At 44.1% G+C, this 65,669-nt stretch overlaps 2 protein-coding genes and 2 pseudogenes across 2 annotated transcripts; 3 read left to right on the top strand and 1 right to left on the bottom strand.

Annotated features, from left to right (window-relative positions):
• Window positions 1-17,359: 17,359 nt before the first annotated feature.
• On the top strand, window positions 17,360-39,223 carry LOC140221844 (zinc finger BED domain-containing protein RICESLEEPER 2-like; annotated as a pseudogene).
• A 386-nt stretch (window positions 39,224-39,609) lies between these two features.
• LOC140222050 (uncharacterized) lies at window positions 39,610-47,628 on the top strand. Its single transcript, XM_072292144.1, has 4 exons — window positions 39,610-39,864; window positions 39,933-40,157; window positions 45,684-46,218; window positions 46,308-47,628. Exons 2-4 carry the CDS (start codon window positions 40,011-40,013, stop codon window positions 47,069-47,071), a joined length of 1,446 nt encoding a protein of 481 aa, XP_072148245.1. The 5' UTR covers window positions 39,610-39,864; window positions 39,933-40,010; the 3' UTR covers window positions 47,072-47,628.
• A 947-nt stretch (window positions 47,629-48,575) lies between these two features.
• LOC140221843 (protein MAINTENANCE OF MERISTEMS-like) lies at window positions 48,576-51,087 on the top strand (annotated as a pseudogene).
• Window positions 51,088-54,705: 3,618 nt separating this feature from the next.
• LOC117844565 (uncharacterized) lies at window positions 54,706-60,984 on the bottom strand. The gene is made up of 6 exons (XM_034725268.2): window positions 60,578-60,984; window positions 59,729-59,815; window positions 58,065-58,241; window positions 57,857-57,943; window positions 57,712-57,783; window positions 54,706-56,833 (listed from the first exon to the last, which is right to left on the bottom strand). Exons 1-6 carry the CDS (start codon window positions 60,758-60,760, stop codon window positions 54,968-54,970), a joined length of 2,472 nt encoding a protein of 823 aa, XP_034581159.1. The 5' UTR covers window positions 60,761-60,984; the 3' UTR covers window positions 54,706-54,967.
• Window positions 60,985-65,669: the final 4,685 nt, after the last annotated feature.

Here is a 65,669-nt window from a genome sequence, read left to right as displayed (position 1 = left end):
TAGGCACACTTAGTGCCAGTGCCGGCACGGGCACTGCAGTGCCGTCATGCCCTATGGCACGGCATGGCACGCTAACTGGCTGTTAGTGTCGTGCCTGTGCCGACAGTTAGGCACGACGGCACTACACGGCATGGCACGGCTAAGTGATCGTGCCTGTTAGTGCCGTGCCATATAGTGCCGTGCCATATAGTGCCGTGCCAGATAGTGCTCGTGCCAGTGCCGTGCTGGGCGGCCCGTCTGGCCAACTTTAGTCATGGCCCCTAGTGTTTCTACAAACATAGACTGTATATTTAGAGGTTGTTTGGATGTTTCTGCAAATATATACTTTATATTTAGAGGGTGTTTGATACACTGCTAAACTTTAGCACCTATCGTACCGGATGTTTGAATACTAATTAAAAGTATTAAATATAATCTAATTACAAAACTAATTGCACAAATGGAGTCTAATTCGCGAGATGAATCTATTAAGCCTAATTAGTTCATGATTTGACAATGTGGTGCTGAAGTAACATTTGCTAATGATGGATTAATTAGCCTTAATAGATTCGTCTCGCGAATTAGACTCCATCTGTGCAATTAGTTTTGTAATTAGCTCATATTTAGTTCTCTTAATTAGCATTCGAATATCCGTTGTGACCCTACTAAAGTTTAACACCTTGTATCCAAACATCCCTTTAGTTTTTTAGTAGGTGAGCCAGAAAAATAGTGATGAATTGAATGATTATTGGTTACTGCTCTGTTTGTGCACATGATAAAAAATATGTAGTCTATTAAGTTAAATTGAAATTGAAATCATGCACTAGTATACTAAATTTAAACATGTAGTCCATTAAGTATTGTTTACATTGCCCCCTCCATACGAAAATTCTAGCTACGCCCCTGGCTTCGACGGCTGTAGAGATAAATTCCAGTCGGCGCGCCGCCTGTTTGACCTCAACGGTAGATCGATGGTTGTCTAAGGCGAGGGACGACACACCGGCCGACGGCTGTACTCGGTGTCAGGAACTTGGGATGCACAGGCCGACTGAGGCACTGGTTGTGCACGATCGAAGAGTTGCTGCGGCGGTTGCGCCGGAGTCCGGGACTTGCGACAATCAGAGAGGAGAGACAAGTAACTAACTCGGGGCAGGCTGACGGCTTCACCGTGATTTTGTTGCCACTTTTGGCAGCACTCCACTATAAATTTTATATCTCCACTCCACCTCAACTCTACTCCACCAACTCCATAAAAATACTGTAGTTGTTGCATGTGTTTGGCTGATTGCAGTGCCGCAGCTCTACAAATATGGAGACTTGCTATGAATAGTCTATTTTGCCCTTTGTGGATGGGTCCACATGTCAGTCTCATCTCTCTTCTTTTCCTACTCAAACTTTTCCTACTCAGCTTTACCAAGCCACCTTCCTCTACGGTCGCTAACGCGTGGGGCAAGGGTCAACAGATCCAGGCCGGTCAAGACCGAGTCAAAGCTGGAGTTCACCAGCTTTGACCGGCGATATCTCACCGGCGGTGAGCCGGCCGGTGACAACGACACACCCAAGGTGATTGGCGACATGAGGCGCATCTACCCATGTGCTTGTCGCGCATGTATGCCGCCCGGAGCATGGCCGGCGACAAGCGGCGGCGCGGTGAACCGCTGTGGAAAGTCACCGAAAAAGTGAAGACGAGGGGGAGATGAGCATCAGTGCATTGTGTGTAGCTCACCAAGATGGTCAGCTTGGGGAGAGGTGGCCGGAGCTAGGCCGTCAATGTGAGGGTAGCCGACGGCGGCTCGTGGACCCAGTGGACAGGGAAACTTCAGCCTGCAGCTGTAGGAGCCATGGCCGGCTGCGAGGAGTGGCTGAGGGTGGAGCTGGAGAGGTGAGGGAGGTTCGATTGGTGGCGATTTGATTTTCGTGGAGGGAGAGGGGCAAATTTGGGCGGTGGATCAAAGGTGCTCGACTCGGCTCTACTTTTGGATTGACCTGGCTGGAGGAAGAAGAAAGGGGGAGAATAAGGAGGAGGAAGAGATGAGGCCGGTGATGTGGAAAGGATAAGAGAGTGCAGCCCCGCGGCCCTAGTGGGTAGGGGCGGCGAGGTCCAGCGAGCATGGGCCGCGCGACCGTAGCGAGCAGGGGCGACGAGGTTCGGTGAGCAGGGGCGGCAGGCCGCGCTCGAGGAGGGTGAGGGCGGCACAGCTTCGGAGGGCGACGGCGGCGCGGGTAGTGCACTAGCACGGCTCCGTTGGGCGAGGGCCACGTGGGGAGCACAGCGCTGACTGGCGAGGGCGGCGCGGTGCCGGCGGGCAACGGACAGAGGGAAGAAATGAAGATGGCAAGAACGGAAAGGAAAAATTAGAAATGAACGGGTACGTTGTGTAACGAGTGGCAAAGGTAGATAAATAACCCCCAACTCCATGAGGAAGTATGAAACTTGATGTTTTTGGAGCACCCCCTAAGGTACTTTAGGAAAAACGTGGATCTGACCCCTAGCTCCACATTTTTTTTGAGTTGGAGTTCGTGGAGCTGGACTTATTTGGCAAGCAATTTTGTGGACTTGGTGAAGTGGACCTGTTTTTTCTGGAATAGAGTGCTGCCAAACACCCCTTAATTGTAGAGATTAGTGATTACCAACGAATGCCATGGTGATGCCCGTAAAAAAAATTGATGGAAGTGGAAATCCTCAAATTATTGAAATTTGCATAGGAACTTAAAACTGAGCTTTTGCACCCTTTTACAAATCCAACTAAACTGCAACAAGTTTTCAATATTGAAAAAAGTTCCAACTAAGTCATACTCTCTCTATAAAAAAATAAGTCATCCTAGAAATTTTAGGACAGATTAACAACAGGTAAAATGACCTCAATTGCTCCTAATTATTAGTCATATTTGGTGCTAATTGATTGCTGCATGTCCACATGCACATGCACACATGCCAAATCGAGTACAACGACTCATTTTTTGGACAAATTTTGAATCACCGAATGACTCGTTTTTTGGATGGAGGGCGTAGGTTTTAAAGTTAGCACTTATACATAGTTTTTGCTCGTAGACAACCAAATGAAAACCACACAAGGCCATGACTTAGCTTGTTTGGTGGCAACACACTTGTAAGTTTCATGCATCATATGTAATTGTTATGTTGATAGCTTGCTATGATACACACTATGCTAAAAATGAATTTCATGCCCCACTTAGTCTCTTACCTTATAAGCAGTTATGTGGCGATATCAATATTCAAAGAGAAAATCTAAACTATCCCACAACATTGGAGTTACATTGCTCCATCCATTCAACATCAAAACTATCAACAAAACTTAGTAAGCTCTGCGAATGTTGTCAAAATATCCAAATGAAATAGTTCCAAAGATAACTTTATTAACATGGAAACCAACCACACACGAAATAAGTATGTAGAAATGGAAGAGGAAGAGAACCTCGGTGACCAACCACACACGAAACTAGGCACTCAAGGATCGAATCCTCACAGCTGCACTCCCACTACAGTGTTTGGGGGGGGGGGGAGGCATAGAACCCCAGTTCCTAGCATCCTATGATGATAGAGGCCTTCTTAGAAGAAAGAAAAACTGAATATGTAAAATAAATATATAAAAAATATTTATACATAGATTTATCTTCCTCTCCTATTATTCATTTGGTGTTGATAGAAATTCTACAATGATATCTCTATGTAAAACAGAGCTTCACTTCTCACACTTCTAGCTAATCTCTGCCTTGCTTCCAATCTAAGTATCACCTAAGTCTCTCTTATCTCTTCATCCCTAGCATCAACCAAAGTCACGGAAATGTCCCTATGTTATTATATACCGAAAGTACGCAATACACATTTGATACCATAAAACACCAATGCTATTATTCTTAAAAAATATGACATTTTCCAACAAATTTAAACAATCACATGTGTCCATAGAGTTCCACTTAGGGCTTTTCCAGTTAATCCCTTCCTTAAGGAGATTGAGGGGATTGAAGGATCGAGGGGGGTTTTGACTTTAGAGGATTTAATCCCCTCCAATCCTCTCCAATTTGAACAAGCCCTTAGTTAGTTGGATATGATTTTGATAACAGCCTCACACCGTAGCATACATGTTGCTTTGTCCACCATGCGGGTGTTCCTTCTAAGTTCTAACACAATAAATTGAGCCTTCTCACCATCTGAGTTGCTAATAAACAATAGTAAAACGAAAAAATATGAATGTCAAAAATCAAAATTCCTCCGTGTTTCAAAGTGATAAGAAAAACTATCACCACTTAAGAAACCAAATTAAAATTGATCTCAGGTCTAATCAGAATAATTTGAAGTCAAGATGGGATAGTTCCTCTGAAAAAAATCCAGGGAAGATCAGTACGGAAGTTGGGAGCAAACATTTGTAGCACACAAGTCAAGAGCGAACTAATGTGTTGAAGACTATGAGTTTAAATGAAGAGCAAATCAGTGTGACATTGGGAGGCCATGCATACAAATTTGAGAAAGAAAAATCAAATTAGCATTGGGAGATGGATCGATACAGCACTGAGGTGCTGACTCTATAAGTGGAAATGCTTGGGAGATGGATGGGAGATTGCAATACAAAGTGACAACAGACGAAACAAAAGAAGACCTGGTTTATTTTTAATGAAATAACTCTATAATAGCTACCACTTATATCTCTCTCATCACCGAACAAAGAAAGAATTACAAATATACCTCGACTTTGATGTTCTAGTTTTCTTTTTCCTTTTCCAAATTTGCAAGACTGGTCACATGTAATCTCTTGTTCATGTTGGTTTGTGAGTTAATTTTACAAGTTGAAGAATAAGTAACAATTGTTGGAATTAGAGGCATTTTATGGTTCACTTTATCACTTTAATCCGAAGTAAAACATAAATCATGACATAAAAGATAGCATAAACAGGAGTATGGTCTATTGTATTTGCTGTGAACATAAAACATGCAATGTATACTATGGAACACAAGAACTAAACTAGAAAATTCACGAGGAAGTACCATGAGGCGGGGCCAGTTTCGGAGGAACCGAATGCGCCGTTACCCGACATCGTTAGTCGAGCCTGTTCGATGTAGTCGATCAGAGGTCAATGCAGTGCAAGTGATCGCAGTGCAGTTGCGCCTCTAGGAAGTACATGTGCGTAGTGAGCATTTGTGCAAACGCGCTTCCCAAAAACTTGATCGCCCTTCTACTCCTCGGGTGCAGAGTCTCCGGCAAGGGCGCAGCTTCGAAGGCCTGCTCTTTGGGTGAAGTCCATGCACACAGATCGCCAGAATGGGGATAGCAAAAATGCAATGCAGCAGTGGAGGAGCTCCGGTGGTGTGTGTAGTACGTGGAAGACAGAGAAGGAGCACCTATCTTATAGGACGCAGAGACCCTTGAGCGTCCATGTTAATTGCAGTAATTTGGCAGCCATCAGAACTGACAGTTATTGGTAACGTTCATCAGTTACAAGTCATTTGTGCTAGCTAGTCAGTTACTAGTCACTAACAACTAGCAATCAACTAGCATCACTTACTAGTCATCAAACTGAGATTAAAAACTGCAAAACCCGTCCAAGCCCAGCCCACACTGTAGGGATACGAGGTAGGCTACACTAGCGCAATTCAAAAATTCTACCGCGTATAACCAGGAAGAACTGTCGTATAAGGATCACGGGATTACCACTCGACGCACTACTGGTGCGGAAGATGTAGATATGCGTCGATGCAGTGAAGACGATCACGTAGTCGTACATAGTCGATCAACGTAGTCGTACGTAGTCGATCACGTCCAGCAGCTCCTCAGCAGCTCGTCCACGTGCAGCAAGATCGCCTCCGGTGCCGCGGCTCGTCGTCGGCTCGTCGTGGCTCGTCGGCGGCTCGTCGATGGCTCGTCCAAGTGCTGCAGGCGCAACACCTCCAAGGTATCCACACGTGCAGGGAGGAAGCGTCGCAAGCCGGACTGCTAGATCCGCGAGTTGCAACAGGCGAGGGTGTGGGAGGCGCGGCAGGTGTGTTTCGCCAAAAGGTGTAAACCCTAGGGCGCCCCCACCCCTCTATTTATAGAGGTTCCTGACGGGCCTCTGGATCCGAGGCCCATTAGCACTTCTAAACCTAATCCAACTCGGATCAGATCCGAATTGGGCTTCCAGCCCCTTAAGTGTGTGACCCTATGGGTTCGGATACGTATAGACATGGCCCGAGTACTCCTACTCGGCCCAATAGTCGGTAGCGGCCTCTAGCAAGACGTGCCAACTCCTATACGCACACGAAGATCATATCAGACGAACCATCACAACATAATATACATGCTATTCCCTTTGCCTCACGATATTTGGTCTAGCTTCAAGCCGACCGCTCTTTCTCGATCCTGTGATTCGGAATCCCTTTGTAGGTTAACTCTTAACCGTACGTAGCATGGCCATGCATTTTCGGATCCGATCACTCGAGGGGCCCAGAGATATCACTCTCAATCAGAGAGGGGCAAATCCCATCTTGATTGACCATGTCTCATAGCATGCTTCTTGACAAGCCCGAAAGCTACCTTTATAACTACCCTGTTACGGCGTAGCGTTTGATAGCCCCTAAGTAGGTCGATCCACATCTTGAAAATATGCGACAATCTCAGGTCTAAGGACAAAGCGTATATGTTATTTAAAGAGAGAACTACTTCTCGTGTTGGGTCAGTCCTAACACATGTCTCCACATGTGTCCACACTATTAGTTCAACATCTCGATGTCCATGACTTGTGAAACATAGTCATCAACTAATACATGTGCTAGTCTAATATTCATGTGTGTCCTCACATGAACTCCGACTAGGGACAACTTTAGAATAACCATACAAGTAAAGAGTTTCACATACAATTCACATAATTGCAAATCAATTCAAGTAGCCTTTAATGGATATTCAATGAACACAATATACAAATCATGGATACAAAATGGAATATCATCATCTCTATGATTGCCTCTAGGGCATACCTCCAACACACACATCATGTCCGGCCGGCCGCTCGGTCATGTCACATCGCGGCTTGGCACGGCACAGCACAGCATGGCTCGGCTCAGCGAGGCGAGCGAGAGTGCACTTGCGTGTGGCATCCTGCTATCCCTTCCTCAACTTCTCAATAGGTGTAGCATGGCTCCACCTTATAAGTTGGTTAGGGACACTCTCAACTTCCAAGGTGGTTTTATTCCAAATGTAACTACCACCATGTGCATGGGCCTTGGGATTTAATTGAATTAATAGGTCGCCAACTCATTTAATCTAACAATCCCCACCAAATTACAAGGCACATGTTCAGTTCCACTACTATTTGATATATCAGTTTTTCGATGGAGATCTTGATAAGGTTGAACATCCACCTAGAGCATAAGCTACATTTGTCCACAGTTGAACAATGGATTATGCCTTGAATTAACAGTTTTGTGTGAACAAGTTTCACTTATGTCCTTAACCGATACTAGGCTGCAAAATGCATCCCCTCTGGTTGAAGCATAAAAGTCATACTTCAGGGTCTTTCATGAGTCTGTAGAGATTACCCAATCTCATAGACTGTGACTAGTAGTCAAACTCATATAGGTGTATTCCTCAAAAGATATTTTTGCAGGTAAACATCTTTGCTTTAAAATAAGCCACTTGGATCACATTAAGGTATTAACCAACTTGTCATGCAGAAAAGGAGAGAATGCATCTCCAAAGGGATGGGTTTGTACAAAAGTACTCTCCTTCACTGTTAGCCAATAGTTTCTTTTACCATCCTAATTCACGGGATCTCCGAGCAAATAGGACAGGTAACCACTATGACATAACTCTCATGTGGGTCTCAATCCCAACTCCCTCGATGCCTCGTTAATCACATTTCGTGAAAGACCTTTAGTAAACGGATTTGCCAGATTTTTAGTAGTCTGGACATAGTCCAAAGCTATTACTCCAGAGTTTCTTATTTTACCGACAGACTTCAATCGCCTTTTCACATACCTTGATAACTTCATGTTGTCTCATGAACTGTTTATTTTGACAATTACAGTTTGATTATCACAGTTCATTAGGATAGCCGATATCGGTTTCTCAACCCTAGAAAATCCATCAAGAGATAACGAAGTTATTCAGCCTCAACTCTGGCAATATCCAGTGATGTGAGTTCTGCTTCCATTATTGACCTCGTTAAGATGGTCTGCTTGCAAGACTTAAAAGAAACAACGCCACCTTTGTTGACGGTCATTAAGTACCAAATATGACCATCAATATTCTCAAGAATAAAGGAAGATTGACATTTCTTTCACGCATACTTAGTTAAGAATAATGTAGTTCCACTTGTCCTTAGAGAATATTTTATTACAAGTGAAAAAGCACAAAAGGAAGGAGAAAGCACACTCTAAGGAGCAAAGAAACACAAATCTGACCAATGGGAGGTTGCCACGTGTGCATCCCATGGATTGAAGGGCCCACAAACTACCACAACCGCCTCAATTTACCGGATAACACACACAACCGCCATTGGAACTCACCAGGCAGTCACCCGGAGAAAGGCGGTTGCGAGGGGGGCCACCAGGGGTTCGGCAGAACCCTTGGATCGGCCGAACCGCCTCTGGCCCCCCTCGTGATCAACCTCCACGTGGCGACTGTCGATGGGGCCCCTACGTCGATTATGGGTGTGACATCCCTAGTAATTAAGAGACTAAATCAAAATAACATCAAAGTGATTAAGGAATAAATCAAAGCTAACTCTAAATGACTAAGTGTTAAACACCTTTGTACTAAAGCACTTGGGGAGCAAGTAAAAACAAATTTTATATAAGAACTCAAATTTTGGCAATGTAAAAGTGGTAGATCTCTTCAAAATTGAGCATCATGAGCATCATTTGAGCATAATGGAGCATCTTGACCATGCATTGTTGTTTATTGTCGAAATTCAAACTTGTGAAGCAACTCCGATTTCTACTATGCAACTATGCCTCATGTTATTTTATTTAAATACTAGAGGCAATTTGATAGTTTTACAATATTTTTACTTAATTTTTCAGTGATGTTTTCTTGTGTTAAAAATTCTCTCTTCGATCAAAATCAAGTCCACTTAGCTATGTATGAGCTAATGGACCTAGGAATGATGCTAGGAACCCAATTTGAGAATAGCCGAAGCAAGAAAGAGTCCAAACAAGTATCGGAAGGACTTTGAAAAATAACACCTCAGTTCGGAAAAATCCGAAAGAACCTTCAGAAAATTCTGGATTTTCGGAGATTTCCAGAGAAACCTTCAGAAACTTCCAGAGGTCCGGAAATTTTCGAAATCTTCCGGAATTCCAGAAATCAGCCTTCGTGAGGAGAGAAGAAAAATTCGAAACTCGATCAAACGACCTCCAAAGATCACGAAATTTGAACCATAGACTCACAACAACATACCAAAGGTATACCGAAAGTCTCAAGTTAAAAAGCCCAAGAATTGGTCACCGGATTCAAAGGATTTAGGAAAGGCACAAGAAAGGGGATTTTCGGGAAAACTCAAAATTCAAGGTGCTCATGCATGGATTTTCTAGGGGATGATCCTAGATATTCTTGCACATATCCTAGCACCGATTTGCTCAAAGAAAAACACCCAAATCGTGGCCAATCGTGAGATCCAAAAATTCACCAAAAATGCTTCAAAAATAGGAAAAAAGATAAATTTCAAATCTTGAGAAGGAGAAGCAATTGAGCACGAAATTGATTCTTGGATTACCTCACCATATCTGGTTACAAGCCACTCGTAAGCACAATCCAAGCTAGGATGGCAAAAATATCAACACAAATATCTCTCCTCTCTCCCTCTACTAAAGGCTCTCACAAAATAAATGAGAAAACTCCCACCAAAACAACCAAAGGGATGGCTGCCCCAAACAGCCCTCCTATACATATATAGGCATTTGGCAAATGTCCAAAATACCCTTACATTAAGCACACAACCCAAATACCCCCAGGGGTAAAGTCGTCCAACTTTTTCTTCGTTCATCGGACGGAGCTGACGCCTTCACGACTTCGCTTCGCCTCGACGCAAGCTTCGCGATGGTGCCACGTGTCCTCTAACTCGACATTGTCCGGCTGCACCGAACTCGCCCCTGGTTTTGAGGCCCAAACTGGCAAACCTGCCTGCGCGGTGGTTTTGAGGTCCAAACCACCCAAACCCTCTGCACACCCACCTAGCGTGACTCACTCGTGGTCAAATCCTCTTGCATGCCCCACAACCCGTGACTCATCGATGTCGACACGTGTCCAGCCTCCACCAAGTCTTCGACGCCTCCAAGTCTTTCGCTCCCGGCTCCCGGGCCTCCTACTCGACTTGTCCCCGTCTTTCTTGACTCGACCGACGTCGTCTCCATTACCGTCCGTGTACTCTTGCTCTTCCGTGCACCATGTGGATCTCCCATGACTCCGCCAGGACTCCTCGATTCCCTTAGTCCAAACCTACTTGTGTCCACCCTTCACAGCCCTAGTACATCGGCATGAACCTTTCGCGCTTGACCTTCACCTCATGCCGTCGACCGCCATGTGACATCCTACACTTGCATATCACAAGCCAAGAGACACAACATACAACATATGGTTTACACAAACACCACAACACAATGCACAACTCACACCTTCGATTAGCCGTTAGCATAATCAAGTGCATATGGAATATCGACTCAACCGGTAAAACCTCAAATCATCTAGTCAATCACTCATCACAAATAGACCAAGGCACATGTCAACTTGGTCTCTTAATCTCCCTTTTATAAGTGCATTGACAAAAGATGATTTGGAAGCAAAAAAGAACTCATTCAAGTGCCCAAAAGCCAAGAAAAAGCAAACACAAGGCAACTTGGTAGGAGAAAGGATCATGCAAGCTCCAAACAAAAAACTCTCGGTTCCCAAAGAAGAGACAAGGCTTAACGCAACCGAAGAGTCAAGCAAAAGACATAAGAGCTGCATGAATCCCAAACTGCCATCAAAGCCATTTCAACATTTGTCAAACGCTCATCACAATCAAATCAAGGTTCATATCAACTTGATTTCTCAATCTCCCCCTTGATGAGTGTGTTGACAACATTCAAGCGCAAGAAATGGTTTGAAAGGTAAAAGCCAAAAATCTCATCCATGTGATCAAAAGCCAAGATCAAAGTCACTTGAGATGAGAAGAGCCATAAAAGCCAAGTTGTGGAATCAATTAGGCAAAACTCTCATCCAAGTGATCGAAAGCCATGTAAAGGCAAATATTAAAGTCACTTGGCATGAGAAACATCACAAAGGCAAAATCAACTTAGTAAAGTCTCAATCCCCAAAGACATAGGCAACAGCTTGACACAACCGAGACAAAGAACGCATGATCCCTCAAGAAGAGGCAGAAAGGGCTCAACACCAATCATGTGAAAATCGAAAACACATGATCCCTCAAGAAGAGGCAAAAAGGGCTCAACACCAATCATGTGACGATCGAAAGCTCAAACCAAATGTCGGTTCCTCAAGAAGAGGTAAAAGCTCAACACAACTGGCAAAAGAGCAAAAGAGAGCACAAAACTCACAAGCTCCCCCGTAACACATGCACTCCCCCCTGAAAACATGCCACAATGAAATACATGCACAAGAGCAAAAGAATGCATGCTCCCCCTCAAATGCAAAACTCCCCATTAAATGCAAATATAAGATACACACCAGCACAAAATGCATGCCATGGGTGTACAACCTACCAAGCTTCTCAAATATATCACAAAGCACTTGCAAAGGCTACAACTGAGATAATGCACAAGTAGGTAGATCATAAAGAGCAATTGCATCGCCATCAAGAGGATATTATGATATAAGCAAAAGACGAAGCAAGTTGACAAATTTGCACTTTATAAAAGTATCACCACATGAGGAAGCACCTAGTCATGAATCATTCAAGAAAGAAGCAAACTAGGCCATCAGAGCTCATACAAGGAAGATACATTCTCAACAAGAGATCATTGCAAACACCCACATATGCATCACAAGTCATGTCAAGGCTTGTTGAAAGCATGTGCCTACTTCTTTTGGTAGACATCACGTAACAACTAAGCAAGCAAGGATATCAACGTTAAGCACAAAAACTTGGTGAATTACTGAATTTTTTTTATCATCATTCACATTAAACAAGTTACATGAAGTGCCTTTGCGACACAAAGAAGCCATGCTTCCCCAAGGAACGCATCATGGGCTAAACATTTGCAATGATACCTAGATCTTTGATCCAATTGAAAAGAACATGAATTCCAAGTAGAAGCTAAACATGGAGCTAGCATTCAAGCAAGAGCAATGCATAAATAGGTAGCTAGTCATGAGTGATAAGCATTTCAGAATTCATTATTCAAGATTAACATTTGATTCACAAAAGCATTTAGCTCAACATGGTTATATGACAATATCATCAAGAGCATATGCTGCACATTGCTACATAATCACCAACCAATGCACTAGCTCACAAATAGCATAAGGAAATGCTAAGGATATATAGGAGAAGCTCATCTAGTGCAAAGTGTACATGGTGCAATATGATACAAATGTAATGCAGTGTTAAAAGAGATGGGGTTCGACTCAAAATGAAGAAAGCTCATGAGGGGTCAACCAAATCCAGGAAAAGCTCCATGGCAAAAGAAGAACCACCAAGGATCCCAATTGAGTACCATAGAAAAGATAGTAATTGAAGGATCAAAAATTGATATCACTTGAAGAAAATGAAATCTAATTTAAAGATCAAATGTGATACCAATTAAAAAAATCAAAAGCGGATATCAAAAACCAAAGCAAGTCCTTGGTCCAAACTCCCCCTCGAATGAAGCTGAACTCCCCCTCAACCACAGACAACTAGCAAACAAAAACTAGGAAAAGAACAGGGAAAATGAAAAACTCCAACACCAATCAAAAGGAAGAGAAAATCCAAAGAAGGAGCAAAATGCGACCCAAAGATAAGGCAAGCGCAAAAGCAAGATAAAGCTCAATTCATGTCACACAATGTAATGATGATACTAGTGAGAGAAATTAAAGCATTGCAACATGATTCCACATTTATGAATAAAAGCTTGGGTAAGGAAACATGTCGACAAGGTGCAAATGATCATACAAAGATACTAAAATGATACCAAATGAACAACATGCCATAACCAATATGAAGACTAAGCTAAAGCATGGCACGATGTTCACGTGGATCATCCACCAAGATATATTACAAAGCTAGCATGACAAGATATACATGAAGATCACACATGCTAACATAAAATGGTGGCTAGCCTACCATGGTATATTCACAGCATGATACAAGTATAAAACATGCAAAAGAGTCCGCAAGTGAGTAGTATACATGAAAGGAAAAACTCACTATACAAGTGTACATTCAAACGGTGTGGAGAACCATCAAGTCTCAATCACCTCAAGAAAAAGATCAAGTCCCTTCAAGCTCATGTCCTCCACCCGCATCCCCGTACCTACACATGAGGGGACAAAGAAGACCGAGTCTTGGATCCCAAAGGGTTAGCAAGCATATACTTGGGAATCCAAAACTTAGTCATACGGGTAAAAGATGCACTCAACTTATCATGTGGGTTAGCATGATGCAAATGCCGGTTCAAATATGATGATTTTGAAATACCCTTGGAAACATGCCTCAAAGGAGCAACGCAAGAAGAAGAACAAGTGCTACCACTAGCAAAAAGGCAATGATCCCCCAAGATCTTAAGAGAAGAACCAACACAAGCACCATGAGAACCATGTTGTGGACCAACATAAGAAGAATTAGAAGCATGTCCACGAGCATGACCTAACTCACTAGAGAAGGAGTCATAAAACCCATCAATGAAATGTAGCTTCTTACTAGGCTCACAAGTGTTCATATCATGAGAAGGGCTATGAATAACCAAAGACCTAGAAACACGAGTTCGCCGCATTTGTCTTGCACGATGATAACAAAAGCTCTTTTGATGCCCATCTTTCTCACAATAAGAGCAATAGTACAAAGGCCTTTTTGTAGGCACGTTCCGAGAGGACGAATCATCATTCTCATTCAAGTGAGAAGTCCCTTGGGACTTAGAGAAAGAAGCATCAACAACATCATTTGACATGGTGCCCATATTAGGCTCACACGTGCCATGGGAAAGGCTACGTGGCTTCCTAAAAGTTTTAGCACGCACACGTCGCTCATGCTTGACACGGCGAAAGCAAAACTCATCGGTATGCCCATCTTTCTTGCAAAAGGTGCAATGGAACTTCAGTTTGGGAGCATGAGTTCCAAAAATGTGAGAAGCACCCTTGCCACTTGAATTGTCTTGGGCAATACCGGAAGAAGCAACAAGCTTAGGAGTAACTATAAAAGAGCTATCCAAAGCACTAGCACAAGTACTACCGTCCAAAGACTCACGGTCAACAGAAGAAGCCAACTCCGGTTGAGAAGAAGCAATTTTGGAAACACCAACATCGGAGTGATAAGAATTGTGAGAATCAAAAGACTTAGCACAAAGACTCTTGCATCTTGTGGCCAAAACCTCATTTTCATGTTTGAGGCGATCACAAGTACCACATGGAGTATTTCTCACATTATCCATCTCCTTTTCAATTCACTTAGAATATGTGGTACACAAGAGTTCATTTTCTTTCTCAAGGTTGGCACTCATCTCATTGTGCTCAACCAACTGGGCGCTCATATCATCGCGCATTTGCTTCAAAGTCAAAACTTCACTTTCCAATTCAATGCATAATGTGCAAATGAGACCACATGAAGAAACATCATCATTCACATCAAGCAAAGCATCATGATTATCACAAGAAGTAAGGCAGGCATCATCATCAAGAACCAAAGAGCACATGCTACAAGACATAGATTTCATTTCATAAAGTTTAGCCCTAGCATGCTCAAGTTGTTCAACATATGTGGTGTGAGTCAATTTTAGTTCGTTAATTTTAGCAAGCAAAGACTCAGATGAAACACAAGGTAAAGATGCATTTGACTTCAACAAAGAAATTTCATCTCTAGTTTTATTAAGATCATTATTTAAAGCAACACATGAATTACATAGCATAGAGGTATTGGATTTCAACATTTCATTTTCAGATTTTAAAACATCATAATCAATTGAGAGCTCATCAAGTAATCTTCTATGAAATTCAAGTTTCTTATCTCTAAGATAAACATCTCTTTTTAGTTTCTCATTTTCAATGTGCAAAACATCACAAGATTTGCATGGTAAAGGTAAGCTAGACTTGCATGAAGTTGAAGCATTCACATTATCAAGTCTAGACATGTCCAAATTCTTCTTAAGCTCAGCAATCATCTCGCCATGAGCACAAAGGCAAGTGAACAAACCAATTATACCTTGGGAGAGTTTACCTCTACTCATCTTGTGAAGCTTGCGTCGGAGATCATCTTCTTGAGGCATCTCATCCATCAAAAGACACATCAATGCCATTGCTTCATCATCCTTGTTCAGCTCATCCCGCTTCTTTCTCCACTTGTAATCGTCCTTCGATGTGACCATACCACCTAAGGACAAAGAACCAATAGAATAAGAGCTAGGTGCCATAGCTCAAAGCACCACTTAGGATTAGCTGAAATCAAGCACAAAACTCAAAAACCAAATCCGCAAGCAAAATCACCCTTTCGCTTGTCGCCCCGTGGATCACAAAGCCGATTAAGGTGGAATGATCCTTAACCAAGCTCTGATACTAATTGAAGGATCGAAAAAGCGACCAGAGAAGGGATGAATGGGAGCCAATTCAAATTTTCTCCAAGAACTTCGGCTAAACTCCCCTCAATCTCTCTTCTAGCAAAATCAAGTCCACTTAGCTATGCACGAGCTAATGGACCTAAGAATGATGCTAGGAACCCAATTTGAGAATAGCGGAAGTAAGAAAGAGTCCAAACAAGTGTCGGAAGGACTTTGAAAAACAACACCTCAGTTCCAAAAAATCCGAAAGAACCTTTGGAAAATTCCGGATTTTTGAAGATTTCCGGAGAAACCTTCGGAAACTTGTGGAGGTCTGGAAATTTCCGGAATCTGCCAGAATATTCTGGAATTCTAGAAATCAGCCTTCGTGAGGAGAGAAGAAATATCCGAAACTCAATCAAATGACCTCCAAAAATCATGAAATTTGAACCATAGACTCACAACAACATACCAAAGGTATTCCCCAAGGCTCAAGTCAAAAATCCCAAGAATTGGTCACCAGATTCAAAGGATTTAGGATGGGCACAAGAAAGGGGATTTTCGGGAAAACTCAAAATTCAAGGTGCTCGTGCATGGATTTGCTAGGGGATAATCCTAGATATTCTTGCACATATCCTAGCACCGATTTTCTCAAAGAAAAACACCCAAATCGTGGCCAATCGTGAGATCCAAAAATTCACCAAAAATGCTTCAAAAATAGGAAAAAAGATAAATTTCAAATCTTGAGAAGGAGAAGCAATTGAGCACGAAATTGATTCTTGGATTACGTCACCATGTCTGGTTACAAGCCACTCATAAGCACAATCAAGGCTAGGATAGCAAAAAGATCAACACAAATATCCCTCCTCTCTCCCTCTCTGCCTCTACTATAGGCTCTCACAAAACAAATGAGAAAACCCCCCACCAAAACAACCAAAGGGATGGCTGCCCCAAACAGCCCTCCTATACATACATAGGCATTTGGCAAATGTCTAAAATGCCCTTACATTAAGCACACCACCCAAATAACCCCCAGGGGTAAAGTCCTCCAACTTTTTCTTTGCTCATCGGACGGACCCGGCACCTTCACGACTTCGCTTCGCCTCGACGCAAGCTTTGCGATGGTGCCACGCGTCCTCCGACTCGACGCTATCTGGCTGCACCGAACTCGTCCCCGATTTTGAGGCCTAAACCGGCAAACCTGCCTGCGCGGTGGTTTTGAGGCCCAAACCACCCAAACCCTCTGCAGACCCACCTGGCGTGACTCACCCCCGATTTTGAGGTCAAACCAGTCAAACCCTCTTGCACACCACCGTGGATACATGTGGGAATACAGGCGTGGATACATGCGGTCAGCCGACCGAGCTTGCCTTAATTCTTCAGAGACTGGTTGATGGTCAGGCTAAACAAGCCGAAAATAATCTCCATATGGCCGAGCTACAAAAATGGTTGGACGAGAGACTAGCTCATTAGGAGGAGAGACAATTCACGTGGCTAGAGCAGGTGGCATAGAGGGCAGACTAGAACATGAACACTGTGCTCACCACCGTATCTACCATCCTCAATCAGTTGCATCAGCATGTCGGGTTACCACGACCGCAAATTCAACTCCCACATGCTGGTCAGACCCCCTTGCTAATCATGCCTCCGACTGAACCGGGTAAAACCTCTAAGGTCTCCGTGTCGCATAACAGTTGAGCTGGAATTCCACAATTGTCGACATCAATGACGACCCTGATAGAAAATGATTCCACACTTGTTCCGACAAAGAAGGGTGGCAATGGTGAGGAAGAAAATGCATCAATACTCAGGGTTCTATCTAATCTTGCTGCTTCGCACCAGCAAGAGGAACATCCTATGGTGGAAACAGCTATAGATTCAGATGATCATAAAGTGTCTACCCCTACTACTCAAGATGATCCTGGTCTCACTACTTCACAACCTATGGATGAACCTGGTCTCACTAGTTTGCAAGCTCAGGATGATCCTGCGATGGCTCCTGCTCCTGGTATCGCTACATCGGAAGGGTCTCCTACACCTGCTCCTAGTCACGCTACATCGGAAGCCTCTCCTACACCTGCTCCTAGTCGAACTATGTTGGAAGGCTCTACTGCACCTGCTCCTTCTCCAACTACATCGGAAGGCTCTGCTACTGCTGCTCCTCCTCCTTCAAATAATCTTGTATCTCTAGCTCCTGATGTCCCTCTTCTGTCAACCAATCCTACAACGTTGACACCTTCTTCGAACCCCGATGACAAAGAGGTAGAATGTTAAACAATTCTTTTGTTGACATTGACTGTTGTATTCAATTTGAACAATAAATGTTTCATTGTCATGTACGAACCAACTATTTTGTTAAGCCTTGTAATAATATTTTCCTAGGCATTGTGCTCAAGTTTTAACTTTTGGTGATCTGGCGGAGTTTGTATCGGAGTCGTACGAGTCTTATAACTTGTATGGTACCAATGGGGTACAGAATGACCAATCGGGTAGGCTGGCATGTCGTCTTCAAGTTGCGGATGAAGCTAAATCATCAAACTACTCTAGGGGCGTTCAAGACTCGGATTTCCAAGTGTTTGAGTCAACGGAGTGAATTAATATTATGGATACATGCGGGAATATAGGCGTGGCAAGGTCTAGTCTTCCACCACCCAAAAAGGAGACTTCTCCGACCTCGCCATCATGTAATGAGTGATGCTATCAATACAAGGAATCCAAAACTACCTTCGTAGTGTTTTTGTTTGTAATCTTCAATGTAACCCAAAACTATGTCCAGAGCTACTTAATCCAAGGGAGCCATTTAATCGGAGGGAGAGATGTTTGATCTCCAATGTGCACATGATTGAGGAGTTAGCAAATCCAATTGGGAAAAATGATGTTTGATTGCCAATGTGCACATGGATAAGTAGTAAGCCCACCCAATTGAAGGGATGTTTCTTTGGTTTCAAATATTGATATGTGTGTAAGTAAGCACGTGCAACCAAAGGGAGGGATGTTTGATCTACAATGTGCACATGATTGAATAGTTAGCAAATCTAATCGGGAAAAATGATGTTTGATTGCAAATGTGCACATGAATAAGTAGTAAGCACACCCAATCGAAAGGAGAGTTCTTTGGTTTCCAATGTTGACATGTGTGTAAGTAAGCACATGCAACCAAAGGGAGGGATGTTTGATCTCCAATGTGCGCATGATTGAGTAGTTAGGAAATCCAATCGGGAAAAATAATGTTTGATTGCCAATGTGCACATGAATAAGTAGTACGCACAACCAATCGAAGGGTAATTTCTTTGGTTTCCAATGTTGATATGTAAGTAAGCACATGCAACCAAAGGGAGGGTTATTTGATTTCCAATGTGCACATGATTAATTAGTAAACACACCAATGGAAGGCATGGTACAAGGATTTCCAATGTTGCTGGGATGGTACAAGGATTTCCAATCGTAGTAAGTACACCGAATAGATGGGAGGTTTCTTTGGTTTTCCAATGTAAAAATAAATATATAGAGTAGTTCTCCATCCTAAATACTCACTCTATTCTTGTTATAAGATGTGATATGGCATGACGCTGTCGCCCTTATTACACTTATGCGCATACGCCTTATAAACGAAGGGAGTAGTACCTAACAACGTACTTCAATATAAGCGGAGCAGTACATAAACAGATGGAGTGGTACCAAATAACAGAATATTTAGCTTTTTGAAGGTGTTCTCATTATATACCAAAGATTTTGAATGATAATTTGTTGAATTTGGGTCCAAATTCTCCTAATTCTAGCAAAAATTTTTGGTACAGGTTCCGTTGATTGTACCAAGAATAAGAAATGTTCATGAATAGACTACTAGACATTCCACTATTCGGGTTTTTGTTCGGCATATTCTACTGAGCAGAATAGCCTTTGGTCACCATTACCTGGTGCGGACCAACCGCAAAATCTTTCCGGCATGCTGTTCAAATATTCGGACGCCCAGGCCAAGCCGTGTGACAGATGTGAAATGTTAATTTTCCTCCCCCTCTTCCCAATAGCACCCCATTTCATCCACCACCATAGTAAAAGGGTATATTGGTAATGTAAGAGGGCCATCCACCCAATTGGCTAAATACCCCGTCCCTTTCCTCCCTTTGCCCAAATCTTCCGTGTCCAAAACCTTTCTACCAGCAATTCCCCTTCACCTCCTCGCCCCCATCCCAAATCTTCACCTCCTCCTCACCCCATCCCAAATCTTCACCTCCTCCTCACCATCATCCCAAATCTTCACTTGCTCACCGCCATCCACAATCTTCCCCTCATAGCTACCTCCCATTTCCCATCTTCCTCCGTAGGACCAGAGGTGACGCAATGGCACTAGGCGGGAAGGTCTTACGGAGGAAACATCAATAATGAGGTACAATGTTTTCCTCCCCAGTTAAGCGTCCCCAGTGATGCAATTAAATAGTTTCCTTGTTTGGTTTTGGTACTGCTTTTACTTTGTTGTTTGTTTGTAGATCTGTTTTGGGCGCCCAAGTGCATATAGAGTCTGTTTCGAATGTTCTTTATATGGATGGGAAGATAATTTCATAGAGGTTCCAGTGTCACAGGTCCTACATGAAAATTTCATCTGAGTCAATGAGAATCATCAAAACAAGTGGACATCTAGAATGTGTTAGGGTGTTGCACCACTGTCTGTTGGGCCGTTGGTCCGTGTATCATGCTGGAGCCCATAGGGGTGCATCCAGGGCGGTCATCCATGACCTAACCCTCATATATTCAGTAGCGGTCGCCACATTAGGGTTAAACTCAAACCCTAATGTGGCAACAGCTATTGAATATATGAGGGTTAGGTTGTGGATGACCCCCTCGACGCACCCCTATGGGCTCCAGCATGATACACGGGCCAATGGCCTAAAAGACAGTGGCGCAACACCCTAACAGATTCTGCATGTCCAATTGTTTCGACAATTACCATTGACTTAGATATAATTTTGATGTGGGACCAGTTCCATCGGAAGCTTTATGAACTTATCTTTCCATTGATATAAAGAACGTCCAAAATGGATCCGTATGCGACCTAGCCGTCATTTTTGGTGTGTGCTGCTCCTGGACTCCAAGGTGGGCTCGAACTTGAGTTGATTTGGGGCTTCCACCTTGGCGGCTCAGACTAAATTAGCCTCGGTCCACCTTCTTGACTTGTACACCCTTGCTAGGCTCCTCCTTCTTCATGCCATGCGCCAATCATGGTCATATGCATGAGTGTCATATCCTCTTCGTCCTCCCCTTCTTGATGAAAAGCTGTCCTTGGCATCGATTGTGCTCTAAACTGACCCTGCACAACACAAAGGAGAATGGAATTGTGAAAACAAAGGGAATTGAATAATTGTGAGGAGGGATATGACCATATTTCAAGGTTTCTAGTGTGTCATCTCGCACAGAAATTCTAGCAAGCATGTAGGCTCCTTGATCGCAATGTACATGATGTTTATCAACACTATCCTGCAAAAGATTAGTACTAACAAGAAGCAGCATAGGAGTAGATGGCATATGAATATTAGCAGTATTGGATCCATTTAGTTGATTACAATATTGCACAACAAAAGAACAATCCATATTGCTACTAATGTAAACACGATGTATCATGTATTGTCCATTGTTGTTATATTTTCCACCAACATGATATGTGTGTCTAGAAAACCATGGAAAATCAGAATATCCAAAAAGTCTCTCCTCCAAAAAACCTAGATTATACAATATATCAAATTCAATGTAACCCAAAATATTTAAAGAAGATAATAATTTCAGCTCATCTTTATCACTAGCAATATGAATAACATGTCTACTTTCAGCACAAGTGTTGGGTTCCAAAACACATATAGCATGTTGATTCATTGGTACAACATAATTGTCACAAAATTTATCTTTATCACAAGGAATAGGAAGCGAGTCATCTTGTGACAAACATAAATCAAGAGAAGGTTCCACTAACAATTGCCCTGTGATAGCATGATTTGTGGAAAAATTTAGGACATCAAGATAATTCTCACCTTTCGTGAGTGTAGTACCATGCGCATTATCTGTGTTCTTATTTTCAGCAGGAGTAATAGGTGCATTGTGAAGTAATGGTGAATTTGCACATGAGGTTGTAAGCTCCTCATTTTCTTTTGCACCATCCTTGTCCTCTTGCTTTTGTTCATAATCCTGCAAAAAGGTTAGGCATAGCAAGAAATACAACAATAGACTGATCCTCTAATTGATGCACCTCATCATATGAGTTAATTATATGAGATGGATTAGCAAAAGTTTCTCTCATAAGAAATTTCATATCATCTCAAGTTTGAGATTTATTTGATGGACTTATGGTCTCCCACCAAGTTAAAGCAGAATCTCGCAAGACACTAGTTGCATTCTTAATCTTCCTCCTTGAACACATAAAATGATTAGCAAATATTTTATCTATTGCTATTTCCCACTCAATGTACTCATCATAGTGGTTGGATAATTTTACAAAAGTTTCTTTCTTTTCCTAAGATATAGAACCAGAGCTGCATCCTTATGAGAGGAAGAGGGTTGCACTTATCTTAAGGAACCAGGGTGTATTGGCTTCCCTCAGCATTGAAAAACTCACAAGCATCCTTTTATAGTCTAGAAAAGGTAAAAAAAGGGATACCAATGAAAGAAGAAGTGAAGATCCAAAATTGGAGTATGACCGGAATGGCCTGAATCTGACCAAGAGACAGGCCAACACGAGGTATCTATTGTTGTTGCCTACCAAATTTCTTGTATCAGTTATGCAGGATTGCTTCTCGTTAATTTTGTTTATGCAATTTGTCCAATTAGGTCAGTGATAGCATACCTGTCAACAGGGGAAGAGGGTTGTCCAAGAGAATTCGGGCACCTGATGCCTCTGACAGTATGCCTCCTAGAGTGACTAGGACCAAGGCAAAGGAATTGTCTTTAGTTCAAGCAGGAGTTTTGAATGGGACGACTCCTGATTCACAAGAATTGCCAACCAAAGGCCAAGCAACAGCCACCCACACTAAGGACATCATCGACATGATGACTGGCAAAGGCAAGTCATTTGATCTTTTTTTCCCAAAGCCAAAAAATTGGAACATCGCAATTAGCAACCAAATCATTATTAACACACACCATCTGTATGAATGTAACAAAATTGTTAGGTGATGCACGCCCTTCCAGAAGAGCACAAGTGCCATGGGATTCAAGAAGGTTGGGCAGAGATCTGGATAGGATAAGTAGAGGATTGCACACCAAGCTTCCAATCCATGTTCGAGAAGGGCTCAAACAACAAAAGGCACCAATGCAAGCTGCAAAGTTTGCATCAGAGGGTGGGATCATACTACGTGGGCATATACCGATCCTTACTTGCTAGAAGGACTACAAGACCAATAATAAAAAATATCTCAAGCACTACATTGGCAAACTGGCGGTGTTGTGCTTATCTACTACCATAATTCTTTGCATCCTTTATTTTCATCCATTTTTTGACTACTCTTGTGTTGCACTTAATATAGGGACAATTTGACATTGACACCACTAGTCAACCTGTCATAAAGGCATGCACTGACATGCTCAAGTCGCAACAGATACAGGGAAGGTACCAGCTCAAGAAAAAGTTCTTCAATGATCTTCCAGCAAATGAAGTCCCAACCAAATCTCATGTGACCACACTGGATGATGACCAATGGACTAGTTACAATGTGGTCTAGCCAACCTCATGGGGTATGATAAAACTTCAACTTGCCACTAGCACATTTGCATGTACTGATATGTTCCTATTATTTATATATCTTACACGAGTTATCATTATTGTAAAGGAGAGGTATACTATAATCACCAGTAATCATGGACTGGTCATGTTTCCTCACCGCTCAGGATCTAGAAGCTATGTGATATGAACCCGCTAGGGTTGATTCCCGATCTTTTGATGAGAGGCATGGGATAACTCGATTGGTCGATGGAGACGATGTTCACGACCCGACTACAGCCTTCCAAGCTGCGCCTTAGCAACTGATACACCACCTCCAATGGCTGCCGCGATCTTGTGGAGCGCGTCACCCGGCCACTAGGGCACTCGTCCTACAAGCAATCGAAGAACTAGCAATAACAAGTATAACAAGTATTGAATTTACTAGATGAAGATTAAGGCTTCCAACTCAATCTCAATAAGGTGGGGTTCCGAAGATAGGAAGACGAGCGACTGATCCAGCACGCGCGCTTACAAGCAAGTAGCGAGAGCTAAACTTGATCTAAACAAAACCCAACTGGTGGTGGCTAAGGGGTATATGAAGGTGGGAGGATGACCACCAGAGTGTTGGAGTCATGCTCCAACCCTAGGACGCATCCCTATTGGATCTGACTTGATACACGGCCCATTGGGCCAAATTAATGTGAAGCAGCACCACAAAACCTCTCAGTAGTAAATTTTTCATTGCGACCGCCTCAAACCATATATGGACTTGAGTCCAAATCCATATGAAAGTAGACTTCATAACAAAACCATGAAGTACTGGAACACCGCAATTTGAGTCTGTATGTGACTGTGGTGACCATCACAAGTTGGTACTGTCCTAGAGTCTGAATCCAGCCTGCGCGAGTCCTTTTCCTTTTCGGTCTTGTCCCTGGTTCCAAACCAAAACAAGAGTTCACGCGTCTCCATGGTCTAAATAGGATGGACAGGAACTCAAGAGTGAACTTACTTGATGATTAAGTTGACGAGCACGGGCGCGAGTAATAGGACCGGAAACTGGTACTTGTGTAGGCGTGGATGTATCGTTGGTGTTGATGTCCTCATCATCCTCCCCTTCTTGCATTTGAGTCATCCTCGACTCAAGCTATTCTTCTTCTCCCAAATATGGCTTCAAATCTGCAATGTTAAATGTGGGACTAACCCCAAAATCTGCAGGCAGATCGAGCTTATATGCATTATCATTAACTTTCTCTAACACTTTAAATGGTCCATCAGCCCGAGGCATCAATGTGGACTTTCGCAATTTAGGAAACCTATCCTTTCTCAAGTGCAACCAAACTAAATCGCCAGGTGCAAATATTAGTTCCTTTCTACCTTTATCACCAGCAAATTTATATTTAGCATTCATACGCTCTATGTTTTCTTTAGTTGTTTCATGCAGTTTTAACATCAATTCAGCACGCTTAGTAGCATCAAAATATAACTTTTCAGAAGATGGCAAAGGCATCAAATCAATAGGAGCATGAGGCAAGAAACCATATACAATCTTAAATGGGCACATCTTTGTAGTAGAATGCAGTGAACGATTATAAGCAAATTCAATATGAGGCAAACAATCTTCCCCCATCTTAATGTTCTTCTTTAAAACAGCCCTTAAAATAGTAGACAAAGTTCTATTGGCAACTTCAGTTTGGCCATCAGTTTGGGGATGACATGTAGTAGAAAATAAAAGCTTAGTTCCTAGTTTTCCCCATAAGTCTTCCAAAAATGACTAAGAAATTTAGCATCACGATCAGAAACAATTGTGTTTGGCACACCATGCAAACGAACAATTTTTCGAAAAAACAAATTAGCAATATGGGTAGCATCATCAGTTTTATGACATGGTATGAAATGTGCCATCTTAGAAAATCTATCAACAACCACAAACACACTATTACGTCCCTTCCTAGTCCTTGGCAAACCCAACACAAAATCCATAGAAATATCTTCCCAAGTAGCACTAGGAATAGGTAGAGGCACATACAAACCGTGTGGATTTAATCGTGACTTAGCCTTTTGGCATGTCGCGCAACGAGCAACAAACCTCTCCACATCTCTTCTCATCTTTGGCCAAAAGAAAGGACCAGCAAGGACGTCCTCCGTTTTCTTCACTCCAAAATACCCCATCAAGCCACCTCCATGCGCTTGCTGTAGCAACAACAAACAAACGGAGCTAGCTGGAATGCATAGCTTGTTAGCTCTAAACACAAACCCATCACTAACGATGAATTTGGTCCATCCTTTTCCATCTTTGCAATGCAGCAACACATCTTTAAAATCAACATCATTAACATATTGGTCTTTAATTGTTTCTAATCCAAAGATTTTGTAATCAAGTTGATTCAGCAAAGTATATCTCCTAGACAAAGCATCAGCAATAACATTCTCTTTCCCTTTCTTGTGCTTAATAACATAAGGAAAATATTCAATAAATTCCACCCACTTAGCATGTCTACGGTTCAGATGTCCTTGACTACGAATATGTTTCAAAGATTCATGATCAGAATGAATAACAAATTCTTTGAGCCACAAGTAATGCTGCCATGTTTCTAATATGCGAACAAGAGTATACAATTCCTTATCATAAGTAGAATAATTTAGAACAAGCCCGCTCAATTTTTCACTAAAATAGGCAACAGGTTTGCCTTCTTGTAACAAAACACCACCCAATCCAATTCCACTAGCATCACATTCAAGCTCAAAAGTCTTATTAAAATTAGGAACTTGGAGGAGGGGTGCATGTGTCAACTTATCTTTCAGCATGTTGAAGGAGTTTTCTTGTACATTGCCCCAACTAAAAGGCATCCCTTCTTCGTAAGCTCATTCAATGGTGCAGCAATGGTGCTGAAGTTCTTCACAAAACGGCGATAGAAACCAGAAAGTCCTTGGAAACTCCACACCTGTGTGATAGTCTTTGGTATAGGCTATCCTTGTATAGCTTCTACCTTGGCTTGATCAACCTCAATTCCTTGTGGAGTCACAACATAACAAAGAAAAGACACTCGATCGGTGCAAAAGGTGCACTTCTCAAGGTTACCAAATAAACGTGCATCTCGTAAAGCATTAAAAACAACATGTAAGTGATCAAGATGGTCATTCATAGATTTGCTATAAATCAATATATCATCAAAATAGACCACAACAAATTTTCCAATGAAAGCGCGCAGAACCTCGTTCATTAATCTCATGAAAGTACTAGGTGCATTAGTTAACCCAAAAGGCATGACTAACCACTCATATAAACCAAATTTAGTTTTAAAAGCAGTTTTCCATTCATCTCCCAATTTAATACGAATTTGGTGGTACCCAATACACAAATCAACTTTGGAAAACACAACAGCACCACTAAGCTCATCAAGCATATCATCCAAATGTGGAATAGGGTGTCGATATCGAATGGTGATATTATTGATAGCTCTACAATCAACACACATATGCCATGTTCCAACTTTCTTAGGCACTAAAATAACAAGAACAACACAAGGACTAAGAGACTCACGCACATAACCTTTGTCAAGTAGTTCTTGCACTTGTTGCTGAATTTCTTTCGTTTCTTCCGGATTTGTCCTGTATGGCACACGGTTTGGTAAAGATGCACTAGGAATAAGATCAATTTGGTGCTCAATCCCTCATATTGGTGGCAGCCCCGCTGGTATCACACTTGGAAACACATCAGAATACTCCTGCAAAATGTTAGCAATAGCAGGGGGCAAAGAATGCTGCATGTCGTGACCGAAATCAAAGCATCTGAGGACCAATGGTGGTCACCCTTAGATGATGAGTGATTGACAATGTTATGTTGGTTTGATGTTGTTCTTGGCTTGTGATGTGTAGGTGTAGGATGCGGTGTGACAGCCGACGGCGTGCGGTGAAGGCCAAGCGAAAGGTTCATGCCGATGGACCAAGGGCGGTGAAGGATGAACGTGAGTAGGCTTGGACCAATGGACTTGAGGAGTCCGGGTGGAGTCATGGGTGGTCCACATGGTGCACGGAAGGGCAAGACAACATGACGGTGATGGCGACAGCATCGGTCGAGTCAAGCGGGATGGAGGCAAGTCAAGTAGGCAACCTGGGAGCCGGGAGCGAATGACTTGGAGGCGTCAAAGGCTTGGTGGAGACTGGACACCTGTCGACATCGAGGAGGTCGCGTGGCGGCCAAGCGAAGATGGACGGTTTGGGTGGTTTGGGCCTCAAAACCACCGTGCTGGTAGGTTTCCCAGTTTGGGCCTCAAAACTGGGGGCGAGCCCAATACGGCCGGAGCTTTGAGAAGGAGGGCACGTGGCATCATCGCGAAGCTTGCATCGAGGCGAAGCAAAGTCATGGAGGTGGTGTGTCCGTCCGATGAGCACACAAAAACTTGGAACAAAATGCCCCTGCGTGGGTAGTTATCTTAGTAGTAGTTATAGGGGTACTTTAGTCTTTCATCCACGCCTAGAGATAGAGATGGGGGGCTGAAGTTTTCAGCACCTATTCCATCTCTCTACCACCACCTCTCTCTCTAGTGTTTCATTTGGTTTTTCCTCTCTTTCTCTCCTTTCTCCCTAGAGGTTCTCAGATGTTTTGAGCACCGAATTCATGTATTGAACCAATTTTTTGTTGCAAGAATGGAGGCCCTAACCTCCTTGTGTCCTCCGAGTGTTGGGGGATGACTGTTTTGTGAAACTCTTGCTTGTGTTCTTCGCATTCTTATTTTCTCCCATTTTTCCCTTCTCACATTTTTGTTCGATTCATGATTTCTAGGGAGTCTTGACTCAAACCGATTATTTGAAAATGAACTAGGATGTGAGTGAAGTCTTTCTACCAAAGGAATTCATCTAACTCCTCACGAGTTCATAGATCGGGGCGATTCAAGTTCTAGGGTTCAAAAAGCAGTGTTCTTCACAAGATTTTTAATTCTCTTTGTTTGGCTAATCTTTTTGAGGATATCTTTTGGGAATATGTTTGCTATATTGTTGGGAAGCTATGGTTAAAATTTCATGATTTTTGGAGATTGTTTGATTGAGTTTCGGATTTTTCTTCCATCTTCACGCAGGCTGTTTTGGAATTCGGGAAATCTCCGTACATAATTCCGGAAATCTCTGGACCTCCGGAAATTTCAGAAGATTTCTCCGGAAATTTCTGCACGTCCGGAATTTTTCGAAGGTTCCTCCGGATTTTTCCAAATAGAGGTATTGGTTTTAAAAGTTTGTCTTCCGGAGCTTGTTTGGAGTCTTTCTTACTTCCGCTATTCTCAAATTGGGTTCCTAGCATCATTCCTAGGTCCATTAGCTTGTGCATAGCTAAGTTGACTTGATTTTGCTAGAAGAGAGGCTTGCAAATTTTTAGCTGAAGTTCTTGGAGAAAATTTGAACCGGCTCCCATTCACACCCCTCTGGTCGCCTTTATGGTTCTTCAGCATCCTTGCATACCAAAGCATAGGCAACAGAAGTGGAAGCAACTAATTCATTAATATTAGATTTAGTAGCAAGCAAGCAATGTCCTTTCAATCTTATCTCATCTTTCTTACTACTAACAGATTTGACATGTTTATCGCTCTCGGTTTTAGTTTTCTTAGCTTTAGCAACATCATCATGCACAATAGCTTCAGGAGACATAGGAAGCAAGACAATTTTCTTATCATGGTGTATGAGAGAATACTTATTTGATCTACCATGATGCATACAATCCGTATCAAATTACCACGATCTACCTAGCAAAATATGACAAGCTTCCATAGGCACAACATCACATTCAACAACATCACGATATGATCCAATAGTAAAATTAATTCGCACCAGTCTCATTACCTTAACCTTACCACTATTGTTGAGCCATCAAATGTGATATGGATGTGGATGCGGTTTGGTTGTAAGTGCAAGCTTCTCCACCATATTGCTACTAGCAAAGTTGTTGCAGCTACCTCCATCAATTATCAAACGGCACAAACGCTCTTTAATGACACACTTTCTTTGGAACAGTGTATGCCGCTGATTTTGCTCCGCCTTCTCCATTTGTGCGCTAAGCACACACTGCACAATGAGGCTCTCATAATGATCTACATTCTCTACATCGATCTGCTCTTCTGGTTTTTCCTCACTACCTACATGGTCAGCAGCAAGCAAAGCAAGTGTATCTTCATCAAAATTAGTAGCAGAGGAATACCCACCATCTTTTTTGACCACCAAAACATGCTTGCTAGGACAGTCACGCTGCACGTGTCCAAAGCCCTTGCATCGATGGCACTGAACATCTCTTGTTCTACCCGTGGATGCAACCGAAGTGGTACTAGTGGCTAGTTTTGGGGCAGTCTTGGTTGCTGAATTTGTGGGAGGAGCACGTTGCTTGTCGCTAGAAGGAGATGGTGGTGCTAGCCGATTCGGAGAGGGAACGGGTGGAGGTGCACGTCCGGTCAAAGAGGTAGTCATGCGCGGCTGCCATGATGTAGATTTTCCTGCAGAAATATGACGTCACCCCTGCACTGCCCTTTCAGGAATTTTTTTTATTTTTAACCTTTGTTTAAATTTATTTTTAAAAATAACCTCAGCCAAAGTTTATTTGTGGCGGGTGACCCTTTTGCCCGCGCCAGACCGCCAGGCGCGGCAAGAAGCCTCTACCGTGGCACATGCACTGGAGCGGCGAACCCCTGCCACGCTGGCGCGGCGCGGCGTCAGGCCAGGCGGGCGCTGACGTGGGCGAGCGCTTGACGCGCCAGCCCACCTGGCGTAGCAGCGCCCCACCTAGACACGCGCGCCGGCTCCTTCCTTCGTCCCTCCCTCCTTTCTTCTTCCTTTAGAACACCCGTGGCCGAGCTCCTTGCCGCCGCCGCCCGTCGCCCCACCCCCAAATCTACCCAAAATCTGGCGATTTTGGTGGGGGAAAGTTGAGGATTGGTGATCGCTTTGTGTGGAAGGTATCCCCCAACTTTTTCCCTTGGTTTAGCGTTGCATTTGGTAGATTGGAGGATGTTTAGGTGACTTAGGGTTAGGTTGATGATTTCAATTTTGAATGAAATGCAATGTTGTTATGTGTTAGATGATGCGTAGTTTAGACACAATTGAGTCTCTGCCCACGATATTGACCCGTAGAACTTGTTGAATGCTTCGATTTAGGTATATATTCATCTAATTGTGTAGTGTAAATGACATGTGTATTTTTTTGTTTGCAATATGTCCAATACGTTTAGTTTATAATATAGTTTATATGGTGAAGTGTTTGTATTTTGCAGATGAATTGTTTAATTTGTATGTTTGATGGTGGGATTGTATTTTGTTGGTATGCAATTGTGTAGTGAACATGACATGGTGTACATGACGTTTTTTTTTGCAATATGTTCAATTAATTTGTCTCGTATTTTTATTCCTTCATATAGTTTCTATAGTTGATATGGTTAAGTGTTTGTATTTTGTAGATGGAGTGTTTGTATTTTTTCGAAATGATGTATATAGTTCGTATGGATTACGTGTGTAAAGTTTATTTGTGTATTAATTTACTGGCACTTGATGTATAGGTGAGATGACGTCGTTTGGTTGTAAATACAAGCGGCATAGGTGGTATGTGCGTTACGTGGGCGAGTCCAATGCAGCTGGTCCCATACCTCCTGCCCTTCCGGTACCTCTTTGTAGATGTGGCGTGGAAGTAGAGGTGAAACAATCAAGGCATCTAAAGACAGCTGGAAGATTCTTCTATGTTTGCAAGTGGACTTTTGATCCAATGCCTGCCGCACCTTGTGATTTCTTTCAGTGGATCGATGGACTCGACAAATATGATCCCATATCATAGCACAGAGCTTAAACCATACCATCAGTTTAGGCATTGGGTTCCTCCTCCACCAAACCCACCTAGGATGACCGAGGAGGAGAAGCAGGAGGCTGCTTGTAGGCGTGTGAGGGATCCTCCCATGTGCAAGTGTGGTGTTCATGCTAAGCTTATGCGTTCTAACTTAGGGGTTCCACCTAAGTTCACTCCATTCTTTCGATGCTCGCTAAAGACTCATGTAAGTTTATTATGAGAATGTTAGTATGACGTGTAGCTAGCAGTGATATTTTTATTGATATATGGTCACTTTTAATGTCGTCACTGGTTTTTTGCAGGATGGGTGGCCGTTTATGATTTCAATGAGTATATATATGGCCCAAAGGCGATGTGGCCAATGGAGGAGCAAGTGCAGGAGTTCGAGAGTAGAAAGGCACCATGGTCATGTGTGTCCTCTCCTAGTTGTAAATGCAAGTGTGGTATATTGGCAACACAAGGTGTGGTATATTGGAAGTCAAGAAAACAACAAGAACTGATAGAAAAGATTAGGAAGGAGTATGATGTGCCTATCCCTGACGGCGACTTGCTTTGGGGGAAAATATACCAAGATATGGTTCATGAGACTGGAGTGGAGCCTGAAGGACTTTATGTGAGGGAAACTATTATTAAGTATTGAAGGCAGAACAGAACCAAGTATCCACGACTTCTAACTGAAAATGAGAAGAGAGAAAATAGGAGGAAGTTGCAGGAGGAGAGGGAGTTGGAGAAACAAAGGTTGAGGGAGGAGAGAGATCGCTTAGGTTATGTGGTTGATTCGAATGCGAAATACCCTAAGGGTTCATGGGAAGAATATTTGCAGCAGGTTAGGGCAAGGAAGAGAAGGATTGAAATGGAAGAGTTACAAGAAAAAGCGGAAGAGGCATAGATGGAGACGATGAAGGCTCTTGTTGCCGATTTACCTGTTGGTAAGGTTAATGTCGATAAGAAAGGGAAGGGAGTTGTTATTGCTGGGGATGATGATGACGATAATGAGTTACTATGTGAAGGTGACTCGGACTAGATGAACGTGTTGATTTAGCTGGATCATGTTTCTCTTTAGTTGTCAAAACTATGTTCATTTATGAGACAACTATGTTTATCTTTATTGTGAGAACTACGATTACTTGTGAAAAACTATTTTCATTTGTGAGAGAACTTTGTTTATTGTGACAATTATGATTATTTGTTAACAAAATATGTACTATGTTATTTGTATTGAGTGTGCGTACATTGTTGCGGTCAATGTTTGCATTTTGATAGTATGTTACTTGCATATACTATTACAAGACTCGCTATTCTCGGTTGGAGTCCAAGGGGCGGCATTCTCGAAAAAGAATACAATAGATTAGAAAATGGATTAAATTCAAAATTTCCAATTTTGTAACGGGTTAATACGCCTCTGACCATCAAATCAAATGTGAATGACCCAGCCTCCTCCCATCAATTTTATTAAAACATGCTATTTTTTCCATCCATTACCTTTGAGGATCAGTCATGGTCACCTTGACGTGGTGGAAGTCACGAAATTGTGCCTAAGAGATTTTCTTTTATATATATCGAGATATAGACATGGTGGAAGTCATGAGTCCTTTTCCTTTAGGTTCTCCCCCAAATAGTCCGAATTTTCCTCCACATCGATAAGGAGCTAAGAGATCGACCATACGAAAAAAGAGTTAATTGGGAATAAAAGATGGGAGTGTCTACTGCTAACCCGGGTATTACTGTGTCCACAATCACCTGGGTAATTTGAAGGTGGAAAACACCCTGTTTTGTGGAGAGAAAAAAACTAGGTGCTGCAAATATTTCTGTCACCCAAAAATTATGACTCTAGGATCCTGGTCAAATGATGCAGATAAAAAACAACTAAACTAAGCACATAGTAAACAAACTGATGTAGAAACGAGAAGAAAAAAATGCAAAAGGCAAAATTATAACCTTAAACAAATTTTTCTATAGTCAGTAAAATAACAAATTATTTCTAAATGTGAGAAACCCCTCAAATGCAAACATACAAATCAGATTTCAAAATTAAAAAATTGCAACTCATTTAAATGCTTAATTAGCTCTTGACTGTTAAATGCTTGCAATAGCTTGACTTGATTTAGCTAGTGTGTCATGCTTGTTATGCTTGCTATCTCTATGGAGACTTGAGTGATAGTTAGTTAAATAACTTGCTCTCTAAGTACTTATGTCTTGTGGTGTAACCTTGTGCTTGTCCTGAATGCTTTTATGTAATGCATCTCATGTTACTATTCTTTGTATTCATGCACTTGCATCTCATCCAGATACGCTATATAAACCACGTGAAGGACGTGATGATGGAACCAAACCCGAAGACGGTGTATGGTGGAGCTATCCCGAAGATGGAAGGACTAAGCAAGTGCCGAGATGGGAGATGCTCGCCAAGCGAGTGTTGTCTGACAAACATTAACCTAGTGTTAGATTCTAGGCAAGCCCCGGAGCATAAATTCCTATGTTTTAATTACTTGCAATACAATCGCTTGCCTTGTTTGTGCATTTATGTTGCAGGAATTGTTTGAAACCATAGATGCATGAGATAGGCACCCTTTTGATATGAACACTAGTATTTGAAGTCGAGTAGTTGCAATGCTTAATAGGACTCGGTAAAAGTCGAGTGATCGCCTGTCACTCGCGAGTTATAGGAGTTGTTTGCTCTCCTTTTTGTTACAACTATAAGGATGATGGACGGGGTAGGGCTCTGTGAACTATTTTGGTGGTCGGTGGATTGCCCCGTCTGTCTACATGAAATTGGACTAAGGTTGAGATGTGATAGTGTTCGTGATCAAGTGTTTGAAAGTAGTAATCTCATACCTAGTATGGGATAGGGAAGCCTAGTACCTGATTGAACCGGGACGTGAGCGGATCGTTCCACTATCTCTGGAAACTGAGTTTTCCCCTGGTGCATCATGTGGTGACAAGTGCGGTCATTGAATGGCTGAGGCCGGGTCTATGGAGCCTTGTACCAAGGAAAGTGGGCCCGACACGGGTCTGGGAATTGATGGGGACGGCTGACAAGTGAAGCGACCCTTCGCGATGCGCGGATGTCGTGGGATTAGGTTCGCCATGCATGGTTAAGAAATTCGAATCGATTTGTCTGCCTCTTACAGTTTGGGACTACTCGCTATGCTACACTGAGTAAGAATGAAAGATGATGATGATCTAATTTTGTTACCTATATTAATTGCTTGGAAACTATGCTTGGTTTAGTATAGTTGCTAACGTAGAATGGTAAACTACAGTAGAACTTCTGGCTAAAATGTTGAAAGTAAGGACCTACACTAGTCGCTTTTGGCAAAACAAACCCCAGAGCCAAAAAGCTTGCATGTCTAGGTGTTGGTGGAGTAGTACCACATGTCGGTTAAGTCTTGTTGAGTGTAGTCGCTCAGCCTTGTTGTGGCACATCTTTTCAGGTGATGTTTATACCCCTGAGCTCGCTGCAAGTGGCACTCGGCCTACCCAACTTCCTCTTGGTTGGACGGTTGAGTGGGATCCCTCCTCGAACGGTGAGGACAAGGATCATTGATGCCATGATTGGCTTCTTCATGATATCATGCAACGACGTTTAGCTTCCGCTTATTTATTTCTGTCGCTTGAAAACTCTACAAACTTTGTTGAATTTTGAACTTGATATTGTAATAAATTGTTACACTTGTTTAATTGAGATGGACTGTTGTAATCTCTGTAACCACTCGCCTTCGTGCGAGTCTTGCTTTCTCGATCCTGAGATAAGTAGTTTATCGGATGAAATCCGACGGACGACCGAATTGACTTGATTAAAGTACATGATCGCGTGTTAAGCGACTTAAGTGTGCTTTAGCCAAGTTAATTTGGGCGGTTCCGCCACAGCGACGGGGCCAAGGGCGGCAATGGGGCCAAGGGTGGCGGCAGGAGGCAAGGAGTAGTGGGAGGGCGACGGATGGTGGCGGGAGGGTGGTGGGGCCGAGCAAGGAATGGCGGGAGGGTGGTGGGGCCGGGCAAGGAATGGCGGGAGGGCGGGGCGATCGGGAGGGCGCAGCGGACGGCGGCGTGAGGGCGGGATGACCAGGCAAGGAGTGGCGAGAGGGCGTAGGGCAAGGAGCGGGGGACGGCGGCGAGGCCAGGCAAGGAGCGGTAGGAGGTAGGGGCGACCGGGCAAGGAGCGGTGGGAGGGCGCGGGGTAAGGAGCGGCGGACAGCAACGGGAGGGCGCGGCGGATGGCGGTGGGAGGGTGCGGTGGATGGCGGTGGGATTTCTTTTATTTTTTATTTTTAATACCCCTTTAATATCGGTTATTTGATCTAATACTAAAGGCCCCCTTTATTACCGAAGTAGCAATACTAGTTGCACGACCGATACTAAAGGTGGGTTAGGAACCGGTACTAAAGGTGCTTTCCCCAATAGTGTAGGCAAGATGAGGCGCAGGTGCGCAGCACATTTCCCATAATGGCCACTAGAATCGCACAAGGGGAAAAGGTTTATACACACAGCAATGCTCGATCGTTGTCATGGGAATCACACAAGGGAAAAAGGAACTAAAAGCCAGCGGAATTGCACCGCAACGAGCAAGAACAAAAGCCTCAACAAACAAAACCTATCTCTATGGCTGGAAAGAGAAGGCCTGCCATATGCAGGCAAAGGCGAGGTGCAACCGCCGGCCATGCGGGGCTCAGCCAGGCCGACTAGGTGAGGGGAGGTGCAGCTAGCGAAGCACCGACGCAGCTAGCTGCGGCATGACCAGACGGTTGAGGCGTATTCAGGGGAGGCGCGACTGCACGACAAGGCTGGCGAGGTGAGTAAGGTGGAGCACTCCAGCCGAGCAAGGCGCGACAAGTCCGGCGAGGTGAGTCAGAGCAATCCGGCTAGCGGGGCCACAGATGGCCTACCAGGTGCGGCTGCAACTTGCGTGTCTCCTTTCTATGTCTCCATCGATGTCCCCATACATGTGAAAACCATCTGTGTGCTAGCTCCAGGAGCCGCGTCCTCTATTATTTTTCCATCCACTCCTCCACACCGAGGAAATGGAGTGCACCTTCTATGCGAGGCCCCCCGTCTATCTCTCTGTCTTAAGGATGGCAGCGGATCGGGTTTGGGGGAATATCCACGGGTTTCGGTTTTGGTTCCTAGTTTTCGCTCATGGATTTGCGGGTTCGGATACCCGAAATACTTCGGGTTTGGGACGGATTCTTAAATTCACCCGTGGAGCTCCATCAGAGCCCCGAAACATTCAGCCCACTAGAAGCCCACCTAGCAACCCTAGGTATATAAGCCTGAAATCCTTGCTTCATCTTCATCCAGTCTGCCCGCACGGTCGCACCCCCATCCCCCAGGCACCCCACACCCAGGCACCCCACCGTCCCGCACCCAGCCGCGCCGCCAACCCTGCACGGCGGCCACCGGCCGCACGCCCGCACGGCTGCATCCAGTCCGCCCGGCACCCGCCAAGCGCCTCCAGTCCGCCCGCAAGGCCGCACCCCCGTCCCCCAGGCCCCCCGCACCCAGGCACCCCACCGTCCTGCACCCAGCCACGCCGCCAACCCCGCCTGGCACGGCGGCGCCCCGCACAGTGGCCACCGGCCGCACGCCCGCACGGCCGCATCCAGTCCGCCCGGCGCTCGCCCGGTGCCTCTAGTCCGTCCGGCACCCGGAGCAATGTCAGCTCCTGGTGCTTTGAGTGGATCTCAAGCTGCTGCTGCATCTCAATCTATGGGTTCTCATCCTCAAACTTGTCCATGTCTTGCAACCAATTCAGTAACACCGCATCCAATTCAACAGCACCGGCAACTGATTCTGCAACTGTAGGTAATACTGATGTGGTAGAGGTAGAAGATGATGTTCCTGCTGGTAGTAAGAGGAAGCTAGGATCTGAAGTATAGAAAGACTTTGACTTGATTAATGTAAGTGGGGTTTGGAAAGAAAAATGTAAATGGTGTAAAAAAACATTTAGGTGGGGATACAAGAAATGGTACAACTCACTTGAAGAATCATATTGTTGTATGTCAGGATAGAGCTACTAGAAAAGGTTTAACATAGTCAACTCTTAAATTATCTGCAAAACCACAAGATGGCACAGTCACATTAGAGAAGTATGTGTTCAATCAAGATGTCGAGGAAAGAACTTTCTTTAATGATTATTGTCCATGAGTATCCTCTTTCCATGGTGGACCATATTGGATTTCGCAAGTTTTGTGCTGCATTACAGCCAACATTCAAGGTAGTGTCTAGAAACACAATTAGGAAGGATATCTTAAATATGTATCAAGTGCAGAAGCAATCTATGGTGAATTATATCAAGAAATTGAGTTCTCAGGTTGCTCTTACTATAGACTTGTGGATAGCAAACCACCAGAGGAAAGGTTACATGGCAGTTATAGCCTATTTTTTGGATGAAGATTGGAAGCTAAAAAGTTTTCTTATTAGGTAACTATAAATCGCAACATTTTTTTCTTGTGTTATGCATTTTTTCTATTGAGAGCAAACTGTCCACCACAATCACTTATGATATTTTGTTGTTGTAGGTTTATTTATGTTCCAGCGCCACATACAGCAGAGGTTATAATTGATGTTCTTCATGAAGTTCTCCTAGATTGGCATATTGAGAGGAATCTATCCACTATAACTCTTGACAATTGTAGTGTTAATGACAACCTCATGAAGAATATGATTGGCACTGATCGTGATGACCTTGCAAAGAACAAGGCTGCTATGGAAGGCAAGTTAGCAATCCTCTCTTGTATGTTGAAGGGAAAATCAATTCATATGCATTGTGCTACACATATTTTAAATCTGATTGTGAAAGATGGAATGAGTGTCATGGAGAAGGGAATTGATCAAGTGTGTGATAGTGTTGCATACTGGTCGGCCACTCCTAAAAGATATGAGAAGTTTGAGAAAATGGCAGCACAAATGAAAGGAAAATATGAAAAAAAGAATTGCTCTTGATTGTAAAACTAGATGGAACTCAACTTATATTATGCTTAGCACTGCACTAATTTACCAAGATGTTTTTGAGTGCCTTACTTCTCGTGCTCCATGTGTTCCATCTGAAGATGATTGGAAGTTTGCTAGAGAGCTTTGTGATAGGTTAAAGATGTTCTATGATGTAACTGAGCTACTGTCAGGATATGTCACAGCCAACCTTTTCTTCCCCAAAATATGCAACAATTTTTTTGCAATTAGGAAGTGGCAAAGCAGTGATATTCCTAAGGTATAAGAAATGTCTATTAAAATGAAAGAAAAATTCAACAAGTATTGGTCAGATGTGCATGGTTTGATGGTTGTTGCTGCTATCCTAGATCCTAGGTATAAATTGCAACTGTTGAATGCTCTTTTTCTCAAAATTCATGGGTTAGAAAGTGTAGCTATGGAAGCTATCAACGAAGTGAAAGACTTGTTGTACAATCTAGTTTTGGATTACCAAGGTGCTATGGAGGATGTTGCCACAACATATGGTGTTCAAACTAGACCTAGTGCTCCTACTCAGATGGACGATGAGGATTGGATTGACACTTTTGATGGTTACATGTCCAAGCAGCCAACGGTGACCTCCACTTATGTGTGAATAGAGTTAGAATTGTACTTGGAAGAGCCACTGCTGCCTAGGACACAAGAGTTGGATATCATTAAGTGGTGGCAACATGCAGGGCTAAAATACCCAACGTTACGAAAAATTGCACGTGATGTCCTTGCTATTCTTGTGACTATGGTGGCATCCGAGTCAGTCTTTAGTACAAGTGGGAGAACAATTAGTCCACATCGTAGTAGGCTTGCACCATCAATGATAGAAGCACTTATGTGCATGCAAGCATGGTCTCATGCCGACATGTTGGGTAAGTGCAATTTCTATAAGTATGTGGTCTTCATTCCGGATAAGCTATAAAACTAATTTCTGAATACTATATCAATGCAGGTTCTCAATCCACTTTTGTTGGTGCTTTAATGACTTGTCTTGATGAAAAAGATGAAGAAATGGTATTGTTGTTTGATTCTATTTTCAACTTGTGAATTTACAATGTGTTCAACATTTTAGTAATGAGCTATTCTCTCTATTTTTATTTCACAGGATGAAGATGATTTCACAATAATTGATGAATAATGAACTCATCAAGCAAAGATGAATTCCCCGTGTTGCCTACCTATTTGATCCAAAAAACACTCTTATTTATAGTAATGTTCATGTTCTGTTATTTGTTTGCAGTCTGGACTGTAATATGTGAACTGTACTAAACTTGGGTTGCTTCTCCAGTTCTACCTTTGTGGCGTTACTTTTTTCATAATAATCTTTGAAATCTAGACACCGCCTTTGTTGTATTGTTGTATGTTGTCCTTGTTAATTTATTGTAATATTCTCGGGTTTCGATTAATCCGTCGGGTTTCGAGGATCCACGGGTTTGGTTTCGGGGATGTATTTTCACCCGAATTGGTGTTCTCAGCAGATTTGGGTTTTAGGTTTGGGTTTCGGTTTTGGGGTGCCCGGACACTCCACCCAATCCGAACCCATCCCGTTGCCATCCTTACTCTGTCTTATCTTTCCCCCTTCTCTGTTCCAGCTCTCTAGCGCACGCGACATGGAGCAGCCCCCTGGGCGGCCGAAGGTCCTTCCCACGCGTTGCGCGGCACCGGCTGTGACTGCTGCCGGCGGCGCTGGCAAGGTCGAAGGTGCAGAATAGGTTGCTGTCGCTGCTGCCGTTCTTGAATAGCAGCAAGCTCGAGCTTGGTGACGGCGAGCTGATTCTTGTGGGTATCCTCAATTCTAGCTATTTGATCCTCGGTTTGGGTGGCTAAAACCTCGATTCATGTTGTAGGGTCTCGATTTGGGTGATGAGTATTTCGATTTGGGTGGCTCAGACCTCAATTCCTGCTGTAGGATCTTGATTTAGGCAATGAGGACTTCGATTTTGGAGTTTCTTCATCGGCTGCGTCGAATCGAAGTCACCATCATGGGACATCGAGCTGAGAGGCATCAAGGACCTACTCTCACATCAGAGTGTGGCTGCAAAGCATTTTCTTCCCCCAACAAGTTTAATCTGGTTAGTTGTCTTGTGCTGGTCCCCTTCTTCTTCGTGAGGAATATGCACTTTACAATTTTAGTTTGATACTTCAAATTTAATGGATTACTATGTCAAAAAACCAAATTGAGTTAGCTGTTTTATGTAGAATTTGCATAAGATCAGATCCACGAATTGGTCTCTCAGATCCACGAATTTCCTTCTCTTTAACCTTAATGCCTATTGGTTTCTGGACTGGTCTTGTTGTTGTGTTTCTGGAAAAAAATCAATTAGGAAAAAAAACATAACAGTTAAATCGTGTCGCGTATGTGGTGTTAACACAAGTATTATTCAGGTCATATCACAGAGCAAACCTTGTGGATGAGATGAACTACCCAAATCCTGATCAAGGGGGCGTTTGGTTCCTCGAGCTAAAATTTAATCCGTGTCACATTGAATATTCGGAGGTTAATTAGGAGGACTAAATATGAGTTAATTATAAAACTAATTGCACAGATGGAGGCTAAACGGTGAGATGAATCTATTAATCCTAATTAATCCATCATTAGCAAATGTTTACTGTAGCAGCACATTGTCAAATCATGGACTAATTAGGCTTAATAGATTCATCTCGTCATTTAGCCTCCATTTGTGTAATGGGTTTTGTAAATAGTCTACGTTTAATACTTCTAATTAGTATCTAAACATTTGATGTGATAGGTGCTTAAAATAAGCAGCTGGAACCAAACGCCCCCCAAGTCTCTTTCCCAAGCTTAGCTTTTTCCACATCTTCTGCTAATTTCTCTGCATTGCTCACAGCCATAAAGTATGTTTCATCAGATTCTGCAGCTCGGGCAGATAATTTAAGATACATTCTGCATAACTCTTTTCTACGTCATGAGAGCTTTATTTTGGATCTTCAGGTGTTTGATAATTGCTCTTTATCTGAAGTACTTTCGCATCAATCATCCATCTATTTAGTATATATACTGCTCAGGAATTTTTTTGATATGTTAATATCAAGTATCTTCAACTCCCATGACAGCATAAGATTCCAACAAAATTGAACTTTTTGCAGTTACACTTCACTTGACTTCCTGATGTAGAAAACTTCAACCCATGCTCAGTTTTCCTACCATAAACCTTTATTTTGTACACCTTTTCATCATCTATATCACCACAATAGAATAGATCACAGTTCAGTGTTTGCATTACCTGTTCTTGGAATACCTTAAACAGTGCTAGAGTGTAAATTTTTGCTGCATGGCTTAGTATTCTCAGATCTGATTTCAACTTTGGTGTACTTTGTGTTGCCTTAAAATCACATTTCACCTCCTCGTATCTTTTATCTGCCACTAACCTGTCAAAATGCTCAAAGAAGGTAAGTATATTGTATTTGACACTAATATATCCTTTCAACTCGTTATTCATACTTTCACTTCTTTGAGTGCTAACAATATCAACAGAAAATGTATTCTGTCCATATGCTAAGGCCCATTTCTCCCTTTTTTGAAATAACCTTTCAAGCCAATTATTTTCTCGTAGCTTATACTTGTCTAGCAAACTGTTCCATGCATTTATAAAATCCTCCTCCTCCTCTTGATCATAAATACAGCTCTAAAAGTTTGCATTGAACTTCTTATATTCCTCCACAACTCCAGAGAGGTGCTTGCATGCATTCTGGTTCATATGCCAAATACATATCCTGTGATGACTCTCTGGTAGTACAATCTTGATTGCTTTTGCCATTGCTGCATCTTCGTCAGTCAAAATGGTCTGTGGCTTCTTGCATGACATAGCAGCTAAAAAGGTTTTGAAAAGCCAAACAAAACTTTCAGCAGTTTCATCATACAAAAGTGCAGCACCAAAAATAATAGTTTTCTTATGGTTGTTCACGCCACATAGCAAACCAAATGGACGCCCATCATTTAGTTTTCTATATGTTGTGTCAAAGCATACAACATCACCAAAAAGTTCATAGTCTACAACCATTTTAGAATCGGTCCAGAAAATATTCGTTATCAAGTCATCCTCGTCAACCTGAATGGAATAGATAAATTTCTCTTCTTCTGATGTTTTCTTCTCTAGATATTCTAAGACTCCTCTAGTGTCTCCTTCGTGTACCTTCAATGACCTCTTTGAATACAATTTACTTTTCATATCTTCACGTGTAAATTCAAGATTCTCAATTCCACCCGCTTCTTTTGCCATGAGATCGAAATTAGCTTTATTTGAAATGCCAACCGATTTAGCAGCTTCGACGCTTGCAAGCTGTGCTTCTGTTATTGTCCTTTGAGATCTTAAATGTTGGACTTGGCTAGCAGTAGCAAGAATATGGTTATGCTCAGACACAAATTCATATATGTAGCAGAACCTATCTTTCAAACTGATCTTCATGTGTGCTAGGGACATACATCGTGTCTCTAGCCTGCTATAATTCGAAGCTTCTTCTCTCTTATCAGACCCTCAAATTCCTATTGATATAAATAAATAAATAGTTTCATCAAAATGATGTTGTATCCCTAACCATGAAGAAAGTAATATAAGATAGTTTAATTCATACCTGCATGAGAATAGCACAAAGTTCTATTCTTTATTGTGGTACTATTTCTCACGTTATGCGAACTACTCCTTCGAATGCTGAAACCCTTGTCTCGAGCATAGGCATGGTAAAAGCCATATGCCTCTTGTTTACTGTGGAATTTCATACCAACCTTTGGTACGCGGCCTTCGAGATAATTTTCTACTGGGATAGATTCAGTTTTACTCAGGGGGTGTTTGGATACGAGGTGTTAAACTTTAACAGTGTCACATCGGATGTTCGGATACTAATTAGGAGAACTAAACATGAGCTAATTATAAAACTAATTGCAGAACCCTGTGCTAATTCGCGAGACGAATCTATTAAGCCTAATTAATCCATCATTAGCAAATGGTTACTGTAGCACCACATTGTCAAATCATGGACTAATTAGGCTTAATAGATTCGTCTCGCGAATTATACTCCATTTGTGCAATTAGTTTTGTAATTAGCTTATATTTAATACTTCTAATTAGCATCCAAACCTTCGATGTGACGGGTGTTAAACTTTAGCAGCTGGTTGCCAAACAGGCCCTCAATGTACGAAATAGCGGGCTATAGCACCACTATAGCGGGGCTATAGCGTTTTGGAGGCATAGGCGCTAAGCTACAGTGCATAATGCTAATATGACCGCTAGGGTCGCTATTGCGTTAAATAGTGGCGCTAAATGGCGTAGCGGCATATAGCGCGTAGCATCGCTATGATAGAATAGTCAGGCGCGGCCAAAGCAGGCCGATTTCCAGGCTTCCAGCACTTGTTCGGCGGCCTAATAGATCGATCATATATATGTGCTGCTGCTCTTCTTGGGAACCCTAGCACTGTCATTCCCGTCCAAAAATCGTCGTCGCCGCCGGCGTCTAAATCGCCTGAGAGATGAGACCGAGAGTGCATCTCCCCTTTGGCCTTTTCCCTTTGCCGTGGCTGCTTGTGCCTGGGACTCTCCTCTGCTGCATGCCATCTCCTCTGCTCACGCTTGCACACCAGCACGGTAGGTCTGCAGCATGCCAGCACGTCATCTCCTCTGCTGCACCTGCACACGGCAGGTCAGCAGCATGCCAGCACCAGAGTGTAGAACTGTACTAAAGTATTAATATTTAGTTATGTTATGGACTATGATTTTTCCTGTTTTTTCAATCCCCTAAATGGCTTAGCGTTGCTATATAGCGGGTGCTATAGCACTCATAGCATTTTTTGAAGACCTCCGCTAAGATCCATATCCCGCGTATATTGATTTTAATAGAATCCTGGTCTAAGTCTATTGTTCCTGCGTCACCAGCATGAATGTTGACCCTGGAGAAATTTGGCGAATTTGTCGAGGATGTGGTGGCGACGTCAGCGGGAGCAGACAGCATAACGATGCTTGGTACTTGTGCAACTACTGGTGCTTCCATCCACATGTAATTGGTCTGGTTAAATGTGGGGAGATTTGGCTGAGATGCCGTTCTTGTCGTTGAGGAAGATGCTAATCTGATGGTTACCTTGCCGAATGCCGATAAAAAACCTTCAGTTGTAATTGGCGCCACTTTTTTAGTATTTGGGGTCTTTTTTCCCTCCATTAATATCAGCTAACTTCCGTAAATGTTTTTGTGGCGGTAAGAGAGAGAGAGAGAATCACGCGGGATTGGACGGACTGATGGCGCCGTTTTCTCGTGGTGTGGGCGTCGGCAAAAGAAAATTAGATGCCCCAGCTTTGGGAGGAGAACGAATTGGCGTGCTCCACGTGTGCGGGTACACCGATAGGGACATAGAGAGGGACAGGCAAGCTCCGGCCGGCGACGACGTCCTCTGCTCATTTAATCAGAGACACGTAGGCGTAGGATCCGACTTTTTTGGATTTTGGCCCTTTTCGCAAAAAAATCTCACAAATAGGTCCCTGACGAAACCAATTCCGAAAATGGACCCTCAGCTTGGCGCCAGGCGCCAAGGTATAACGTCCTGGCGCCAGCCGTCCTGGCGCCAAGGTCCCTACGCCATGCCTCCGACGTGGCACCGGCCCGCTGACGTGACCCCGAGGCTTGGCGCCAAGATCCATGGCGCCAAGGCTCGGCGCCAAGATCTGTGGCGCCAAGGCTCGACGCCACCGTCGCTGGCGCCAAGCCTCGACGCCATAGATCTTGGCGCCGAGGCTCGGCGCCAGCCTCCCTGGCGCCAAGCCTTTTACCATAACGGCTCCCCTTCCTTTTGCGCAGTTTGATTTTGCATCTCGCTCACATCTCGCGTCGGCCCACTCCGTAGTCGTCCGCCGCGCCGCCGCCGCCGTACGCGCCGTCCCGCCCGGTGCCCCGCCGCCGCCCGCCCGGCGGCCCCGCGCGCCCGCCCGACGGCCCCGCGCGCCGGCCGGCGCCCCGCCCGACGCCCCGCGCGCTCGCCCGGCGCCCCGCCCGGCGGCCTCGGCGCCCCGGCTCCCCGCGCGTCGGCCCGGCCGCCCCGCCCGGAGGGCCGCCGCGCGCCGCCCCGAGCCGCCCCGGCGCGCGCCGCCCAGAGGCGCCCGGCCCAAGCCGCGCCTCCCCGCTCGCCGGTGCCCCCCGGCCAGGCTCCAGCGCCCGCCGTGGCCTGAGGCCGCCCGCCCCCCGTCGTGTGCCCGCTCCCGGCCGATCGAAGGTAATTAGTTGTAGTATAATGTAGATAGATAGGTTTAGATAAAATAGTAATATTGATAAATTAGAATAGTTAGGTAAAATTTAGATAGGTAGGTATAATTGTTAGATAAAATAGGTAGATAGATAAGTTGATAGATAGATATAATTGTTAGATATGATAACTAATAGCATAGTAAACTAGTTATTATGATATTTAGTTAAGTAGTTGTATAGGTAAGTACGTATGTACATATTAGGTGATATAGTTAGTTAGTATATGTGACATAGTTAGTTAGTTGTATTTAGTAGTTAGTAGTCAATTGATACTATCTGATTTCATACTAGACTTAGAATGTTTAATTTATTATGGACTAAATGAATTGTGCGTCGTTATATTGATATACTAGATGGAGAACGTAGTGAGCATATATTACGGAGGCACTATGGAAAGGGATGAATATGGATGTGTTAAGTTTGTTGGCATGCAGTGCGAGGTTGTCATATTCGATGAGAAACCATCGTTTAGTGAGTTGGTTGCAAGGGCTCGGGAGGAGTTACATTGTCATGAAAATGATGAAATCACAGTCGAGGGCATACTTCACCTAGGTTCCCCTCTCAACATTCAAAGGAAGATGGTCCCAATTCGGTGTGCAGGTCAGTGGGAGAAATATGTGAGGACGGTTATGAATGGTCATTCCCCAAGTGTTGAAGTGGTTGTTCGTCCGGTGGGAGTTGATCGAAATCCTCGTCGGTTTTCCCGACCAATGGGTCAACGGGCACATTTCGATCCTCCCGTCCCAGAACCTGTTATGGACGTGGATGTTGCACCTACTATTCCCGATGCTGAATCTGCCCCTAATGAAGTAGTTGGACATGGTTGTCGGATTGTTGATGATGTGGCGGACTCTCCTAATGAGTTCCTTTTCACTCAGAATGATCCGAGTAAGTGTCTCACCGGTTTCTATTGATAAGAGATAATCCATTCGTTCCATCCACTTATTCTTTACTCATATTTGTACTTGATGGCGCAGGAGATATTCCAGAAAATGTGGATGTGCCTCTAGTTGATGCGCAAGTGCAATGTGGAGATGGATTGCGCGGCTCTAATAGTGTTGAAATTTTGAATGATGAAGATGCATACGAGATGGGAGTGGATCTTGATTCTGATGATGATCGTCCTGTTGGAGAGATGACAGAGAGTGATATTGAGATGTTCAGGCGTATATTCCCCGGACGTCGTGATCCGATAGTTCACGAGTTTAGCGACCTGACTCTTTCCGATCAGGCGTTTGCAGAAGGACGTGATGATGAGCTCCTAGAAGCTCCTGAAGCTGGTCCTAGTATGGTTATTGAGGAGGGTAGGGTATTTAAGGACCTTCCCGCATTGAAGAGATGGTTGCAAGCTTTTGCGGTGATACGGAAGAGACCGTACAAAGTGTTGCATTCATATGCGGAGCGCCGTTACACAGTTGTGTGTGACAAGGAACGGTGTCCATGGAGGGTTTGTGCAAGAAAGCAAAATATCACCGGGAAGTGGAAGATCACAAAAGTTGTCGGTCCACACAATTGTGCTGACCATGAGCTTACAGTGAGACATCCGCAGCTAACATCTACCCTCATTGCGAAGCGGTTGATGGGAATATTGAAGGAACAACCCAACATGAAAGTGAGAACAATTATAAGAATTGTTGAGGAGATTTATGGAGGATATGTGATAACTTATGGTAAAGCTTGGAGGGCTAAGCAGCGAGCGTGGAGGATGATTTATGGGGATTGGGAGTCTGGGTACGAGTAGCTGCCAGTGCTTTTTAATGCAATTAAAGCGGTGAATCCAGGCATGCATTATGAGTACATCCCAAAGCCAAATGCTTGGAAGGACGGGAGGTAGATATTCGGGCGTGCGTTCTGGTGCTTCCCTCAGTCTGTGGAAGCCTTTAGGCACTGTCGTCCTGTTTTCTCTATTGATGGTACGTTTTTGATTGGCAAATATAGAGGCACACTTCTTATAGCCATATCTTGTGACGCGAACAATATGTTGGTTCCTTTGGCATTTGCATTGGTTGAGAGGGAGAACAATGACAGTTGGGGGTAGTTCTTAAGACTAGTCCGGATACATGTGGTTGGTCCTAGTAGGGATGTTGGCGTCATATCCGATAGGCATCAGGGCATACTTCATGCTGTGCAAGAACAGATAGAGGGTTATGCACCTTTGCATCATCGTTGGTGCACTCGGCACCTTGCGGAGAACCTTCTTCGGAAGGATGGTGTGAAGGATAATTTTGATCTGTTTCAAGTTGCAGCACGTCAGCTTGAGGACTATTACTTTCAGCGCAAATTGGAGCAGGTAAGGACCGCAACAAATGCAGAAGGTCGACAATGGCTCGCTGGTTTGATGAGAGATTTAGATAAGTGGACTAGATCTCACGACGCCGGTGGTTGGAGGTACGAGTTTCAGTGCAGTAACATGGCCGAGTCATTCAATAAGTTGTTATTGGGGATACGTGGTATGCCTGTGAATGCAATCGTTGAATTCACCTTCTACAGGCTTGTTGCGTGGTTCAATGAAAGACACGCAAAAGCAGAAGCGTTGCAGATTGCTGGGGAGAGATGGGCTGAAAAACCAAAGAGACATCTCATCATTGCAAATGAAAGGGCTTCCACACATGAGGTGCAATGTTTTGATCTCGGCTCAGGGACTTATCAGGTGGAGCATAGGGGCGGTACAACGTCCGACGGTGAGATCCGAGAGTCGAGGATACATGTGGTAGTTCTCCGAGATTTCAAGTGCACTTGTGGTAGGCCAAGGCAGTACCACTTTGTAAGTTCTCATTTGGTGGCAGCAGCTAGGCATCGCAATTTTGATATCGAGAGCATGATACCACATGAGTTCAGCGTAGGCACCCTTGTGCGGACATGGAGCCCCCGCTTCGTGCCTTTCCGGGATCCTAGAGAGTGGCCTCCGTATGATGGGCCAAAATATGTTGCGGATCCTGCATACCGTTGGAACAAACGTGGAACAAGGAAGCGGACGAGGCATAACATGACTATGGATCAGGTATCTGGAAGAACGAGGCGTGGTAGAGCAACACCATTTCTTGCTGATCCAGAACAGAACGAGTGCGGCAAGTGCGGCAGATTGGGTCATAATTCACGCACTTGCCGTTGGCAAATTAGTGAGGTGCGACTAGTAGCTCTTTTCGTTACTTGATATGTGTTTTATTCATACAGGTTGTGTTTCTACATCTCTAACTTCATGATTTATTGTTTACTAATCTTATTTCTTTTTGCCTTTTCGTAGGATGGCGCACTTCCACCTTCTAGACCAGGCGTACGACCAGACCCACTGAGGTCGTCTCATAGCGGGAGGGCAGGTAATAATCTACAATTCATGATTAAAGCTTTGCGAGCGTCCATGTCTTGTGTCCTATGAAATCTCTGACTCGGTTTATTTGCATGCAGGTCCTTCCGCTCCTTCGTTCTAGAGCCCATGATGGGTTTTTTTGCACTGCAGTACGACGACCGCTACACTCCTTTGCTACAGATGGCTGGCCTAGATGTCATCTCGTATCAGGTTCGTCGTGGGATGCCCAAGTTCAATTCAGCGGCTATAACTGCGTTGGTTGACAGGTACTATTACCACTAATCATATTCATTTTGTTATGTCTTTACATGTTATCAAATAATAATCCGGCGAAATGTAGGTGGCGACCCGAGACTCACAGCTTTCACCTCCCGTTCGGAGAGATGACAGTGACCCTACAGGACTGTCAGAAGATGCTGGGTCTGTCGATTCGGGGCCAGCCAGTCACTGGGCCGTGCGTCTCAGATGGTTGGAGAGCACGAGTCGCAGCCTTCCTGGGGCGAGAGGTTGAGGAGCAGGGGACTCGCACATCTGGAGTGCTAATCTCATGGCTGCGGGAACACTTCGGCCAGTGCCCCCAGGACGCGGATGCTGAGACAGTTGGACACTACTGCAGGGCGTGGATACTACACCTCTTTGCCTGCGTTCTTTTCCCAGACGCTACAGGTGACACTGCGTCTTGGATGTGGATCCACTGCCTCACTGACTGGCACCAGGCTGGTTTTTACAGCTGGGGATCAGCTGTGTTGTGCTTTCTATACCGGCAGCTGTGCGAGGCATGCCGTCGGACTTCGGGCTCCCCGTCAGTTGGTGGGTGTGTCTACCTGTTGCAATTATGGATGTGGTCCCGTCTTCCTGTTGGTCGGCCCGAGATTATACCGCGTCGACCGTGGTTCCCAGGTGAGCCGCCGAGACGACAGCCGACATGGGCATATATTTGGGATCAGGTTAAGGTTAGCCATACGAGGTTGGACCGTGCGTACCTGGATTACATCAACGAGATAGACGCGCTCACTGCTCATAGTGTAAGTGAATTTTTTTTAAACATGCTTTGTAATCTTTTAGTATAACAACTAATGTTTTTGATTCAAATTTTGCAGGTAAATTGGCAGCCTTACGACGGAGACGATCCACTTCCTTTTCCCCTTAGCTTCATGTGTGCGACGGACGATGATATTTATAGGATGGTGTGCCCTCTTATTTGCTTCTATGCTGTCGAGTACCACCTGCCACATCGAGTAGCACGTCAATTTGGGATGAGGCAGATTTGGCCACCACAGGCGACCTCGACTAGTATAGAGTTACACAAGTAAGTCTTTTCCTATTTCATATATTTCAATACTATTAACTAAATTTTGGCTAACAGTAACGTGTAACGTGACGTGCAGCGTGGATCGAAAGAAGAAACGGAAGGTCTCCGAGTGGGCCGCGTTCCACCACGCATACATTCAGGAATGGGAGCAGTTCGAGCAGAACTTGGACGAGAACAACGAGCCGCACACAAACAGTGCGTACAGGCAATACCAGAGCTGGTACCAAGGTGCGACGCGGCACAGGCTGAGGGAAGCGTGGACGGAAGATGACTACGCCGATATCCACTCATCCGACGATGAAGACACGGTGTACGATCAGAGTACTCGTGCTGGAAGGCAGGTGGAGGCAGGACCAATCCTGGATAGGATGGTAAGACAATTGCTTCACTTTTCTATGTTCTATGTTAAGTTACTTAGAGATTTAGTTAGTTAGAGAAGGACTTAGTGATCATCTGACTTAATCATTTAGTCGTTTAGTGACTTAGACATTTGTTGCTTTAGTGACTTAGTCATTTGTTGCAGGGGCGTACCCTACAAAGCTCGGTTAGAGATATAGAGCATATCCGTCCACGAGTTAGGGACCCCGAGATACGGAGCGTCCTAGAGGTAAGTCTCAAATTATTCTTTCTAATACTTTATTAATACGTTACATTCTTCATTTGTGTAACTTGTTTTTACTACTGCAGCGATTGTCAAATCGGCTTCGCAGTGCCGCTGCTCGTTGTGGTTGCAGGACTGCCACGACGCGAGACGTGCACGTTCCATCCCTGCGCGAAGGAGGCGTCGGTACGTCCAGCCAAGGCCCCTCAGGTTCGAAATCAATTGCATCCGAGGAAGTCGACGACGACGATGATGACGACGACGATGAGCAGAGGGCCGAGGAGATTGGCCCGTCTCAGCTCCAGGAGGCTCCCTTGACTCAGCCTACACAGGTTGTAGGGGGCACTAGACTACGTCGTCCACGTTCTCCTTACACTCCAGGCACCGACGCCCTTGGTCACAAGGGTAAGGGTAAGACTAGGAGGCAGTGACGATTCTGATTGCGAACTTTGTATCATATGGACTATTTGTATATATATGGACTTTCATTCTGAACTATTGTGGATTCTATTCTGAATGTGTCATATGCTTGTGTCATATGCTTCTATGCTTCTATGCTTGTATTTATATTCACTATTCATCTCGTAATTTTGTATGGATTGCATCAACAAGTAGGGGAAATTCTGCCGAAATTTCGCTAACAAGTACCATTTTTATTTTCTACGGATATTTCAGTAGACTACGACTTCGAAATGCATTACATCGCAAAATGAACATATGTCGTCTACAAATTGCGTGTCCTTACTTAAAGTGCATTATTACATGACAACATAATAAAAGTCTCACAGTAGAAAATATTGTTCATAAATAAACCATAAAACTAGAACCTAAATATGGCTACTGAGTGCAACGAGGCCACTTTCCCTTCCTTAAGGCATCGGGATTCTCCTCAACCGTTGCTTTCGCTCGGCGTGCCCGCTCAAGCTTCTTCTCTCTCTCCTCCCTGTTCGCAGCAACCCGCCTCCTTTCCTCCTCTTCCTTGTGCTCCTTTTCCGCAGCCTCCTCTATGAGCCTCTTCTCGTACACCTCCTTCCTCTCTGCATCCCAGCGCATCATATACTCCAAAAACTCCTTGTCTTCAGGATTGATCTCAGCGTCGATCCACTGCTCAAAATCACATAGCGGTGGAGGGGTCTACAACAAATGCAATTGTTATAAAACAAAAAAATTATGGACAATAATTATAAGACAACAACATTTCCTTACCAACATGTTAATGCAGCGCTGACGAAGTGTAGGTTCAAACGCAAAGTTGGAACACATCCAATACCTCTGCCTATACGTGGCATGTTCTTCGGACTTGGCTACCTTGCAAGGATCGCCGCAAAAGCACATCGGCACTGGAACACCACTAGGCAGAGGCAATGGATCGAACGCATTTCCGGTCTTCTTTGCGCCATAACTACAATTTTGTTTATTTGGTTCTATGAATCAAACGCACTTAAGAATAAACCTACAATTAAGGTTTTTTCATTTGATCCACAACAATGAGTATATAACATAACTACGGGCGTTGAGATTACCTTAGTTTCTTAGCTTTTCCACGCCTCGGCATCCTACATTTGCATGAAACCCTAAGTTCAAAAATGCAAGAAATATATAGCGAATCGATGTGAAAAAAGGTACGACGGAGAGAGGATACCTTGCTCTTCAGGATCCACGGATCAAATGAAAGTTTCCTAAGCTACAATGTCGATTCGTAGTCTAGGGCAAAGTAGGGAGAGTAAAAACCCGAGAGAGTGGAGAATAATGAGGAGGAACTCTCGGGCAGGAAGAAGGGGCGGTATATATGGTAGGGGGCTTGGCGCCAGGGAGGCTGGCGCCGAGCCTCGACGCCAAGATCGATGGCGCCGAGGCTTGGCGCCAGCGACGGTGGCGCCGAGCCTTGGCGCCACAGATCTTGGCGCCGAGCCTTGGCGCCATGGATCTTGGCGCCCAGCCTCGGGGCCACGTCAGCGGGCCGGCGCCACGTCGGAGGCACGGTGTAGGGACCTTGGCGCCAGGACGGCTGGCGCCAAGACGTTATACCTTGGCGCCAGCCAGCCAAGCTGAGGGTCCATTTTCGGAATTGGTTTCGCCAGGGGCCTATTTGTGAGATTTTTTCGCGAAAAGGGCCAAAATACAAAAAAGTCGGGCGTAGGATAAGTACGATGACATGGCACTATATAGACGAGTCATTAAATATGACATAGCATTATAAAAAGTTAATTGGATCTGAGCTATTATAATTTTCCAATTTTTGACCACACTGTTCGCGTTATAGGAACGGTGCTATTATAATTCTTCGTATATTTGAGTTTGAAATATGCCATTTTACATAGGCCATCGTATTTTCGTATGGAATAAAATGCACCTCTCCGCTCACTAACACGTATGTCCCACGTGTCATCCCCTTCCTCCTCCTTACTTTCCCCTCCTTCCTACCCCGCGGTGACCCCCTCTGCCTCCGCCGCCCCACCACCGGAGCCTCTCCCCATCCCCGACGCCGGGCCGCTCCTTCTCGTCGCCCAGCTCCACCCGCTGCTCCTCAAGCTCGGCTTCCACACCCACACGCAGTCGCTCAACGCGCTGCTCACTGCGTACCTCGGCAACGCGCGCCCCGACCTCGCCTCCCGCGTCTTCTGCGGCGGGGCGCCCTCGACGAGATGCGGACGTGCGAGGTGGAGGGGAATGGGTTCGTCGCGGCGACGGCATTCTCCGGACGAGCTGGTGATCCGACGGGTGACGCGTGCGATGCATGGCTACGCGCCTGTAAAAGTTATAAACTTTTACACCGTTACAGAGCTAGCAAATGTTCAACATTAACCTTCTAGACGTATCCAGTAGCAAATGTCTACACGACACCTTTTCTACTAGTACTCATTTTCGACCCGTTATCAGTTCAAGTCTTCAAGATAGCGCCAGCGACGAGGACATGCCGCCGCCGCCACCCTTGGCCACGGCGACATAGTTGAACGGCGGCCCCTAGAGGCATCTCGCGCCCTTGAAATTCGCCACAGTGGCTTACTCTCGCCCCTGCCGCCGACGGGCGCGGCCTCAGGAGCTCGCCTCCGCTCGCAGCGCCACCGCTGCTGCCGCTGGACGACGCGCCGCTGCGCACGGATGGCGAGGAGGACGCGTGCCTGCCGACGTCGACCCGTTTCCGATTCACGGCATAGGGCTCGGCGGCCCGAGCGCAGCTGCTGCCGGGCTGCTTCAGGTGCGGCATCGCCGCGTTCTCGCTCACCTTGCGGGGGTGGGAAGGAGGGGAAAGGAACGAGGGAGGAAGGGGATGACACATGGATCCACGCGTCCGTGAGTGGAGAAGAAGAGTTGAAGGACGGTATTTTAGTCCATACGAAAATACGACGGCATGTGTGTGGTCCAATAGTTTTAAAAACGTAGAAAATGTCATATCTTAAACATATAGGAAGAAGTGCGTTCAAAAATTGAAAAATTATAATTGTATGGATCCAACGAGTTATCAAATGGCGTTGTACATCCCTCAGCGACGGGAATTCGCTGCACAGCGGAGACCTACGAGTGCCTTCCACCTCACCCCGGTGTCCTGGAAAGTAGGTCGTTGAATTTAGGGGCGGAACTGGTAAAAACGATCACGATCGTCGAGTGAATTGTTAATTACTCAGTTGTTCTGTTGGGCATAAAAAGCTCGATTTTTTCTTTTTCAAATAAAACATATACTACCTTTGAACGCAAATACTTGATGTTTTAACGGAAATCTACTCAAACTTTTAAAACTTTGCATCAATAGCTTTTCAATTCGAAAACATATCAACAGATTTGTCTTTAAAAGCCTTTTTCATAATCTCATATATTCATTAGATGTCATAACCATATTCTAATAGAAAAATAGCAACTAAAGTTGTACACCAAAGACCATAAAAATGTCACCAGCATCAATTATTTTTTAACTTGAGGTGTTTTAGTCAAGTAATGATTTGCAAATGCGGGCTTTGCAGTAAAAATGTTCGTCTTTCTTAAAAGTAGTTCGCAAAACCCAACAAAAAACAACAGTTCGCAAAAACAAACGGGTACACAAGCAACCGGTACCGAGTCACATCAGATGAACGGTTGCAGGCAAAGTGACTACTCATCTTATGACGCATGTATCAGAGCCCAAAGCCTCTGCACATTGTTCTCCAGATTGATTCCTGATTAAACGGATATAGGAAACTATTTTGATCACCTGGCCACTCTTCAGTCCAAAGAGCAGCGAATTTAAACGATATAGTTTCAACACATTACACCCTGAATCTGGGGCGAAGCTAAAAAGAGAACTACAGTTCACTTCTTATGTATGGTACACAGGAGGGGCATTACCATCTTTAATCATCATCCGCACTGGGGTCAGGGTCCAAAAAGATTGTAATGGTAATTGTAAACTACAGAAACCATGAAAAGGTATGCTTCTCTAAGCTCAGCTGGTAGCTAGTACACTAGGTCTAAATCTCACATGCCTACAGTGTCTCAACTTTGCAACGGCCCCCTGGGACTTTCCCTGCAGAAGGTCCATGTAAACTGATGCTAGCACTGCCCTAGGGTTGTTGGGCAGCATGGCAAGGCCACGGCTCACCATATAGTCAGCCTGCTCAAATTCTCCCTGCATTGCAGCGGTCATGCCGAGGTCAATATACAGAACGCCCCGAGCTTCCTCAGGCTTGAGACTCTCCGAGTGCTGAGATTCTTCTGAGGTCAGTTTTGTCACAGCAGGAGCAACCGTGTCTTCACCATCACTGTCTTTCTCATCTAAGGCCTTCTCACAGTTCTCCACATTGTATGGCAGCTCAATATCATTGCCATCTTTGATATAAACTGACAGCTGCTCAGCAGCATCCTTTGGTCTGTTCAGAGCACACAGAGCTTCAGCTGCATATACATGGCTGAGGAATACATACATCCTAGAGCAATCAGTCAGCTGCTGTAGCAACTTCGCATAAGACAAAGCTTTCAAAGGATTCTCAAGACACAACTCAACAAACGCCAAGCTCCCCAGGATGGCCTGTCTGATTTTGAGGTTCTCTTTTCTACAAATCTCATCATACAAAGCAAGAGAGCTCTGCAAGGTGGCATTCAAGCTCGTTCCTTTTTGTTCTCCGTTTACAAAAGCCAGGGTTGGGCCAGAAGGTGCTTTAAAATCTGTACTTACAGTGTTCTTCTGACCTGAGCTTTTATGTCCTTGTACTACTCCTTGGTTGCCATCCTCTGCATCGGATGCGGGCACCGGATTTTCCTGCTCAGAAGCATCCAATAATAGCTGAGCGTTGAGCAGACATTGTCTAGCAAATCCAAGTGATACCAAATTTTTATGTTCATCTGAAGTCACACGTGCAGAAGCTGAATTACTTCTCGAGTGCACAGGGTTGACGATCAACTGCCGCCATTGTCCTGACCCCACAACATTGACTTCAATCTCATCATTGCATGAAGAAGCACCAGCTGCACACAGTAGACCCTTTTCTAGAGCTAGCAGACTACACTCAGAAAAACGGAGCCAGAAAAGGGGTCGTTTGTAGAAGAGTGGCATAGCCTCACGAAAACATTGAGCTGCTAACAAAGGCTTCCCACACATCAAATGTTGGATACCACAGTTGTACGAAATAAGACAAGACTTGTCTTGTGATAATGCAGTCAGCTTCAGTGGTTTCTCTGAACGAAGAGATAGGCTGTACTTCAGCGCTTTGCTAAAGCACCATATAGAGGTGTGATTAGATCTCTGCTGGTGGAGTATACATCCAAGGTTGTTGTAGAACATAGCTAGCATTGCTGGTTCAGTTCGATTATTTGGTGTGCTCAATAGCTTCACAGCCTTCCGGTAGTTCCCCCGGGCATACTCCAGCTGAGATTTCAAGAGAAGCTCTGTAGATGAATCCCTACCACGTGCCATGTTCATCAGTACTTTAAGTTCTCGCTTTGCAACCTTAAGGTTCCTAGTGAGCAGTAGAAGCCGGACCTTGTAAATCTGCAGTCTGACTTTCAAATCAGCAGCAGTAGCAGCAAGATCAGCAGATGCCCTGGGGAAATCATTCAATATAGGCCGACCCAGATTCTGATGTCCATCAAAACTAGAGTATAAAGATTCGAATTCTATTGGTTCATCTGGGAAACTTCCTGTTGAAAGGTTCTCACATCCACCACCATAAGCATTTGAATCAGAATCTGGAGGTGTGTTACTTTTTGCAGGAGGCTTCGGTTGAGCTAATTGCTGCTGAGCTATGCTAGCATTTTCATTCTGGTTCGTTGTGTTAGCTACTCCAAATGACCTTTCCAAGTACTGTATTACATCCTGTAAGGCAATAAGTAATCATAAAGTTAAACAAGATGAATAAAATTTCCTCTAGGCACAAGTCAATGGTCCAAATCCCAAAAGAAACCAGGCCAAAATAAATGCTATGAGCCTAAGGCCATTCTAAATGCAAGTTTCATATGAGTTTCATTCTCATTAAATGACATGCCACATAGGCAAAAGTGATGACAAGGCATGGCATTTTAGAGGAAAGAGAAGAATTGGGTTTCATGGGGATGAAACTAGGTGTACACAGTACCAAGAGCCATGATACTAGAATGAAACTCTATTGAGAGGATTTGAGTTTCATCTCCACATATGCATCAACTCCCATTGGTCACTTAGATGAAAGATTAAAATGATATACTAGCATATGAAATCGTGAAATGAAATATTGCATTGAGAGACTTAGTTTCATTCATCAGCTCAATGATTATTAGATGACATGGCACTCTTGGAAATCATGCAATGAAACCTTGCACTGAGAATGGCCTAAGACCAACTGTTCAGGCTAAGATCCCAATTAAATCTGACAGTATAAACCTCAAAAGTTCAAAGTTCCCACACGGAGAAAACTGTAGGAGTATGACAATCACCCTAACAAACCAAATTTGACAGATGACTTCATGATCAACACACCCTACACATCAGATCCCTCTCCCATATTAACAGTCATCATAACAAGGAAATTGTCAGCGACAGCACAAAAAATGTCATGGCAGGATATGGCACAAGAAAAGGTATCAGAGAGAATTACAAAAAATCCAACATGTCAAATATAAATAGCATACAAAGAACCAGTAATAATACCAACATTAAATGTTAAAAATGCCTTTTTTTTAAGTGGTGAATGCCCCACACCAAGGAAAGAAACGTACCGCAGCCTTTGTTGCATCTTGCAAAGCTAAAGTAATATCCAATAATAGAAAGCATACATGAAGAGCAGTTGTCTGTAAGAGTAAAGAATAATTAGCATTGACACAATTTTCCCTTGTCACTAAGCTACTCAATCGCTAATAATACCTCATCAATTGGTTCAATATTTCGGTACAATGGATCCAAAACAGATAGAGCAGATTCATAGTCATGAAGATGGTAGAGGATGACAGCCTGCGAATTTGAGTCCATGATCAGCATATTTTGTGCTTGTATTTAATAGTCGTAGTTTATTTGATACAGATCAATGACCAGAAAAATAATCACATAGTTACTGCCACATAACAAGACATACCATGTTGAATGTTATTATGGTTGTGTCAAACTCATCCCCATAGGTTGACGCATTATGTGCAGCAGAATAAGGTAGTACTATGCCGCTCCCTCTTGATCCTGAAGATGCATTGCTTCCTACGCCATTGGCAGAATCAGCTTGTTCTCTAGATGCACATGCAAGCTCCTCACATCTTTTCTGAAGAAATTAGCGGTACAATATTAAGAACAAAATTACCTCAACTAACAGGAAAACAAATACACACCAAAGATGGTAACATAATACTCCCTACAATTGTAAAACCTGTCAATTTTTACCGAAGCACATAAAACAAGAAAAAACATAGTTTAAATAAAGTAGGGCCAAAATACTCTACTAATATGACATGCACAAAGTATGGCAAATGATAATAGTTAGAGATGGCAGGATTGATGGTAAAGTTCACTATAATGTGCCTAATAATTGTGAATTATAAAGTGGTTAAAAGAGATGAGTATTGCACAAATGTAGTACACTACAAAATGACATAGTAAGTCACAAATAGATGTCAATAACACGATGACACTAGTGCAGTTATTAATACTGATATGTTTTGATATACATCATACAAAAATATCAAACATTATGTTGCACCAATGAGTGTAATACCAGTTCAGGACAAACTGCAACAAGTTCGCCTACCATGAATTGCAGCTTAAAAAAAATTAAAGACAAGCCATTAAAAAAAATCGTGGAACTATTTGGAGGCTGCAAGGCCACTTAGGTGTTTGAAGGAGTCTCACATGAACTGCTACTTATACATATATTATTACAATAAAGCATAATTTTGACCGCAGCCAGCTGCTGTCAAGGTCACAGCAGCTCCAATATAGAACAGTAGGTTACGCTAGATATTTCAAAGAAAGATAAGCTACTGTAGCTAGAAAATTCAGGAGCAACACACATTACAAAAATTCAGGTGTTTGTTCGACAAACAGAAATTTCCTCAGCATGCTAAAGTGAAACATTAATTAAACCATAAAGGGCAAACTGCTCAGAATATGAAGGCATTTGTTTGGTGCAATAAAAGCAGAATATTCATGAATATAACTCACATACAATACACAAAAAAACAGTGTAGGAGTTCATTGGATTATATTACTTCGCATCCAGCTCTAACAATAGGCCCATGAACCCAAAAGATGATGATCTTAATTCTTACTCGTATAAGCAAAACATTTTCATAATTTGAATTTTTAAGCCCTTAACATGTACAATTCTTCACGCAAGTTGGGAGGCAACGTAAATAAGCATACTGAGCGACTATCAGAATTGTCAATGTGTGGGTGTATCCTTTAGTCCTATAGAACACACCTGTTTCGTGTACACATGCACACCGCAGCAAAACTTTAAGTACAAGAAAAGTTTTTTTCTATTTGGTTGCAGAAATCTAATCCAACTCTATGCTTAAAGAAACATACAGAAATGCAACAGAAAATACAAGGTTAAACAACAGGGTCCACTATCTATACATGAAAGGATTTTGTCAGTAGCCACATATGAAAAACAAAATCATCCATGTGAAAAGTATCTTCATTTTGGATTAAAAAGTTACTCATAAAAGGTAATCTGTTGATGCTACTTTACTGAAAATAATCAACATGTCAATCAAATGATTATACAGTGAGCAGTGCGGATTCACTAACCTTAACATCACCTAGAATTTTAAGCAGTCTCTCTGGATCAGGACAACCATCCAAGAAAGATTGTGTGATTGCCATATTATGGTGGACCTGAAATTGCAAAATGTGACATCAGATGCAGAAAAACAAATTTGATAGAACAACAATTTCTTCTCCCAAAGCAAAAGAAGAAACACTATCGATTCAAGCTGACAGTTGTCCTATACAAAGACAATGGACAACTATATCATCCACCCTTCCAACGGAACTGTTTCCTTGCTGGTCTCAGGTAAATTATGCTTCAAATTTAAAGCCTAAGACAACAAGATTAAAGAGGCCCTGACGTAAGCTTCATGGAACAAGTGACGCAGCTAATGAATATAAAACAGAGGAAAATCTGGACCCAATAGCATGCCAACTGGCATTGACATGCGCCAATGCACAACACGCTCACAAAATCAAAACATGCAGACTAACATGGGCATTGAGTCAAACTGGATGCAACAAGAGTGGGTGGTGACATTGACAAATACAGCTCAAGAAACAGTTGCAAGCACATATGCACACACACAGCGAACAGCCACACACATGGCGAACCCAACCACATACATAAGCAAACTTAACACTACCCACCCCAGAGCGAACAGCCATGAATGGAACTAAATAAACAGCCCCAGAACCATTTCCGACGCAAGGGACGGTCAAGGGGCGCGTAAGCATGGCTCCAACCACAGATGCGCATCCAGATAGCAACCGAAAGGTACCCAACGCACAGATTTGCTATGTTCACAGCTAGAAGATTCAAGTTCCTAACCCTCCTCGCTTTCCCACACACAGAGAGTAGTAACACGAGAGCAGGAATGAATCGCGCACCTTGGGATCGCCCTCCTTCATCTCCAGGAGCTTCTTAAGCACCAAGACGCACTCGGAGTAGCGGCGGCCTTGGAACGACACTGCGGCTTCCTTCGCCATGGCTGCCGTCGCGGAGAGCATCGCGTCTTCCTCCGCTGCGGGCTGGGGCGGCGGCGGCGCCTCCTTCGCCGCCGGGGGTTCCATCCGCCGGATCTCGCCCGGATGGAGGGGTTGAAGCGCAGGCGCGGGGCGCGATGGGAGCGTCGGGATCGCGCGCCGCCGCGGGGAATCGGAGCGGCGGAGGCAGAGGTTAGGGGGGGCGTGGGGAGGAAGGCGGGCTAGGGTTTGGAGGAAGCGACGACGAGGGAGGGGAGAGAGAGATTGGGAAGGCGATGGATAGAGGGAGAGGAGGCTGCTGCTTTCCTTTCCTGATTTCCCGTCTATTACGAATTTGCCATTCCTTTCCTCACTCGACGGCTTTCACGATTTTGCCACTGAAGAAGGATTAGGCCCTGTTACTTTGTCTTATTTTTAGCACCTATCACATCGAATGTTTAGATACTAATTAAAAGTATTCAAACGTAGATTATTGATCACATTGAATATTTAGATACTAATTAAAAGTATTTAAACGTAGATTATTGATAAAATCCATTACATAAGTGGAGGCTAAACGGCGAGATGAATCTATTAAGCCTAATTAGTCCATGATTTGACAATGTGTTGCTACAGTAAACATTTGCTAATGATGGATTAATTAGGCATAATAAATTCATCTCGCTATTTAGCCTCCATCTGTGCAATTAGTTTTATAAATAATTCATATTTAATCCTCCTAATTAGTCTTCGAATATTCGATGTGACATGAACTAAAAATACGCAAGTTGAACCAAACGCCCCCTAGTTATCATTGACCGCTTCACTTTGGAAGCCACCAAACTAAGGCCCATTTGGAGACAATGACTAGAATTTAATCCCTATCACATCGAATGTTTAGATATTAATTAGGAGTATTAAATATAGGTTAATTACAAAATCAATTGCATAAATGAAGGCTAATTCGCGAGATAAGTCTATTAAGCCTAATTAGTTCATGATTTGACCATGTGATACTATCGTAATATGTGCTAATTATGGATTAATTAGGCTTCATAGATTTATCTCGCGAATTAGCCACGGCTTATACAATTAATTTTATAATTAGTTCATGTTTAGTCCTTCTAATTAGTATTCAATCATACGATGTGACCCGAACTAAAAATTAGTCCATGGATCCAAACACCCCCGATAGTCACATGATCAGAACGTATTATCATTAGTTCTTTCTTAGTTCTTTCTTGGTGGATCTACAGATTATATATAGGTTCAAAACCCACTAAACGACAACATTCGTGAGTATAATGATAGTACCGTAATAACCCCTAACGCCATATTCGTTGTGTATTTGTGTCAACGATGATGACTAAAATGATAGCATATTGATCAATACCAAAATAATAACTCAACAGTTAGCGCATTTAACGAGGTACAATTAAACATAGGAGATTGAAGTAACTGATTAGACATTCTCGGCTAGGGGTTGTGCAAGGAGCTACTTTTGTTTGTGGCGTCAAGAAGCTTAGGCTCTGTTTGGCAGAGCTCCAACTCTGAAAAAACAGCTCCAGATCCATAGATCCAGCTAGCTTCACCATAGAGCTGCTCCACCGTGGATCTAATATCTCAAAAAGCGTTTGGTACAGCTCCACTCTTGTCTTTGTCTCACTGACGATTTGGACCCATGCATCAGAATAAAAAAAACGTCTCCTTCCTCATCACCGCGAGTGTGACCTCGCGCGCTGACGTCGGCTCACGGAGTAGCAGAGCTCGAGCGCAGGCAGCATGCCGCAGAGCTCGGGGATCTCGTGATAGTTGAAGCCGAAGCCCAGATCCACGCAACCCTTCAGCTCCTCCAGGTCATCGACCGTCAGGCTCCGCGCCCTCTCCATGCCGCCACTGCCTTCCCTACCAAGCGTCGCCGCGCCGGCGGACTCGCCGCCCTCCTCCTCGCTTGCGGCCACCACCACGGGACGCGACACCTGCCGCGGCCACCACGACGCCTCCCGCAGAAGATCTCCGGCGGGCGAGGCGGCGCTCCGACGACAGGGGCGGGCAAGGGCAAGCAGGGGCGGGTGGGGGGAGCAGAGGCGAGCAGGGGTGGCGCTCTGACGGCAGGGGCAGATGGGTCTCCGGCGGGCAGAGCGAGCGGGGCGAGCAGAGGCGAGCAGGGGCGGCGCTCCAGCGGCAGGCGCGATGGGGCTCTGGCAGGCGGAGCGAGCGGGGCAGGCGGGGGGAGCAGAGGCAAACAGGGGCAGCGCTCCGGCGGTAGGGGCAGGCAGGGGCGGGCGGGGCTCCGGCGGGCAGGGGCGAGCAAGGGCGGGCGACGCTCCGGCGTGCAGGGGCAAACGGCGGCGTAGCACAGGAAGAGAAGGACGGCAGCGTTTTGCACAGAGAAGAAGAAAAAGAAATAGAATGAACCGGTCATTTTCCACTAATGAGTGGCAGTGGTGGGTAATTTTCTCCAACTTCACCAAATTTGATTTCGTGGAGCACCCCCTGACGAGCTCCACCAAATCCATGGATCTGGGGGTAGATCCACCATTTTCGTGGAGCAGATCTACGGTGGAGTTGCTAGAGCTAAAACCGTTTGGCTGGAAAAATTGGGAGCAGAGCTATTTTTTAGGATCTGAAGCTGCGTGGAGCTCTGCCAAACAGGCCCAATGTACTAGTGGTTGTTCAAAAAGACCCGGACGTGGGTTTCTTTGTGCTTTGTTAGGTGAATTGGACTTTGTGCTATGGTAAAAGCATGTTTAATAAAGTGCTATGGTAAAAGCATGTTTAATGCCTGTCTTAATGTTATAAGAGATAGGGAATATTATAAACTTTTTGTTGAAAAATAAAACTCCAACCCACATACTTTTCACTTGTGTAATTGTTATTGTAATTGTCTTACTGATTCCCCTCTTTGTGTGCCTTACGATCTACCAAACTTTTTCTTGCAACACCCCTCCCTTTGATTTATTTTACACCTTAAAGATAGGGAGACCCAATCACAGTTGTGCCACGTCCTTAGGAAATGAAAGGGCTAATTTGACAAGACTGTGGCCGTAGCTGAAGCAGCTCCGGCTATGGCGTCTCTGGTGGAGCGGCTTTTTTTTTATATTTTATCTAGTTGGAAAAACGATCGGCAAAACAGGTTGTTTCAAATGGAAAAATATGTGAAATGTCCACAATACCTTCATTATTTTTTTCTTCCACTTTTTCCTCTTTTCTTCATATTTCTTTTTTCCTCTTTTTTTCTCTTTCCTTCCTCTCTTATCTGCTCTTTCCTTTTCTCACTCCCGATCTCTTATCCGCTCCAACGCCTCTGCTCCACCACCTCCCCAGCGCCTCCCTCCAGCCTGCCGGACCCCGGCGCCTCCGCCTGCTAGCCCTAGCGTTGCCACCCTCCACCTCACGCCCCCAGTGGACCATTGTCAATGTTTAGACTCGGCAACCTACCGAGGGGGTGCCTGAAGTAGTATTTTTGTTGGTGGGGCTCGTTGAGATCAGAAACTCGAAGGTAAACGTAGACACATGATTTAGACAGGCTCGGACCGCTAGATTGCGTAATACCCTATGTCCTGTGTGTTGGTTGGATTGAATTTGGAGGGGGTCCTGCCTTGCCTTATATAGTCGGGGGCAGGGTTACAGGTCGGTTGGTTACAGGAATACTAGTCGGATATGATTAGAAGAAGCCTACCCTATTATAGCGAGTACTTTCCTAATCCTTGACTAGTTCCTGTCTTTCCATGTAGACTATGCCATCCTGCACCATGGTCTCCATGTCAGATGCGTCTCGGTGTCCAGCCTCACATTTGGGTCTGTTCAAACCTTCTGGTGGGCCCATAGATGTATGTACGATAAGTCTCTGAGTACCTTTTAGTCAAATGCAGCAGTTCTGAGTACTTTTGTATACTTCACCGACTAGTTTTGGTGCTCTTCGAGTACTTCATCTAGTTGGATCTTTAAAGGTACCCAAAAACTGTCATGAGGCTAGAATATGCTCAAGCCTCTTTTAACTTAGTCTCGTATTCTTAAATCTTGAATTTTATATGTAAGTGCGACAAAAGTCGCACTCCATATGGAGTAGCCATCGAAGAATTAGACTAAGGGTCAATTTGTAATTTGCATCACTTTCCCATTAAAACCAAGAGAAAAAACTTTTTGTCGATGGACACGTGGTATACAGCCCTCGAGCCTTTAGCCGACTAGTTTGGTGGGTATAAGGGTCAAACTTGGTCAACGTGACCATCTTTTGGAATATCCAAATCTTCTTTCCAAAATAAAAGTAACCACCAATCAGGTTTCCTGAATTCTGGGGACCCTTTAAATCGAAATCTATTCACTTGCATAATTTTTATTGTGCCACTGTTATAAATAACAGAGGAAGTTATCCCTTCTGTTTTACCTTTGCCATTTGCCTTTCCAACTTCCACATTGTAGCCCTAGCGCCGCTACCACTATTCGATCTATGAACGCTAGCGCCGCCGCCCCCCACCACGCAACCCCCGAGCGTATGCGACTAAAGACGCTCGTGACATCAAGGATGAGGAGGAAGATCGCTGCATCCAAGCCTGCCGAGGACGAGAAGAAGAAAAAGAGATCAGGCAAAGGGAAGGATCCCCAGTTGCCAGCGCCCAAGTACGGCAAGACCAATCAGACTGCACCGCCCAACGCCGTGTGCGCCTGGAAAGAGTCGAAGGCAACCTAGAGTGACATCAAGGCTCTTGTTGCCGCAAAGCTGTTGCAAGAGCGGTGCTATATTCAGTGGAGATCCGCCTTTAGGAATGCCTGCCCATTGGAATCATATCCAAACGAGACGGTAACCTTTCTGCACTTCATTGAGCGAGGCCTTTGATTGCCCACCTATGATTTCTTCCGGGATCTTCTTGATTACTATAAGTTGGAGTTGGTGCATCTGAATCCCCATGGAATTTTTCATACTACTATTTTCGTCCACTTCTGTGAAGCTTTTCTAGGGATCAGGCCGCGCTTTCAGTTATTCCGGAAGTTTTTCCGTGTGAAGCCACAACCC

This window comes from Setaria viridis, chromosome 2, assembly GCF_005286985.2.
Source record: "Setaria viridis chromosome 2, Setaria_viridis_v4.0, whole genome shotgun sequence".
In the NCBI taxonomy this organism is placed as follows: Eukaryota; Viridiplantae; Streptophyta; class Magnoliopsida; order Poales; family Poaceae; genus Setaria; species Setaria viridis.
Note: the sequence above shows the minus strand (reverse complement) of the source record. Positions and strands in the feature narration are given on the sequence as shown.

Coding starts and splice junctions, on each gene's coding strand:
- LOC140222050 (XM_072292144.1), top strand. CDS start 40,011: ATGAGGACTTCGATTTTGGAGTTTCTTCATCGGCTGCGTCGAATCGAA. Junction 40,158..45,683: donor CCCCCAACAAGTTTAATCTG/GTTAGTTGTCTT, acceptor TTGATATACTAG/ATGGAGAACGTAGTGAGCAT. Junction 46,219..46,307: donor TTTCACTCAGAATGATCCGA/GTAAGTGTCTCA, acceptor TTGATGGCGCAG/GAGATATTCCAGAAAATGTG.
- LOC117844565 (XM_034725268.2), bottom strand. CDS start 60,760: ATGGAACCCCCGGCGGCGAAGGAGGCGCCGCCGCCGCCCCAGCCCGCA. Junction 59,816..60,577: donor TGAAGGAGGGCGATCCCAAG/GTGCGCGATTCA, acceptor TTGCAATTTCAG/GTCCACCATAATATGGCAAT. Junction 57,784..57,856: donor ATATTGAACCAATTGATGAG/GTATTATTAGCG, acceptor TTACTCTTACAG/ACAACTGCTCTTCATGTATG.